This window comes from Delphinus delphis, chromosome 1 (genome assembly GCF_949987515.2).
Source record: "Delphinus delphis chromosome 1, mDelDel1.2, whole genome shotgun sequence".
Classification (NCBI taxonomy): Eukaryota; Metazoa; Chordata; class Mammalia; order Artiodactyla; family Delphinidae; genus Delphinus; species Delphinus delphis.
In genome coordinates, this window is record NC_082683.1 from 137,375,534 (window position 1) to 137,447,622 (window position 72,089).

Sequence of the window (72,089 nt, forward strand, 5' to 3'; positions counted from 1 at the left end):
GTCCGGCCAACATGACCTCTGACCTACCTCTTTCACCCCTTCCTTCCTCTATCTCCACCTCAATCAAAGCAGCCCAGCCCCTCTTCATGTTACGTATTGATGTTTTTAATTAAAATTTCTTTTAACAATAAGATTCCATGCCCCCTCCCCTTTATTTAGCCAGTCCTGAACTATAAGTTCCTTGAATACAGGAATCATGCATATATTATTCTTAATGTTTTCAGCTATGCACAGTGCCTGGGCACACTGTAAACGCTTAATTTAAAAACTTTAATTGATATAAATCTAACGAAATTTGAACTGGGAAGAGGGGCTCTATCACTTTAGCCAAGTCTTACATAAGATGTATTCCTGGGCTTCAAATCTGGGTCGGGCTCCAAGGGAGGGAGAAAGGCTCCCAGTGGGAGTGAGATCAGAGACCTCTGCTTGCATCAGTCTCCATAGGAAGCAGTAAGAAAAGCATCACCTTACGCTTATGTAACCTTTTACTATTTATAAAACCCTTTCATATACCTTATCTCCCTCCAAAAATGTTCCTAAATGTGAAAGCCTGTCCCTACTCACAAAGACAAGCAAATACCGTAGAGTTTCAAATCTATGGGAGGGTGGGGGGAGTGAGGAGACTGGCCACATTTCCAAATAGGACAAAATTCTGCCCTTTGAAGTAAAGGGAAGGGCACCCAAGGGGTCCTCTTAAAACCCTCCCTCCCCACAAATTCCTACTGATGCTCAGAATCTCACCAAGCTCTATCCCTTCAGGCTAAGTCTTTCATCCCAGTTAAATGCGGATTCTGCTGGGGTGACAGGCCAACGTTACTCATCTCCTTTCTCCACATGGTGTGGCAAGATGGGCTGTGTGGAAAGGTCCGTACTGCCAGGAGATAGTTCCAGCTGGGAAGCTAGGGGCCCCCAGGACCTCCCTCCCAAGTCTCACAACTGTGCTCTGGTCAGAATCCGCAGACATCACCCCTGTCTCTGAGGTAGACGGGCAGCTGTGACCTAAGATACAGGATGCCCTCTCTTCCTGTCTGTGGCAGCCACCTCCACCCTGACGCCTGGTTTCTGCCCTCACATTTTCACTACTTATCTCTGGGTAACCCCATCTAATCTAAGAAGTCATCTCAAGTCTAGAAAATGAAGATTTAAAGACGTATTGGCTAGATACCGTAAAGATTGCTCTTTGAAGTACATGAAAATCTTTGCACGTGCTAGCACATAATAGGTGTTCAATAATCTCTGTTTTGAAAGTAAGTTTCAGAGTTCACCAGAGGCTTCCGGTCTATTTCACAGACCTAGAACTAATCATGGGCTGGGCTGGGCTAAGTCATTTTTTTGAGGAAAAAGGAGATAGCTTTCTCAGGCCAAGCTTAACAATTTTTAAAAGGCCTATAGGATGTAAATTACCTGTACCCTTAAATCTTCCTCCCGACTTCCACCTCTATTAGGGCTCTCCAGAATCGATATCCAGCAACTTATTTTCCCTCCTAGGACTGCTCTGGTTGTCTCCTTCCCTTGGTTCCATCTGACAGAAAAGTTGAGAAAAGAGCCACCAGTACATGTGATTCGTTTTATCTTTTCCAGTCATCCTGCACCAATGGTTAGGGCTCAGGAAGTAAGGAAGGGGGTCAAGGAACTGCTTCCAACCCCATGATAAATGTCACCTATCTATCCCACCAATTCATCAGCATTGAATCTCAAAATGATGCTTTCTTGTCAGATCTGGATTAAGCCATTTTCACTCTAGCTGAAGTGAGTATCCCAGTGCCCCAGCAAGAAACTTGGGCTCTGGAGACGATATAGGATTCAGATTCAGCAAGTAGTTTTTGAATGTCCGCTATGTGTCAGGCAAGCATTGTACTGATTCTGTGTGTGTGTCTGTTTAATTTACATTCAACGTGCATTGTACAGATACGGGAAGCAGGACTCAGTGATACTGAGTAACTCGCCTACCTACAGCCAATGAGTGGGAAGGTCAGGATTCTAACCTAGGTTTTAGAGCTCCAAGTCCAAGTCCAGGGTTCTTTCCATTCAGTCACAGATGCCATTACAGGGACAACGCCTGGCCACCTCCTGCAGCATCCCCCTACAATATTAGAGATCACATCAGTCTCTCTCCTCCCCAAACATCAACTGCATGGCCACGGGTCCATTTCACTTACAGAAGCTGCCCAGCTCAAGAGTTCTGTCTTGTTGTTTTCTCTCACTGATAGAATGCAGGGCACATAGGAAAGTGACAGTTTACTGGGGACACTTAACAATCTCAAAGCCTTCTCTTATATAGTATCCCCATAACCCTGTGACATAGGATAAATAAGCTTTATTTGCTCTGGGGAGGGAGAGGAGAGTAGGGGGAGGGAGGAAGGAAGTAGAAGAAAATTAGTGAGTGATGTAGGATTCAGCCATAAAGGATCAAAGCACTGAGAATCCTTACTTATGGGGAACAAGATAAAATCCCTGGGTGGCTGGGAGAATTGAGGGATTAACTTAATTTCTTGAGTACCTACTGGATGCCAGACAGTGGTTGTTATGAATATTATCTCATTTCATTGAATCCTGCAATCATATTTTTTAATGGAATCAATGTGCAAAATTGAATTAATCTTTACAATGTTTGGATTCATTTCATACTATCCTTATTGATCCATGCTTGTTCCCTACTTATTTATTTTCTAATTCTTTCAATCACTAATTTTAGTGATATGATGAGCACGCTTGAACTCACATCCAAGTCGAGAATTAAGACACTGATGCTAAATTACATTTACTCACGTGCTCCTTCCCGTTCCTCTCCGACCTCCCCTTACCTAAGTCAACCACCTTGCCTATCATTCCCTTGCTCGTTTTTAGTTTTATTACATATATATGGAAATCTCAGAATACACTGTTTATTTTGGCTATATTTAAATTTTAATAAAAGGACCTTCTTTTTTAGCTCAACGTTGTTTTGCTAAATTCATCCATACGGTTACTGCAATACCACTGCCGTCTGTTCACTGTCACAGCTAGATGGTATTCCACTGTGTGACCGTGCCACAATTTATTCATTCTTCTTTCTAAGGCCTGGTGTGTGGTATCCAGCCTTTGGCTATTGCAAACAGTGCTGCTAAGAACACTCTTGTGCCTACTGGGGTCCTCGGATAAGACTGTCTCTGAGATTTATATGCCTAGGGGTGGAAATGCTGGGCCCACTTTACAGATAAGGAATCTGAGGCTTAGCGAGCTTAAGGAAACTGTTCAAGATCACACAACTAGCAAATAACCAGGTCCAGGATTTGAATCCAGGACTGTTATGAAGAGCAGAAGGTGAGGAAAAAGTAGGGGAAAGGAGTTATGAGGAGTATTCTCCCACCCCTACCCCATGCTCACACACTATGGGGTGAGGCCACCCACAGAGCCATTTAATCATCCCCAGATCAAGGCCACATCACAGGCGCAGACAACAGGAAGGGAAAACAAGACCTGCAGCTGCCCTGTGATGTCAGCGATTGGGCAGATGGGCATTCAAATAAAAATTAGAATTACCAGGCAAATATGCCCTCGGCAGGCCAGCTGTTCGCTGGCTCCAGGCTTACAGGATTCACAGATCTGTGTATGTTTAAGTAATGGCAGGGCCCATAAAACCCCTCTTCATTCTCTAGTAGGTCTGTGTCTTTATTCCTGTCTTACCCCTAGGTTCTTCATGACATTTTTTTCCTTAAATTCCATATATATGTGTTAGCATACGGTATTTGTCTTTCTCCTTCTGACTTACTTCACTCTGTATGACAGACTCTAGGTCCATCCACCTCACTACAAATAGCTCAATTTCGTTTCTTTTTATGGCTGAATAATACTCCATTGTATATATGTGCCACATCTTCTTTATCCATTCATCCGGTGATGGACACTTAGGCTGCTTCCATCTCCTGGCTATTGTAAACAGAGCTGCAATGAACATTGTGGTACGTGACTCTTTTTGAATTATGGTTTTCTAGAGAATGGACTTGAGGATATGGGGAGGGGGAAGGGTAAGCTGTGACAAAGCGAGAGAGTGGCATGGACATATATACACTATCAAACGTAAAATAGATAGCTAGCGGGAAGCAGCCGCATAGCACAGGGAGATCAGCTTGGTGCTTTGTGACCACCTAGAGGGATGGGATAGGGAGGGTGGGAGGGAGGGAGACGCAAGAGGGAAGAGATATGGGAACATATGTATATGTATAACTGATTCACTTTGTTGTAAAGCAGAAACTAACACACCATTGTAAAGCAATTATACTCCAATAAAGATGTAAAAAAAAAAAAAAAAAAAACCCTCCTCACAGGGCCCCCAGGCACAGATCCTGTTTCTCTGGACCGAGGCCTCATTCTTTCCCAAGGCTGCAGACCTGTCCTCACTCAGACCTTCACCTTACAATGGAATTTGCTGAAGGTGATTAGGAGAACGAGTGTGGGACCCAACTGGGAAAACTATCTCATACTGAAGCCCTACAGAGAGAGGGTCAGGGCGATCATCTCACGTGGGAAGGACAGCCAGTGTGATCTTGGATCATCAGAGAGCATCTGGGCGCTCAGTGTGCAGCATCCAAGTGCCCTGGGCAGAGGAGCTGCCTGCCAAGAAGTATCAGATTTGGCTCTTGCCCTTGGAAAGCTTATATTCTGGATAAAAAGAGAGAAAATGAACAACAGATGAAAAGTTAAATAAATGGCTTAGGTCTCTCCTAGGAGAGATGTCTAGAGAGGTTTTGCCTCTCGGAAGGCAGAGCACAGATGCAGGAGGTTGCGAAAGGCCAGGACTAAGAGCACAGGGCCAGAGTCTGCAGTGCCCTCCTGCCAGCCCTTCGGAGCCTCATGCCCCTCTCTATAAAACAGGAGGATGGGGCTTCCCTGGTGGCGCGGTGGTTGGGAGTCCGCCTGCCAATGCAGGGGACGTGGGTTCGTGCCCCAGTCCGGGAGGATCCCACGTGCCGCGGAGCGGCTGGGCCCGTGAGCCACGGCCGCTGAGCCTGCACGTCCGGAGCCTGTGCTTCGCAACGGGAGAGGCCGCAACAGTGAGAGGCCCGCGTAACGCAAAAAAAAAAAACACAAAAAAAACCAGGAGGAGGATGCTTGCTTCCTAGGGCTGCCGGGAGGATTAAACCGTGTTTGTAAGGCATATAGTAAGTGCTTCGTGAAGAGCGACGGTTTCTACATCTAGTTCTCTGCTCAAACTCTAGGGTTACAGGATGTGTTCCTTCCTCACCTCTGGGTCTGTTTCTTTCTTTCTTGGTCGTGGTGAATATGCACACATGGCATTTTCTTCTACAGTTTATAGAACATGTCCCTGCTCCTCTACCCTCCAAAACCTCCTCCCTACATAAGCTCAGACACCCCATAGGTGGTTGGTTTGCCCTGCTCTGGGGATGCACTTATTCTAGTGGAAGGGCTGGCACCCCCGAATCTCTCTGCCCAGCCGGCTGCCAGCCTGTCTGGCTCTGGGACAGACACCTCCTCTGGGACAGGGACAGAGGGGCAGGGGCACGTGGCACTGAGACAAAAAGGCCCGCAGATGGGACAGCTGCCAGCGTCCAGAGGGGGCCCTGTGTGGGGCCTTAGGTGGAACCATAGGCCACGTGCCCCACTCACGGCTCACCTCCCGAAGCCAATGGCCGGGGCAGGCAGCACTGAACGCGCCCTTCATTCTAGAGGCCAGCCTCCTTCGCTCCTGCTCAAAAGAGGACTTAACTCAGGCTGCTGAGCAGGTGGCCGACAGCTGCTCCTTCCACAGAGCAAGACTGTCTCTGTGGCTGCAGAGCGGGCCCAGATGCCACCCCTCTGCATGAGAATGTTTCCTCCTGGCCGAGACAAGTCCTCCGCAGAGCTGCCTGCCAAGAGCCATTGGCCAGTGAAAGGGGCCAGGGTCCCACGACTCCCCTGGCTGCCCACAAGCACTAGCTCCCCTCTTCTCTTGCAAAGTCCCCGTATCTTAGCAACTGCCTTGCCCGCCCCGAGTCAGGAAAGGAAACCTGTTTGCCCTCTGGCCTGGGTTCAGTCTTCCCCAAGGCCAGGCCACAGTGAGGACTGATATTACTTTTGGGTAATTGCCCCCTATTCATCTCCCCAGGAGTCAACTCCCTTTCTCCCCATGATGCAGGGAGAGGAAGTTGGCCTCGACCCAGGCTGCTACTGAAAACCCAGGGTTTCTGTGATTTGAATGTGACTGTGATGCCTTAGGTTCTAGAAGCCCCCTTCCTAGCTCCTCACCCCTTCCTTGCCATTTCCTGGGACTTGCTGCCAATCTAGGCCTTGCCGGCTTGTAGATTGACATCATCCTTGCTATTGGTTACAACTGACCTGATAAAGCACTTACTGGAAAACCCTGACGATTTCACTTTTAAAGCACATGATTGAAATGATTTCCCTTAATATCCTAGCAAACCTCCACACAGCTATTCTGTAGTCGAGGTAGGCTCCATGTTAATCTACTCCAGAGCCACTTACATACTCTGCACCTTGAATGAGATTATCCACATCAGTTTCCTTTCCTGAGTTTCTGCAAAAGCTACAAGTCAAGAGTATAATTCTGGTCCCGGGGTTAATTAGAAAACGGTGTACTGGAGGCGCCTGATCAGTTAAATTGGTTTTGAAAGACACAGGGTTGTTTTTTTTTAACTCTGCCAGTTCAAAGTCCAATTAGTTTGTTGCCTTTTGAGTGCCCTTTGAAAAGCCTGTGTGACGAGTGAGGCCTATTACATTTAGCTCGCAGGGCACCCGTGGATCGGTCCTAATCTCTTGGCCAGGGCAGAGCGCCCTCTTGAACGAAAGCCACCTTGTTTTGTTTCTAGCTGACAGATAACCTGTTTTCCTGCAAGTACAACTTATATTCGACCCGATAGACTTTCCACGGCCAACGGCTCCATGACAAGTTCTGGCCCCCAGAAAAAGTTAGAGACCTAGCACCAGGAGGTCTGCAACCTCGGGCCTGGATCTCTAATACTTAGAGCTGCCATTGTTTGAGTCCCTATCTGTACCAGCTCCTGCCTCAGGTGCTTTGCACGTATCACCTCTAATCCTCACAGCCACCCTGCCTGGAAATGTAGGCATTATTACCCCCACTTTTGCTCATAAGAAAACAGAGGCTAGGAGAGACTAAGTTCCCCAGAGTCACACACACAGAATAAGCAACAGTGTCAGGATTCAGTCTCGGGCTAGTTCATCCACATCTCTTATTCTTTCCCACCCTGTTGCTGGGGGAAGAGCCCCCTGTCCCTTTTGGTGGCTGCAAGGTAGGTCTCAGTGCCTGAGAAGATGGGGCTATTTCTCCCTCCTTGGGAGAAATGTGCTCACCCCATGGCAGATGCAGGAGACGGAGCCAAAGGTTTTCTGCAGGCGGTGGGCGGGGCCGTGACAGCCTCCCCCAGAAGAGTGGTGGGCTCGGGGGTGACGGCCGAGTGGTGCTGTGAGACAGCAGCGGACTTACCGCATGAATGGAGAGAAAGTACAAAGGTCAGGGCAGCAACAAAACAAACCACGGCCAGGGGACAGCTCAGGCAGATAATTGGCTAATCCAATTTCCAGCAGGCTCTGCGGTGTGTCTTTCAGACACCATCATTTTCCACCAGGCCTCCAGCTTCTCCAGGAGCCCAGATTTCCACCCATACCCTCACCCCTACCTCACCTGCATTGGTGTGCCTATGCATCCTTCCCAGCCCATGAGCATTTCGTTCCAGCCTTCCCTCCCCTCCCCCATACCTCCTCAGGCCCCCACTCCACCCCTATGCCCCCAATCCCACATTCCCTTCGGGTCCGCTGGCATAGCAGAGGTTAAGAGCATCGGTTCTGAATTTACAGGACTCTAAATCCCTGTTCTGCCACCCGCAGGTTGTGTGACTTTTGGTGTGTTACTTAAGCTCTCTTTCCTCATCTGTAAATGGGGATAATAACAGGTAACAGTGTCTACCTGTTATGGGATGAATTATACCCTCCCTCAAATATTCATCTGTTAAAGCCTTACCCCCTAGTACCTTGGAATGTGACTATATTTTGAGATAGGTGGTTAGAGGGGTGATTAACTCAAAATGAGGCTGTTAGGGTGGGACCTAATCCAAGCTGACTAGTGTCCTTATAAGAAGAGAAAGGGACACCAATGGTGTAAGAACCGAGGAAAGACCACGTGAGGACACAGTGCGAAGGTCCCTTCTACCAGCCAAGGAAAGAGGCCCTGGAAGACATTAATCCTGACTACACCTTGATCTTGGACTTCCAGCCTCCAGAATCATGAGAAATAAATTTCTGTTGTTATAAACCGCCCAGCCTGTGGTACCTTGTTATGGCAGCCCTAGCAAACCAATACACTACCTCATAGAATTGTTGTGCAGATTCAACTAGATGAGGCATCTAAATTGCTCTGCAAAGTTCTAGGCTCCCCCGAGGTGTTTTCTATAAGTATTGCCACGGTGACTATGCAGCCACTTAACTTCCTTTACCACTCATTTGTTAAGTTCTTTGGTATCTGAGATCTGTCTCCCAGGCCTTGGGAAGGGTTAAGCTCCTGTAACAGTGAAGTAAGCTCTTTGAGGGCCCAGGTTGTGGATTTCTTGCCTTCACTTCCAAACAATCCCAGGGCCTCACTTATAAGAGGTGCTCAAGAAACATTTGTAGGTACAATATTCTTTCAATAAATATTCAGGGACTAGAGCAGGGAACAAAGCAAACAGTCTCTGCCCTCAGGGAGTTTATGGTTTAGCAGGGAAGGAAGAGACATTGAACCTGTCGTATCATTTGCTTTGAGTGGTTTCCTTTTTCAATCAAGAAGGGGGTGCTGGCTTGAGCCCTGGTGATCCCGGTGTGAGAGAAGATGCCAATTAGCACGTACTGTGCGCCTACCAGGCATCATAATAAACACTCTTCTATGTCAACTTATATAATGTTCACAACAGCCCCAAGCAGTTGGCTCTGTTATCTTAGTCTTGCAGATGAGAAAACTGAGGCACAGCAAAGTAACTTTTCTAGGCTCACACAACTTATAAGAGTGAAAGCTGGGATTCAAACTCAGAATCTGCATCAGAGCCCCAGATATGAGGAGGAGTGTGTGATGAAACCCTGATCAAAGACAGTTCTCCCAAGCTTGGGACTCTGTTTCCTTGGCTGGGCACGAGCCGCTGTGCCAGGGGCTGGTGGACCTGGACTCCCCTCTATGCTGTAGAATGAGGCCTGAACAGGGGAAGCACTCCCATGATGGATCCCCACTCTTTCCCTCCTGCCTTCAGGAGGGCTTTGTCCCACAGCTCCTGGGCAGGGGACCAAGACAGAGCCCAACCAAGAAGTGTATCCACGGGAGGTCGTTATCTCAATGTCCCCTGCTTTGTCTCCCTCTGCTGTGGATCTCACTTTGTTGATGTAAACAATAGGTCCAGAAGGGACTTTGCTTGTTTTCTTCCACATTTACTGCATGTTAATGAGATGCCCCTCATAGTGTTAAGTCTGTGTAAGAGGCTTCCGTCAAGGCTTAGGAGATGGATAGGAGATCTGAAGGGTTCCAGATGAAGCAAACACTGCAGGGAGGGAGTGGAGAACCAGGGACGGCACTCAAAGCCTGTCTCCAAGGGAAAAAGGTCAGGCCTAGAGAATTTGTGAAAGTTTTTGGAGAGAGATGCTAGAGGACTGTGAGTCCCACCCCACGCAAGTGGGGCTGAATGCCTGCCTCTCACCTCGCCCCCAGGGACAGCAGGGGCGGTGGGTCCCTTGGAGAGCCTGACATGTGCCTCCTGATGCCTGGGGATCTGACTCCAGCCTGGAAAACGGAAAAGATGAGCAGTGGGCTGGCTGGAGGCTCTGGCTGCAGAGCAAAGGCAGAGCAGCTGCTGCCTGGTAATTCTAGGGCCAAATGAGGCCCCAGTGCTTCCAATGGATGGGCCAGTCATGGGTCTCTGAGAGAAAGAGACTAGCAAAGGGTCATCCAAGCAGCTGTCCAAGAGGGCGTCCTGGAGGGACAAACAAGACTGCAGCAGAGAGACACCGGGGCACCTCCCAGGAAGAAGCAAGCCACCAGCCAGAGGTGGAAAGCATTCACCCTGGTTGACAGAGCTGGAGGGAGGAAGGAATCCCCCAGAGACAGGGTCTCCCATGAGCCCGGGAACGACCCACCAGAGTCCTCCCAGGTTCAGAGAGCCAGAGGCCTATCCCAGGAGGCATGAGCCCCAGGTCTGAGCCCCTTGCGCCCTCACCTCACCTCCTCCCCTGCTCTTCTCAGGCCTGGGGGCGGGGTCAGAAAGTCCAGGTGGCAATCGGGGTAGGAAGGAGTAGAAGGGCAAAGCTGGGAAGAGAGGAGCCAGTGCCATCCCCTCCCCAGGGGCGGGCCTCCTGTCTGCAGCCGCCTGCTGCCGACTCCCATGACCAGTGCACAAAACCGGGATTGGGGAGGGGGGTTCATTTGCATGGCAAAGCCTTCTTCATTTAACCCAAAGCATTCACCTTTGAAGAAACATCGGCTTTCCTTTAAAGAGAGACCTTCTCTGGTACATTTTAATTGTTTTGGATGAATGATATTTTGTATATCTCTGTCTCATCACCACAACTGAAAACTGAGCTTTTGTGAGCAGGCTCTCCAGCTCATTCTCCTGCGGTCCCCTCCATGGGGCCCATCACCAGAGACTCTGGAAGATTCGATGACTCACGCAGTCCTTTCAGGGGCACGCTGATTGTACAAAGGGAGGTAGGGGCATAAGCAAGGTCAACCCACTCCATCTTCAGATTGCTCCAGCTGAACAAATATATAAACCATCCCTCAGCCTTTTCTCTCCCTGCGTTTTCACGCAGTAGGGGGCACCAATAAAAATACCACCTCGTGTTCGTATAGCACTTTACAGTTTCAAAGCCACTCTCACATCCCAAAGTCACCCTCCACCCCCAAACTCATCCCAAGTCATTCCCATCCCGTTTCCACCCACACTGCTGCTTTTCCTGATGGCCAGCCCCGTGCCATTCTCTGCAAGGGAGAGGCCGCGTGCCCCCTCCCGGGGAGTCCACGTGTTATGGGAAGTGTTTCCTCATAAAGAGTCAGCCGGCCAGAAATGTGGGCAGAGAGCAAAGGGCAGCGTGTTCAGGTTCTGTTTATTATGTCCTCACAGCCTTGTTTATAGTAGAGGTGAGTGACATTATTCCACTTTGCATGGTAATGAAACAACTCAATGAGGACTCCATCAGCCAAGCGTTTCTACAGCAGATGAGCTGCTACAGATCTGTGCCGCCACATGTGACTCGGTGAGTGCTACCACGCCTGGAGGGCACATCAGCCCAGCCGCCTTCTCTGTACCTGGCAGAGGGGAGGGAGCAGAGGGGCAGAAGGGAGGAAGAATCAAGAAGAGAACGGTTTATTGAGAAGACCAGGACCCCACACCAGGGAAGGCCAGTGGCCCCATCCTGCCATCTCTCATCTTGGTCCACAGCATCTTGTGAATCCCAAGAGGTCACAGGGACAGGAAGACATCTCTGCTCTTGGCTTCTTCCTTCACAGTCTCATGCCAGGTGGCACAGGCTCCCCACGCCAGGGGGGACTTTGCCACCTCCTTTGCTTCTAAAACGGAGGATGCCGATTTGAAGAGGGCTGACACTTGGCAGACTGAAGGACAGCCTCGGATGGAAAATTGTAATTCGTCTGCCTTGCTTGGAAGTGGGCACTGACAGGGTCAGGAGAGCTCTGGGTGCTCTTGTTGATGGGAGACGATCCTGCCTCTGAACTCACCACTCATCACCTCTCCCTTCTGGTTTACGGAGAAGCAGATGCCACGGGAGCTGCGTGTCTTTCCCCCCTGCTCCTTCCTCTTCAGTCTTCCCCATTCCCAGCCCGGCTCTCCGCACAGTGAGTTCATGCCTTTCCCTCACAGCCCAGGGCCTGGAGCGCCCGGACACCCGGCCCTGCTGAGGACAGGCACCCAGGGCCTGCACCCAGAGGCTGGGCCTGCAGCCTGAGCAGAGAGCCATTTCACAGCTTTGGTTAATCCAGAGCAGCTAGTTCTGCGGAGAGCACCAGAGCGTAAAATCAACTAGAACCTTCTAGCTGCCATCCAGCCTAACACCAAAGGGAATGGTGAGGGCTTAGGGCAGCACCCAAAACCCCGTGGTGGCCCTGGAGAAGAAAGCCTCAAAGAGCTTGCTATTCTGAGGGTAAAACACCGTCCTTTGAGAAATTTGAAGTTGTTGTGCTACCACTATTATTACTACTACACACCCCTCACCCACTACCTGAGTCCAGCTACCATGTCGCGTGGCCTTGGGTACAGAGGCGCGGCCTAACACGAAATGACCAAGCACGAGAGCACATGGAAACAAACAGCGAAGCGGCCTAGGAGGAGAGATTGGAGGAAGCCCTGTGAACAAGACCCGGCAGGCGAGGAAAGCCCCCAGGACCCCTTCAGCCCCCACTGTTGGCGGACCCACTGCCTGACAACACATTCAGCTGGGGCAGAAACATTTTTATCTCAAAAGTCAGAGAGGGCATAGAGGCAACCACCCTAAGAGTCAAATTCAGGGCTGGCAGGTTCCTGGTTATTGTGCTTGTTTGTGTCTGGGTGTGCTCCAGCCCTCTCAGCTCACACAGCTGAGTTTTACCCTTAGCTGTGTTCCTCACTCCTCAGGCCCAGCATCCCAACCTCATCTATACATTGGACCCACCTGTGGAGTAGTTAAAAAACTGATGCCTTGAGTTCCAACCCCAAGATGTTCTGGGGCGGGACCCAGACATTCGGGTTTCTTTAACACCCCAGGTGATTCCAATGGACAACCAAGGGTGAGAGCCTCTGTCTTAGACCAGTCTTAGACCATCTTTTTTCAAAGTCTGGTCCACGGGCCACTACCCACCTGGGAGCTTATTAAAAATGCAGACTTCTGCATCCCACCCCAGATCTATTAGATCAGCATCTCTGGGTGTGGAACCTGGGAATTAGCACTTATAACAGGCTTTCCGGGTGATCCCTGCACATCCTCAACTTTCATAATAAACACTGCTCAGGGAACATTCCTCACCCCAGAAGTGCCCAGGGCTATGAAGGGTCGTTACTGATTGTGTTCTATTTGGCTTGCCAAGGGCAACAGGAAATCTCACACCAGCCCCCAAACGGGTTAATACTCATGTGGGGCTGGAAGGCCACTCAGGGATGGAGAGCAATCCTAAAAGTCACAGCTCTGCCCGGCCTACTGCATGGCTTGCCTTGAGCCTTTAAAGGTCCCAAGCACAGAGCAAGCCTTGTGCCCTGAAGGCAGTCCAGAGCACAAGCCCGGCGTGAGGAACCCAGGAAGACGTGGAGAAGCGGCCACTGTGGGTGCCCGCCAAACGAGGCGGAGTACGGCTTGTGGAGAGGCTGAGGGAGAGGGCGGGGCAGGGCGATGTGGAAGGTCAGGGATGAGGTATGCTTAGATATTGCTCTAGATGTTGTAAACATATCTGTTTGTTTCGTCACAGACCAAAATCTCGGTTGGCATGACCAAAGTGCCTGAAAGTAGCATCAGAGCAGAGAGCTCTGTGCCTCCTGGTGGAAGCAGGACATAAAGGGTGTGAGAGAAGCTCCACCCATGGGAAGACCATCTCTGTGGTGTACTAGTCTAGTGCTCATAATTCTTTCTGTCTCACACATACACACACACACACACACACACACACACACTCCACGGGAGTACCATAAACATAACTATCACGTTCCTCTACACACGAACATACGCCCACAGACGCTCACTTAGCGGCAAATCTCAGGATACCCAAGCTGGGTCCTTCACACCTCCCCATCGTGGGAGGAAGTCACCAGGTGACACCACCATCTGCATGACACCACCATCTGCATCCTTCGTTCCACCAACAGTTGGCAAGAACTCTAGGCCCCAGAGAAGGCGACCGCAAAACACTCTTGTTCAGACTTTTCTCCTGGGGAGAGTGGAAGTGGTAAAAAGGCCCCTCTTAGGACGTTTCAGGTCTCCATAATTCTGTGCTGTTCCCATTTATAGGCACCTCCTAGTGGACAGTAGAGTTGGCAGCAGACGTACATTTCATATGTAAACAACATTGAAAATACCCTGTTCCAGAATTTGATCATTAAAGTAATTCTAGCAGCTTAAACTAAGGATGGTTTTTCACCAGTGGGGGCGGGGGAATACTACCTGATCTAACTAGGAACACCCACATGAGGCTGCAGAGTTCTTGAACGTGAAATTCCACAGGTCTCTTCAGGAGGCCTGTGTTCTCTCTCTCCTCGATGGTTTGTACAGACATGTCAGCTCTCACTAACAGATACTCACAGATACACGGCGGGGCAGCGGACCCTAACAGCCCGCGGGACTCAAGAGCCTTCTTGGCTTTGTCTAGCTGCAGCCAAGGAAGGAAGAGATTCATAAAGTTACTGGACAGAAATGCAAGCACTGGAACACCCGCACATCTAAAACGGCTCATCCCCGCTGCACGAGGAGACTGCTTCAGCCCAATTTTCAATCACCTGCATTCCAGAGCTTACACCTAATCATGTGCTGTTTCATTTAGTCAAGCTGAAAGTTTTGGAGATCTGCAGTGAATCCAAATCCATCGGCTGTGAGTTACCCCAATAGTACCTCCAGCACGTTCTCTGTGATTCAGTCCACCCAGGGACCAGCCTCTCCCAGGCTCCTCTTCCACATTCTGGTCTCTCTGCTGAGGATTCATCTCCTTGGCACTGCAGTCTTGGGCCAAAGTCAGCTTTTTCCCGGGCAGCTGGAGTAAGTTTCCTGTGTCTTGCTCATCCTCCAGGGAAAAGTTTCCTGATGTATTTCCAAAAGCAGCACCGGGATACCATGAAGACGTCTTAGGAAGGTTCTCTACAACCAGATGTTCACAGTGATCTTCTCAGCCTCACCTCCTGTTCCACGTTCAATCCCAAAAAGTCAAGAAGGAAGCTGTTGGTCAGCCAAGATGGCCCTCACGAGAGGAACCTTTCTAAAAAAGCATGCTCCCGGGAAGCAAGCTGGAAAGAGAATTACAGCCTAAGTTCCCATTCTCCCCCATCGGAATTACATGACCTGCATGAAGGGGGGAAGAGGGAGAGACAGGAGAAGTATTAGGCACTGTGAGAGCTGTCCATGCTAAGGGAATTCACCTCCCTTTACCAAGCCATCCATCGTTCTAAGAGATCAGTGATGTGTGATACCACAGGGAGGTGAGGGCAGAGAATACGTTAAGCAACAGAGAGGTTATATGGTGGCCCACTGCACAAAAATCTACTGGTGCTACATTCCCTGCTCATTCAACTTCGGGAAAACTTCTTGGTAGAACTGAGGAAGACTTGCAAGCTGTCTCTTTCTCAATAGCAGTTCCACATCAGAAGTGGTGAAGGACATCTCCCAAGACCCTTTCTGGAATGGCAAGGGTATGGGAGTCTTGTGAATCTCCTAGGCTGAGATGGACAGTGACACTGGTCTTATGCAAATGGAAGAAACAGCCAACTCCATGGAGTGTGCCCCTTCTCTCAGAGGCCACCTATCAGTGACAGTGCTAGAAACCTGGGATTCCACTGAGACCTCTCTCCTAAACCGTGAGGTCCCAGCACGCGGGACCGGCTATTACATTGTGATGGCAAATCACAGACGTAAGCCAGAGTCTTCTAGCTCTTCCTCACGAGAGCATAGGACAAGTTAGAGAGTCGAGAGTCCTAACTGAGGAGGGTGTGGAAGTGGTGGAAATTGCATTTGCATTATTTACAGATTAGCCCAGCATGGCATATCTGCCTTCTCAGTGGAAATGACCCAAGGCATTATGGAGGGCAAGTTGCTGACCCAGAGAAGGGTGACAGCGACAAGGTACTACCACTAACCAAAACACAAACATGGGTTAATGGGATAGAGTCCGAGCTCTGGTGGCTGGATCGTACTTTGGAATGGCCCTTCATCCCTTCCTCACTCCCGGGCTCCCAACCTAAATGCCACTGCTTTTGAACCCCTATGACATTTCACATTAGAATATGGTCTTGGCAGCAAGGGGAGGGGAAAGCCGGTGATCTCCAAGAGTCCCCATCTGAGGTCTAACTGAGCCGCCTCTGGCTCTGGGACAGCAAATCTAAGTACATTTTGGACCTCAGGAACCGGGGGTAAGAGTCTTTCTCCATGAGACTGTGTACTTTTCCCTGGGCTTGGTCAAAGCAAGTCAGGGATGGTTCCTGCATGTTCTTCCTTGTGGCTTCTCGGGTCTGGAAGTCTATGTTTACCTGGAGACACAAACAGAGAGCACGGTCACGGGCCCTCAAGGGCCAATTGTTATATTAGTAATTATTAATAAACTGCTTTCCTGAAGGTCATCCCTTTTGATCCCAGGAAGAATCCTGTGAGGTCTGAAGACCAGATAGTCTTCATCCCAATTTATAGATAAAGATACTGAAGAAAAGGGATACTAAAAAGCTGGTCTAATTTACTCTGGAAAGTTAGTAACAGCCAAGGCAAAACCCCAAATTACTCAACTCTTAATCCATGGGTCTTTGCAATGTCAGGCAGAGTTAAACCAGAGACAAGCATGAATGTGGGTTCCCTAAAGTAGGCTTGCTCTTTTGTCCTTTCTCAGCTGCTAAGGAAACAAATACCCCAGGGAGAAAGGCTATGTTCAGAATGTACATCTCTGTTCCAACCGCATGTATAAGGAGCCTGCAGCTTTCTGACCACTGGCCAAAGACCTCCTGCATCCCAAGTCGAAGCATAACTGAAGAGTTTTAGGTATAGAATGCACCTAAACTCAGACAACAAATATTTGTCTCCTATAAAACTCTCCCAGGTAAAACTCTGTTTTACAACTCAGAATAGGAGTACATAGAAATTCATATTATTATTATAAGTAATTATAATAAATGATCATAAAATAATATAAATGACTATAATTACTCATTAATAAGCAGTGACAAATATTGAATAGGCGTTTGACTCCTAATACTCAGAATGGTCTTGAAAGGTGATATTATAGCCTTTTACATTGGGGAAAATGTGATTCAGAAAGACCAGGTAACTTGACCAAGATCACACAACGAGTAAGTAGTGGAGCTGATATTGGAACAAGATTCCAAAGTACATGCTCACTCCATCGAGTCATGCTGCGTTCCACTAGGAAAACTAACATGGGCTTACTGGCGTCTATCTTGCAGAATCCCTATAGAAACACAGTTCCTGCTGACACATGTTTAACTGACAGACAGCTAAAATACTCCCAATAGAGCTCCTTTTTATAGAATCCCTGGGCTCTGCACCTTAAAAGGGATCCCTTTTGTATCCAGAGCCATCAGAGCAGTGAGGTTCATTTCAGAAGAAAGTCCCCATCAAACCTGGCTCAAACCCCAGCAAGGAGAGAGAGCAATGGATGGAGGTCTGACAAGACCCCACCGCCAACACACCTCCCGCGGAGCCTGCACATCCACAAACTCTTCAAAGATCCTATGGGCCTTGGAGACAAGTTTTGCAGTTGACCTGGTCTTCTTGAACTCCTCACAGGCCAACCAGAACTCCAGGTTCTCTTCACTGAACTCCGTCTTCAGGAAGGCGCGGAACGCAGCCACCCCATCTGTGGACGTGGAGGGAAGTGGAAAGGAAGGGAAATAGGAAGAGGCTTAAGTCCAAGAACTGTAGAAGAAAGAAAGGTAGTCATAACACAAGAGTGGCCCTGGGCTTCCCTGGTGGCGCAGTGGTTGAGAGTCCGCCTGCCGATGCAGCGGACACGGGTTCGTGCCCCGGTCTGGGAGGACCCCACATGCCACGGAGCGGCTGGGCCCGTGAGCCATGGCCGCTGAGCCTGCGCGTCCGGAGCCTGTGCTCCGCAACGGGAGAGGCCACAGCGGTGAGAGGCCGGCGTACCGCAAAAAAAACAAAGGAGTGGCCCTGATTGTCCAGCCCTCACTGCTCTCCTCCACATCCTCTTGAAGACTCCATTCTCTTAAACACACAGGTACCGTCAGAGGCAAGCCATGCTTCTCATTCAAGGATCATAGTGATATTCTGGAGAAATGTTTAGGAAGCCATAGGAATAATGACTATGGGAAGGCCTGGTCGCTTCTAATCAGCCCTCGGTGGTGACTGCCTGTCCCCTAATGCAGAGTTGGCTGTCCCCTGGGTCTACTGGTGAGCCTGTGTTTCTAATGAGGCCAAAGTAATATACGTAATCCATTCCCTGCGCCAATGCAAGTCAACCAACCTGAAAAAACAATCTGTCACAAGACAAACTGATGGGGGGTGGGGGGGAGTGAATGCCTCAGGGCAAATCTTTCACTATTATCAGAAAACTGTCTGAAAGTAAACACCCACTGAAATGCAGTCTGTAAAACCACCCGGGTATATGGAAGGGGTTCTCAGCCTCTTTTAAAAAACTTTTGAGGCCCCATAGTTTAATGATTAATTCCGTGGATGCTTTATTTTAAAAGATCTTGCCTATCAAATTATACATTTTAATTAAGATGAATTATAATTTTTCTACTAAATGAGTTAATGATTAACATAGCCTTGCATTTTTCTTAATCAATGTCACACATACTGCCAAACAGAGCTTCCAATCGGAATAAGATGAGCAGTGTTATCACATAGATTTGGAAAGGGAAACAACATTCATTGATAGCCTATGTATTCAGCTGATGTTTTTATTTTAAAATAGTTTTGATAAATTATCTTAACCTTTAACGCATGCTCCTCAAATCAAATAAGAGCTCTAGCTTTCTACCAACTGTCCTCAGAGGAAGGACAGATACAGCCTAAAATAAAGGAGTGACTGCATTGGTTAAAAGTGACTCTGGCTGGGGGCTTCCCTGGTGGTGCAGTAGTTTAAAATCCACCTGCCAATGCAGGGGATACGGGTTCGAGCCCTGGTCCGGGAAGATCCCACAACCCGCGGAGCAGCTAAGCTGGTGCACCATAACTACTCAGCCTGCGCTCTAGAGCCCACGAGCCACAACTACTGAGCCCACGTGCCACAACTACTGAAGCCCGCGCACCTAGAGCCCGTGCTCCGCAACAAGAGAAGCCACGACAATGAGAAGCCCATGCGCGGCAACGAAGACCAAATGCAGCCAAAAATAATAAATAAATAAAATTAATTAATTAAAAAAAAAGACTCTGGTTATAATGTTTTATTTCTTTTCTAAAATTTACTAGAAGGACAATATGTTAACAGTTCTTAATTCTGGGTGATGGACTCCCCTGAGCATCGAAGGTCCATCCATAGGTGCTAGGCCCGGGCACTGTTCAACATCATTCCATGGATTGATGGTGCCATGTGGTTGACATATTTAACTGTTTGTTTTTACTTTTCTGAAACATTTTTATTTCTCCTAATTAAAAAGTCATTGTTTATCTTTCCAAATAGACATCGTAATGCCCACACTAGAACCATAGTTATAAAAGTCAAGACTTTTAATTGTAAGAGCCAGGAACTTGGGAGAGAAAAGGGTGTTGATGAAAATCCCAAAGCTAAACGTTAAATCACAAAGAAATCTAAGTTTGGAGGCCTGAGCTTAAAGTGTTTAACAAAAGTAGGGGTGGCCATGAAATCTATCACCCCAGCCAGGACATTTCTGGGAGTCAAGGGGGCCACTTCTGTTAATTACACAGGGACAACAGACATAAGCCATGACCACCATAGGCAAAAATCAGGACACATGGTCACCTTAACAGTAAGACAAGGAGTCTGGAGAAAGCAGAATATGATATAAGGTTGTTTCCCATCAGGCAGGTTGGAAATAAAATTGTCCCTGTGCCAGGCAGGAGGAGAGTAACACAGTTCAGACTCATACGAAAGGTCTGCTCAGTGCCCCACTGCCCCTCCTTCCTGCACTGGGTTCAAAACACTGAGAGGAGGGCACAGAAGTCCAAGATAAATTAAGAATCAAAGTGAGTGTGAAGCAGTGGCGTGGCACTAATTAGGCAGAGAGATGTTCTGAAAAGCATTCATTCAATTCAACAAATTTTTTTTTTTTTTTTTTTTTTTTTTGCGGTACGCGGGCCTCTCACCGTTGTGGTGGCCTCTCCCGTTGCGGAGCACAGGCTCCGGACGCGCAGGCCCAGCGGCCATGGCTCACGAGCCCAGCCGCTCCGCGGCACGTGGGATCCTCCCAGACCGGGGCACGAACCCGTGTCCCCTGCATCGGCAGGCGGACTCTCAACCACCGCGCCACCAGGGAAGCCCTCAACAATTTTTTTTAAAAAAATACTACTCATGAACAAAGTACTGTTCAAAATCTTGGGATACATCAGAAAACAAATCATAAAATCGCTGTCCATAAAATCCCTCGTGGGTGCTCTTTTTGCCATGTCTTGTCTCCTCCAAGTTCTCATAGAGGAGCTCTAGAAGTTTCCTCAGGCTCTAAAAGAACAGGGGTTTGAGAGCTAGCATGCCCGTCAGAGGCTACAGGCAGAGGTGGGAGAGAAAACCACCTGCAGCTGCGGAAGCCTCTGAGGAGACTCTGCCCGGGAGAGCCAAGGGGTATGGGCGGGGCTGCTTCCGCAAGGTGGCCTCGGAGCAATGACCAATCCACAGGTGACAAGAGCCAGGGACACGATCCATGACACAGGGAGGACACGGGCCAGAGGCCCTTCCCTGCTGCCTTCCCGCTGCGGTCAGGGTCTGGGAAGGAAAAGGTGCAGGGCTGGGGGAACCCTAAAACACTATGCGTTTATCTAAAGGGGCAAATGTAAAGTGACTCAGAAGAGTGACTCTGAAGAGTCTGTTGTTTTTAAACCAGATGAGACTAAATTCTTTGAATTGAAAACTTTGTTTGCTGTTTGTGTTAGATTTTGTTGTGCTTTCCATCAGGCAGAAATGGGTGCTTGTGAGCAAGCCGAAATGGAGAAAATTACCTCTCTGCCTTCCTCGATGCTATTACTGAGGGTCGCCCTGCTAGGGAAACTGCGTGGCCTCACCCTACCCAAGGTACAGACATTATCTCCTTGCATCAGATCTCAGCTTTGCTGGGTCTTCGTGTGGATTAAAGGAGATAACACCTGCAGAGTATCCTCAGGAACGTTGCTTTACTTATTCCCACTTTATAGATGAGGAAAACATGCTTAGAGAAGTGGATTGGCTGAGTTCACGCAAGTAATAATATGCAGCATTTAAAAACGTAAGATAGGGCTTCCCTGGTGGCGCAGTGGTTGAGAGTCCGCCTGCCGATGCAGGGGACACGGGTTCGTGCCCCGGTCCGGGAAGATCCCACATGCCGCAGAGCGGCTAGGCCCGTGAGCCATGGCCGCTGAGCCTGCGCGTCCGGAGCCTGTGCTCCGCAACGGGAGAGGCCACAGCAGTGAGAGGCCCGCGTACCGCAAAAAACAAACAAACAAAAAAAACCAAAAGATAGCCTAACTACCAATCCAACACAGCAGTAAGGCCATCTCCACTCATTCATTCATTCACCCATTATGTGACCCAGGCATTCTGCTAGGAGCCTGGGCAGAAGGCACAGGCACAACTAAGTGCTCACAGAACTTTCAGTAAAAGAGCAATTTGAGCCAAGATAACATAATTACGGTAATTATGGTATAGATGATAAGTGATATGCTAGGGAAAGCGTAGGTGGCTGTGAAAGTACCCGGGGTGGGGCGCCTGAGCCAGAGCTGAGGAGGAGAGGGAAGTCTTATAGGAGGAAGAAGCTTCTAGGCTGAGATGTGAAGCTGAGGAGAAGGAAGCTAAGTGAAAAAGGAAGGGAACGAGGAAGAAGAGACTTGCAGAAAGCTGGAACCACAGGCACGGAGGCCTACAATTAAGAAAGGTTTATTTGAGTAACCAGAAATAGTTTAGTAAGACTAGTGTTTAATAATAATAATAATAATGCTAAAATTATTGAGCCTACCTGTAGGATAGACATACACCAAGAGGCCTGTGAAAGAGCCAGAGACAGAGGGATAACACAACATTCCAAAAGGCCAGGGAAGGGAACATTTCAGGTAGGAAGTGGCCACTGTGTCCAGCGCTACCCAGAGGTCACAAGATAGATATGGTCTGAGAAGCGATGGTCTTTAGACTTGGCGACAAGGTTCCGCAACCACTGGCAAGAACAGTCTTCGTGGTGTGATGAGAGCCCTAGTCATATTGCGGTAAGTATAGTGGGGAATGAGGGGGGAAGATGTTGAAACAATGAATTCAGATGCCTCTTGCAAGAAGGGGAGTAGAGAGATCAGACAGCACAGCTGAAGGGAAACAAGAAGTCAGGAAAATGGTCTGGGGTGTGTGTGTGTGTGTGTGTGTGTGTGTGTGTGTGTGTGTGTGTGTGTCGTGGGGTTTTTGTAAGATAGCCTTGGGTATGATTAAACGTTGATCTGGCCAGAAAAGACTTGTTGAGCTGGAGGAGTTGAAGTTAACGAAAAGAAAGTTTCATTGATAATATGTTGCCTCCAGGAAGGTAGGAGAAATAGGCCTGAGAACAGCATTGTGATGGAGAAAAAGAGGAAAGGCTGCGTGTGGATGCAGGAAAGTTTCTCGTGTGGGTGCAGGATGTTGAAGGAGTTCCCATCTGATATTAGCTGGAGAAAGTGGTAGGAAAGGGAAATGATACAGTTTTTATTTCTTTCTTTAGCATCTGGGGCAGGGAGTTTTATTTATTTACTATATGCCATGATTTTTGCTGGAGATTTTACAAACAGCAGCTCAATTTATTTTCACAGCAACTCTGATCCATAGATAGCACAAATGATCCACTCTCATTTTCCACAGGAAGAAACTAAAACTTACGAAGTCAGATAAATTTTCCAGTCCACAGCTAGCAAGAACAGCCAAGTTTCCCTACTGTCCATATGACTCTGAAGCAAGATCTTTCCAGGTGTGTTTGCAAGCAGAAGGGAAAGAGCAAGGGAAGAGAGTAATTAAAGGGGCAAAAGAACAGTATCTGTTAAAGGCAGATTCTAAAGAAGGAAAGGGTCCAAGAAGAAGTGGATGAACTTGACTTCCTGAAAGTCAAAAGTAGAGAAAGAGGGCTTCCCCGGTGGTGCAGTGGTTGACAGTCCGCCTGCCGATGCAGGGGACACGGGTTCATGCCCCGGTCCAGGAGGATCCCACATGCCGCGGAGCGGCTGGGCCCGTGAGCCATGGCCACTGAGCCTGCGTGTCCGGAGCCTGTGCTCCACAACAGGAGAGGCCACAGCAGTGAGAGGCCCGCGTACCGCCAAAAAAAAAAAAAAGTAGAGAGAGGGGGGCGGATGGCAATAGAGAGAAATGGTCCAGGAAGGGACATATTTGAGATGTGTCATGGTTGGACAGCTTTGATCTTCTTTATTAATTTGGGATGAAGGCCCTGCAGGTGGTCTGCCTCCACGTGCCAGATGTTGGAGATACGGTAGAATCAAATCATATAAAGTCACCACCTCACAGAACTTGCAAGCTAGTCTAGTGTAACAGACATTAAGCAATCATTTAAAATAATTAATTGAATAATTACAAATGTAGTATGTACTGTGGTGGGGACACCTATGAGAGTGAAAAGAGTCTGGGAACAGCTACTCTGGAAAAAAGAATAGGACCCTGGTAGGAAGTAGGCAAACCATTATGAAGACCTAGATTTCAGTTCCTGGAGAGTGTTACGATGCACCAGGAAAGGAGCAAGACCTTTTAGCTTTGGGGTGTGCCCGTCATTCAAAGACAGGAGCATAGGGACTTCCCTGCTGGCACAGTGGTTAAGAATCTGCCTGCCAGTGCAGGTGACACGGGTTCAATCCCCGGTCCAGGAAGATCCCACATGCCGCGGAGCAACTAAGCCCATGTGCCACAACTATTGAGCCTGCACTCTAGAGCCCGCGAGCCACAACTACTGAGCCCGCGTGCCACAACTACTGAAGCCCGCGCACCTAGAGGCTGTGTTCCAAAACAAGAGAAGCCACTGCAATGAGAAGCCCACGCAGTGCAATGAAGAGTAGCCCCCGCTCACCGCAACTAGAGAAAGCCCATGCGCAGCAATGAAGACCCAATACAGCCAAAAATAAATTAAAAAAAAAAAAAAAAAAAAAAAAGACAGGAGCATCAGCTCCAGGCTGGCAAATGGAACCTGGAGAGCAGGAAGGCACCAGCAGTTGGGACACTAAAAAAGGAAGAGGCCAAGCTGGAGGTAAAGAAAAGTTGAAGTTAGAGAAGGCATTTTTAAAATAACCACTGCAAATAGGTATTGAGCACTCACTTGGGGCCAGGTGCAGCACCAAATGCATTGTGAACCTCGTGGCAAATCTACAGCGTAGGTCCTGATAGTTTCACCATTTCGCAGTAGAGAAAAATGAAACTTAGAGAAGTTAAATAGCTTGCCAATGGTCACACAGTTAGCAAGTAGCAAGGATGCCAAGCTGCAGAGCCAGCATTCTTTTTTTTTTTTACATCTTTATTGGAGTATAATTGCTTTACAATGGTGTGTTAGTTTCTGCTTTATAACAAAGTGAATCAGTTATACATATACATATATTCCCATATCTCTTCCCTCTTGCGTCTTCCTCCCTCCCACCCTCCTTATCCCACCCCTCTAGGTGGTCACAAAGCACCGAGCTGATCTCCCTGTGCTATGCGGCTGCTTCCTACTAGCTATCTATTTTACGTTTGGTAGTGTATATATGTCCATGCCTCTCTCTCGCTTTGTCACAGCTTACCCTTCCCCCTCCCCATATCCTCAAGTCCATTCTCTAGTAGGTCTGTGTCTTTATTCCTGTCTTACCCCTAGGTTCTTCAGGACATTTTTTTTTTCTTAAATTCCATATATATGTGTTAGCATACGGTATTTGTCTTTCTCTTTCTGACTTACTTCACTCTGTATGACAGACTCTAGGTCTTATCCACCTCACTACAAATAGCTCAATTTCATTTCTTTTTATGGCTGAGTAATATTCCATTGTATATATGTGCCACATCTTCTTTATCCATTCATCCAATGACGGACACTTAGGTTGTTTCCATCTCCAGGCTATTGTAAATAGAGCTGCAATGAACATTTTGGTACATGACTGTTTGAATTATGGTTTTCTCAGGGTATATGCCCAGTAGTGGGATTAGAGCCAGCATTCTTATGTGAGACAGTGGTCCACTCTCCAGCTCTGCACAACGGTGGGGCCCGAGGGACGCCTGCGCCGGTGATGACTGGAGAGCAGGGGAGGGAGAGCCATTGCACAGCACGAGACAAGGAGGCCTCAAGCAACAACACAATAGTGACGACATTTCCAGGAATGAGGGCGACAGATGAGTTGGGGAGGAAATGAAAAAAGTCACCGAGGGAGGCAGAGGAGTATCGGAGAGTAGAACAACATAGAGAGAAGAATGGGCATGGGCAGTAGCACCCAACTGAATTACAGCAGCTCAGACTGACTCAGTGGGGATGGAGATTTGGAGTAAAATGTGTGGTGAGCTCATACTCAGATTGCAATTGTCTGGCAGCTCCGTTGAGGCAGCCTACTGACCCTGCCCATCCCGCCTGGGATGGGAGCACCACTGTCTCACCCAGAAGCACCAGTTCTGATCACAGGCAGGCTGCCCATAATTAGCACATTCAACCTCACTGAGTCTCAGCATCGTCATCTGGAAAGTGAGGGTGGTGGCTCTCATGAACTCTCCCAGGTAGGGTCAGCGCTCTGCTCTGTGCCCCCATCACAACCTTGATGTGTCTGCATCACACACAGCCCTCAGACGATGGTTTTCCATCCTCTTTCTCACATTATACATCAAGGACTTACCCCAGGCCAAGTTCTATGGTATCCAATCTACATATCAACTCATGTAACCCTTACACCAACCCTATTATCAAGGCAGAGGCTCTGGAGTCAGACAGCCTGCGTTTGAATCCTGTGTGACCTGGGGAAAACACCTTAACATCTCAAAGCCCGAGGCTTTCTCACCTTGGAGAGTTTAAGTGAAACGTCTGTGGTCCCTTAGACAGTAAGGGGCGGGAGGTGGACTTACACACACATCTACGCGACTTCAGAGCCCACTCCGCCTGTCTCTCCTCTGGTGACCATTGGCAGACCCCACGTTATCGCTTCCTCTAAAGGAGGGGTGGGCAATAACCCCAAATCAGACAGTATGCTGAAAGTACGCCACAGCAGGGCAAACACACCATTGGGCTCACAGAGCTGGAGATTCTCCGGCAGGACGACACCTGCCATCACCTCCTCTGTGGCGACAATGGAGGCCGTTAGGTACCACTCAACCTGGAATCTGTCTGAACTCTCTTCTTTTCCGCAGCTCTGATACCCACCCTACGTGTCCCTCCCAGGATGCAGGGGGCACCTCAGAGAGCAGACAGGCACACTCCCCCACCCTGGCCCGGGGACACTCTAACAGAGCACAGCTGAGTGACCTTGTAAAGGTGCCTCCGGTCACCTGCAGCCTTGATCCAAACTGTGTTTGCCTGCATTTCCAGGGCGGGTTTCAGAGGGAGTGGGAGGGCAAACAAAGCAAAATGTAGCACTTGAAATTTACCAGGATTTCAAGGGAAGAACTTGAGGAGAGATGAGGAAGGAGGGGAGAAAGGCCTAGGAGGGTCTGGACCCAAGAAGCAGCATCGCAGCAAAGACACACTGAAAACCTCATGGACGCCTGCGCAGACCATGGGGATCACAGCCCTCCTCCTCTGCTTGCCCTCCCCTCTCAGCCCCTCCCCCATCCTTTCATACTTCCAGGGCCGGCTCTGAGCAATGCAGGGTGGAGGGTCACTGTGCAAAGAGAAACTTCATCCCGGAACAATGGAAGTGAGATGGGGTGGGAGTCCCCCTCCACCGCCCCATGGCTGCAGGAGCCCCTCCCCTGCCCCAGAGCAGATGGCCGCGGCGGGCCTCTGTGTACAGACCACTTGTCCCTAACCTGGCCCAACTTTCCTGCTCATGTGACCTAGCAAAGGAATTGTATGAGGCTCCAGCAGGATTCCTTCTTCCCATCTACATCTTTTCCGCCCCCTTCTATCACCTCCCACCTCCTCCCAGCAAGCCTTTTGTCTGGTCCTCTCCCTAATCTCCTCAGCATCTTTCCCCGCTCTTCTCCCTTTTCTTCTGTCCTCTGTCCCTTTTCACTCCTCCTTCCATTTTTCCCCTTCTGTCCACCAGGACCCTCTCCTTCCCTTCTGCTTGTCCATAAACTGCAGTTGGTTACAATGCAGGATGCCGGTTCATCTCTGAAAGGCTCATGAGCATTTACTGGCATCTCTCAGAGTCAGCTGCTTTGTTAGCTGTGCTTCCTTTGCCCACACCTGCCAGGCACCATCCACCCCTCCCTTACCCACTCACCCCCCTGGGGTATCCCAGACTCAGATCCCTCCCCAGTACTCAGAGAAGTAGAGACCCCCCTCCACCACCCCCACAGATTCCAGGCTGCTGGAGAGTGATTTCTCTCTGACCCCTGAAGCCATTCTGCCTGGGACTGTGTCCTGGCTCTGTGTGACCTTGAGCAAGATGCTTAAGCTCTCTGTGCCTCAGTTCTCTCCTCTGTGCAATGCAGATGCTAACAGTACTTCCCCCATGGGGCCGTGGGGATGAGGTGAGTTAATACACGTAAACAGCATGCAGAGCCTGACACTAAGACAGGGATTGCTCCACATGTGTTTGTGATCATTACTCCTGTACTTTGCTGGCTTAAGGAATCATTGGACAGAACATAACCTGCCTAATACCAAAACACGACCCTGGTAACTTAAAGATGATGGGTGAGAAACCGTTCAGGAGAATGAGAGAGAAACAGGAGGATCTGCCTTTTTTTTCTTTCATTTCATTTCATTTTTATTTCACTTTGGCTTTCTCTGCGTGACCTTCTAAGTCAAGACACTAAGGACATCAGACATTTTTGAGATTAGTGTCTATTGAGTCGCAGGAAAGGAAAGGATGGTGTCCAGAATTCCTGGAACACTGGACAGAACTTTGGCAACCTCCCGAGCATGCACTGCATCTGCAAGAGCACTCCCGTGGCCGCACACGCTGCCTGCTGCCGGCATCCTCCCTCTAGTGCTTTGATGCAGGGTGCTTACATAAGAAAAGGAACTGGGTCACTATGAATGAGCCCTGCGGCTGGTGCAGCAGGGAGGGTGGCTTAGGTAACAGTTCAAGGTCCAGGAGCCCTGATTTAGCTGGCACTGGGGGTGGGCTTGAGCCTAGTTCAGTTCCCAGGCTTGGAAAAAAAGAAAAGATCACAAGAATGATATATACATATATTTTTTTTTTTAGCTTTCTGTTTGCGAAAGTGTAGTCCCAAAGACCACAGTCCTCTTGTTGCGTCCCTGATCAATTGGGAAAAAATAAGCTGGTTAATGGATCCAAGGTCAGACGAAGGAGAGGAGAGGAAAACACATTCATGAAATCTAGGATACATATACTAATGACGAAGTCAAAACCTCTTTGATTCGAAACTAAGCTCACTAATTTGAAATTTGTGATGAGAATAGCACCAGGATCAAAGGCTTTCTTTTATGTTATCTATAAAATGAAGGTTTTTAAGCAAATAACTGGGGCTAAGAAGATTTAGGTAGGAAGATTATTTAGAGAACAAACTATTTCCAGTTACTGACATTTACTGGCAAGCAATTAGTATGCTAATTGTACTTCAGTCTTGTGATTCGCGTAATTTTCTTCAATGATCTCTACTTTGTTAGTATATATATCACAAGATGATAGATTATGATAGTAGTAGGACTTGGTTGCTAGACTCTTTGAGTCAGAAAACACATGGGACATCCTATGATCCAGCCCTCCATGGAACACAAGGAAATGGTGAGGCCCTGGGGTGGCATGGCTTGTTCTTCCTAGGACGTGGTCACAGAAGAGGAAGGAGAGCCTGGGTCTTACAACTCCTAGTCCAATGTTCCTTCTTATTTTATCAAGCAGAAACTGAGTCAAGTAACAGAAAAAACGTGGTCGAGCCTGTATCTGCAACTATTATAAGAAATTGGCAAGAGATTTTTTATTAAAGGGGTGACAAAGGAGATGTGCCCCAAATAGGGTGAAAGTTTAGCATTCACAAATGACTCCTTTAAAACAAGAGAAGTATTATCAAATCCCATGTACACCAGTCCAGAGCCTAAAAGATTTCAAAAATTGAGTGTTTAGGAATGTTTTTCTGGTTGGTTTGATATAACAACACTGCAGGGACTCTCAAAGAGGAAACATATCAGATTCACCTACTGGGCTTTTAAAAACTACATCCCAGATGAATCCTCTCACATACATTGAGGGGAAGTTGGGACAGTATGAAGAAGGGATGCCAAAACCTCATGTGGCAAAGGGGGTGAGGTATTATGAAATTGGAATAAGCCCACTGGTGATGCTAACGTGAACCCCACCCTACCCCCAGAGTTGAACCTCAAGCTGCCTATGGGATCAAGAAGCTGACACCATCTCTAGCATGTAGGCGTCATGAAATGCATGTGTTCTCAATGAATTTAATGTTGGGTTATAATAAAAATAATAAGAATATTTACCCTTCATGGAGCCCCACACCATGTACCAGTCACCATGCCTAGCATTTCACAACCGTAGTCACATTTAATTGTCACAACAAATCTACAAGGTAAGTCTAAGCATTCCCTTTTACAGATGAGGAATGTGAGGTTTATAGCGTTTACATAATTTACCAAAGGTCACAGCTGGTAAGCAAGAGAATGCGTGTCCAAATGCTTTCATTCAAACCTTCTTCAACAAGCTTTTTTTTTTTTTTTTTTTTTTGCGGTACGTGGGCCTCTCACTGTCGTGGCCTCTCCCGTTGCGGAGCACAGGCTCCGGACACACAGGCTCAGCGTCCATGGCTCACGGGCCCAGCCGCTCTGCAGCATGTGGGATCTTCCCGGACCGGGGCACGAACCCATGTCCCCTGCATCGGCAGGCGGACTCTCAACCACTGCGCCACCAGGGAAGCCCTTCAACAAGCTTTTAATAGCTGCCTTACATATTCTTGTCACTTCTTCTATAAAGGCTAAATGCATCCATGTTCCTGGATGCAAATAAAAATTATAGCAATATAGAGAGGGTGGCAAGGAGGAGAAGTTTCTTTTCTATCCATCTCTAATTTGAGTATCTCTTTCTAACTTCTATCCTCACTTTATCCAGAAAGCACACCTGCCATATTTGTTTAATTACTGTGAACACTCTCCACCACGCCTGCTACGTGTGGACTCTGCAATATATGGACGATGTCCCGTTAAAGGGATGCGTTGCCTGAGAACTTTGGAGAATGGCAGTACAGTCTTGAGTGTGTTTCTTCGAAAGCACAGACCACCTGCCCCGCCAGGAGGCTCCAGGTTCATAGTTTCCCATACTTGTGTTTTAGAGCAGTGTTTCTCAAGCTTCAGTGCATGTCAACATTACTGGGGGGCTTGAGCAAAAACTGACTGCTGGTCCCCACTCCCAGAGATTCTGATTCAGTAGGTACGAGATGGGACCCAAGAATTTCCATTTCTCACAGGCTCCCATCGGCTGCTCAGCTCCTGGTGCTGCCTTCCTTGGATCCCACTTTGAGTAACACTGTCCTAGAACCTTTCGGCTTGCAGAGGGATGTGAGGAGAGCTGTGTGACAGGTGGAAATCTGTTTATTAAACGGTACATTCTAGAGCTGAAGACCATTTGCATGAACAAGTGAGGAATTTCATGAGCTGATAATTTTAGTGTTGGCTTGTGTGGGGTTTTCTGCTTGGTTGCTATGTGCCCAGGTCACTTCATTCTATTTTTCTATAGCTCAATCATTTTCCCAAAGGGGCTAATTTTTTTAAAACTAAAAGCTTCTTTACTGCTCTCTTTTGCTCACAGATGAATACTAACTCTGCAAATGTAAAACAGCTTTCAATTACACTATTCCATGAGCCTAGCCTTCCCTTGGCCTGGCGGGGACAGGTCAGCCTGGACCCTCCATGCGCTGCAAACAATGAAACAAAGCTAAGGACCACATGGGGGCCCAGGGTGAAGGGCTCTGTCATCCCGGTGGGGGATCAGGCTGAAAGAAAGAGAGAAGAAACCCTGTCTACACCTTCACCTGAAAACTGGAATGAATTTCAACTTTTACGTCAAAAAAAAAAAGGGGGGGGGGAAGGGGCAGAGGGAAGGAGGGAGAATTGATTCAGAGTTAAGGACTGAACGTCCTACTAAAAGCTGGACAAATAACAAGCACATGCCTGAACCTCATGAGGAATAAAAGCAGAAGACGCAAAATTTTGTGCTCTCCAGCAACCTGTCAGAAAAGATTTCCCACAAGCTGGGAGCCTTCATTCTCCCGAGTATGAACTGCAGAGGTGGGCGCACGCACACATGCCCTTGGGGACAGACTAGGTACACACACACGGACAGCAAGTCTATAATTGTCACTGGATGAACAGGAGAAAGATGCCAAATTAACACACATTAGAAATCCCTCCCTATCTAATGAAGCCATCAGCACTTTCAATTTCATTTGTTGGTTAAAAAAAAAAAAGAGCACTCAGCAAGTGGTTCTCTCCCAGACCTCCACGGGGCGTCTTTAGCTCTGCGCTGCACTTGTAAGCAAGTGTAATTGGAAATAAAATTCCTCCCCAAATATTTACGTTCCAGATTTTTTTATTCCAAAAAATAGTAAAAGTTGCTTTCTTTTTTTCCTGAGATTTGAACCCGTGAGGTGCATCCCTGCCCAGTGGGATCCTGCCAAGGAGAGGAGAAAGCTTCATAACACAGGTACCTTCGCCTCTCATCTGGTTGCTCAAGCCGTTTCAGCTCTCAAGCAGTTTTACATAACCCTGCAGGCAGCATGGACTCAAACCACCTGCCGTAGGTGACTAGTGACTGCCAATCCTGGTGGTTGCTACAGATAGCATCCTAGAACGATAGGGCAGAACTCAATCCAGCCCCCTGGATCCAGATCCTTCACTGTAGAGATGAGGAAACAGATTTTCCAAGACACTGAAGGATTCCATCAGGGCTGCCCAGCTATTTAGCAGCAGAGCTGGGTCAAAATCGAGAGGTCTGACTACCAGTCAGCATTCTTAATTCTGCAGAAGTGCACTCCCTGATTAAATGGAACAATGCTCTAAACCAAAAGCAGCCCTTCTGCTCAGGATCGGTGAGGACTTCTAACATCGACAAGGTGGCATTTAAGAGGAACACTGAATGTCAGGATTCTATTTGAAATCTTGAGGTCCCCTAGTCTTAGCATGTGGCCTTATTTCTTGTGTTATCTGTATCTATGTCTGTTTTCTCAGAAACCTGCATTCTCCACCAGGGAAGGACTGTCTGGTTCATTGGGGCCCCTCTCCCATCAGCTGCTTAGCATAGATTTTGTCCGTGATGAAGACTCAGGACACCATTTTTAGAGTAAATAAGTGCCCTAAACATCCAGGCAGAGCAGGATGGCAGAGATGCTCTGTAAACTGAGAATGGGAACAAGAACAATTATCTGAATTTTCCAAAATAGAAAACTCAGGGAGGACAGCTGCCTGGAGAATTACCAGCGAGTGGGCTCTAGACTAACACGTTTTTCCATAGCCCAGTCGTTCAGTCATTCTCCTTTCTTTTAGGACACTTTGTTGTTTTAATTGAAAGCCCTGCACACCTCTGATACTGCTGTCCCTCGTAAGAGACCAGCACACGTGTAATCCCTTTGGAAAAGCTCAATCAGCCCCAACTGAGTCACAGTACTAACCCAAATTAATTAGACTTGCAGAAAGTTGTCAACACTCTTGGAGGTAGGCTGGGCTCTGGCCCTCCACAGCTTCTCGGGAACTTTGCAATACTGCCAGAGACCCCTGAATAAAAGCCCCTTGCTTCTCAAAGACATTCACTCCGTTGGCTTTTTATTTCCGTACTAAACAGAAATAAAAACGAACATCAGACTCCAAGAAGGAGCACAGAACTTCAAAGTTCAAAAAGCTTATTTCTGTACTGCTTTTTTTTTTACAAAGAAGCAAAGCAATCTGGTGTTGGCTTGTAACACCCCTTAGTGGAATCCCCAGCTCAGAAAATTGTGATTGCATTCCTGGAAACCCAAAGCACCCCTGATAGAAGCAGAACCAAGTGTCTTTAGCTCTAAAAGTCATTGAGTCAAACAAATACAGTTAAACCTCTAAATCACCGGTCTTGCCACTGCAGCAATCCAAACATACCGTAAGCTTCCATCCACTAATTTTACCATCATAAACTCTGTCTATAGAGGCTTCACGTTAATCGTTGGCAGCGAAACTTGCAATTTTATTCTCAAGCCACAGTTATTTTTCATTTGAGAAATACAAGCAACATTTCTGAAAAATTCCACCATATTCTTACAAAACACCTTTGCATAGAGAACTCAAAATCATCTAAAGTTGTCCTCTCATGAAGATTCTCACACCCAGGTGACAGGTAGCACACAGGTATTTCCATCCCTATTTAAGAATGAGGAAACGGCCTCAGTGACTTAAACTGAGTCAATCATGAGGCTGAAATAGAAATCAAACTTCAAGATGACCTTGAATCAAATCCAGCCAGAAAAGAAGGTGTAACTTGATAGTGACACTTATTTAGCCTAATGTGATTCCAGAAAATAAGTCAGAATCGCCCCATAAAAAACAACTATCAAATCCTAAGTACTATCGTACACATTCCATTACCTCGGCAGATTCACCACAGAAGTTTGCTGTTTGGGGGTCTAGCCATATGTCATATGTGTTGTATCTCTTCTGCTTTATTTTCTTTCCTAAGTGTAATCCATAGAACACGAAAATGACTATTTGTCTCACAAAATCACTTGCTACAATACGTGCTTATTCTTAAATTTTGCATTTCGTTTTAAAATCTAGTCAAAAGCATTCGTTAATTAGTACTAGGATGAGGGGCATAGTAAGAGGGGACTGCTCATCCAGATGAAAGCAAAATCACTTCTGAAGACATTTTCTGAAGACTGAGGGACTCCATCAGGCCATCAACTATCTGGTAGCCGAGCTGGGTCAAAATCGAGAACACAAGCGTGAGTACCAGCCAATGCCCTTCACTTTGTTGTATCAAAACGATGTCCCCCAAGTAAGTGGAAACAATGCTCCAAACTAAAAGAAGCCCTTCTGCTCCCAGATCAATCAGGACTTCTAATATTAGCAAGACGAATTTATGGGGAACACTGAATGTCTGTGTAAAACCTTCTTTTCTCTTCAAAACGCACTTCCTTACTCCTATTCTCCCACTCCCATGTTTTTCATGCCACTAGGATGTAAAGCCCAATGAACTCGGACTTGCTTATGATAAGAAAAAAGCAAGAGCTGAAGAGTCTGGCCGCCATCAAAATGCCCTTCCAACGCTGCAAAAGGCACAACTCTTTTTGCCTTTGTGGGAAACAGAAGGCATACAAGGTGAGGAAAGGGGAAAATGGAAGAGGAGGGATAGCAGAAGTGTGTACAATCAAACTCGTACCCGGTCGGAAGCTGAGGGGTATAGTACAGCTGGGGTAGTAAACCCCCCAAATAAGGAGGGACAAGAAAACTCAAAACTCTGCCAACTCAAGTCAATAACAAAACGCACAGAATATTCATTTGACTGATGAGTAACCTGAGGCTCTCCAGTGACTTGGGGGGAGGTCATCTCAGTTTATAAAACAAGCTTTGGATGGAATCTAGACTGTCATTCCCATCGAGCACATCACTGCAACCCCCTAAGCCAGATTCTTTCCTGTTAAAGTTGCTGAGAATGTAAAGGCTCCTTGGGACCATCCTTTCAGCTCAGAAAACAAAATAAAGGCCCTCTTCCCACTGCATTTAAATTATGTTTTCTTGTCTGTGGGCCCTCTAGCCAGGAGGCTCTGTGAGGTCAGAGACTGGAGCTGTCTTGGACACCAGGCACAGTACCTGGATCATGGCAGGTATTTGGTGCCTCTTTTACAAAATGAATGATTTGCCGAGACATGATGAAACCTGAATTCTACTCACACTTATGGGAGAGAAGCACATCAAAGGAATCTGCCCACCTCGTAGCTTCTTCCGTGGATAGTCTCCTAGGAAAGAAGAAACGTCTGTCTTGAATATTTCTGGAACGACCTCCTCTCCTTCAGCCACCACTGAGATTTGCTCAGGAGAATAAATCAAAACAATGGAGGGCAAATGAAGATCGTACCTGGATTCCTACAATTCTGTCACTATAAATGTATATGTTCTTAAGTAGCTGATGGAAAAATCTCAGGATTGGGATTCTGTAAGTTTAATATGTTGGCTTTCAGTCTAAAAAGCAAAACTAAGAAAGTGCATCATTTAAAGATGTCACCGTATGGGGAATTCCCTGGCAATCCGGTGGCTGAGACTTTGCGCTTTCACTGCTGAGGGCCCAGGTTCAATTCCTGGTCCGGGATCTAAGATCCCACAAGCCAAAAAAAAAAAAAAAAAAAAAAAAAAAATCTAAAAAAATAAAAATATAAAGATGTTGCTGTAAACCAACTATACTTCTAGTTAATTAATGAATTAATTAACATGTCACAGTAACAATGGAAAGAAACTGGACTTAGAAAAAGTTAGGCTGAGCTCCTGACTCCACCTCTTACTGTCACCTTAGTTTCCTCACATCTGTAATGGGAATAACGGCACCCATCACAGAGCCCCGGGAGGGTTAAATGAGGTACCATCTGTGACATCATTTAACACAGTATAGGCACTGAATCCAGATTCTCTGAACCTAAGCAGAATGTTAGAGTAGATTTGAGTAATTTGTTTCCAAACTGAGAAACTCAGATTGACAACTCAATAGAACCAAGAAGTATCCTACACTGCAGCTTTGTAAGGGAGCTGCATGGTATGGTTTTCTTAGGAGAAAAAGGAGGGTCCCTATTCTGAGATCGTTAAGCCATACACTTCGAAAAGGAATATAACATTTTTTCATTCATGTTCAGAAATATAAAAGGAGCTGCCAGGAGGCAGGAACTTCTTGTCACTCGGCTCATCTGTTCAGCCATCTACCAGAGAAGACGAGGCTGTACAGTCCCACAGTGGGCATCCCATGGTCGGCACCCCGGGAATGCTGTGTGGCCGTATTACTCACTTTAGAGCACGGTTAGGTTTGTCGGGAAGAATAGCTGTGAAATCACTACACGAGTCGGACTTGTGAGACAGGCATCCCAGTCGAGTCCTCATCCCTTTGTTCCTGCAACAAGCACAGGGGCAGAAGGATGGGGAACTGTCATAATAATAACTGTCAGCCCCATAAAGCGCCCCTGGGGTTGCTGTGGCAGGAGCCAGCACTGCCCCCTCCCCTCCTTCCCCAGGTGGCCCCTGAAGATCTCATAAACCAGAGGAGAAACACCTAGAGGATCAAGGGCAATACTCACTCCCCATCTTGACTACCGGAATAGTAATAGGTCCCCTACCCCTGGAGGCTTAATGCTTTTTAAAGCTGACATGCAAGTTGATGGTAAGTCAATGAAGGTCGTTAGCTTGGAAGAATTTCTAAATTAGGATTCTCTGTGGGGAAAGGAAATACAGCGATGACATAATAACAATCCACATTTTGCTCTCCCACTAGGAGGGCAAAGTAGCAGTAGCAGCAGCAGTAAATCCTGATTACAGAGCCCCAGTGGTACCCATATGGAGAGCAGAGGGATGACTGCATGATACAGGGATGCATGTCATAGAATCTCAGAGCACAAAGTATGGGGCTTCAGGGCAGGTCAGTTCTACCTCAGGCCCTTCCCACCGATCCCACAAACCTGAGGATATACAGGAATGGCTACAGACCGGTGAGGACTGATGCCTACGGGTGGGGAGAGGCTGTGGGTACAATCAGCAATTAAGAACCAGGGTGCCCCTTGTCAGCACCTTCACCTAACTAAGCTCTCACACACCTACTTATATTTTGGTTGATCTCGATCAACATATTTAAAATTGTAACATGCATGCTTAAATTTCTCATATTTTTTATTTTCCTAAGGACCAGACACTTAGTAGTTATTTGTTGTGGCAGATCCAATGAGAAAGTATGCTAATGTCTCTTTCTGACTCTCCATATTAGGCCACTTTTACCTTTCACCGAGATTGGCAAACTACAGCCCTGCAAGACACATGTTTGTGTAAATAAAGTTTTATTGGAATGCAACACCCCATTTGTTTATATATTGTCTAAAGCTGTTTTTGAACACAAGGGCAGAGTTGGGTGGTTGCAACACACACTGTACGGCCCATGAAGTCAAAAATATTTACTCCCTGGCTCTTGACAGAATAAGTTTACTGACCCCTGGCCTTTAACCATGGCAACTCCTCGGATGGAGGGTAAAGCTAAGAGGGAGGGGTCTGGGATGATCAGGACTTAAGAGTGACTGATAACAGGGGCCTGCCACAAGCACACTGGTAACAGTTTGCCATGGAAATTATCCTAGAAGATGTCATTCTCTTTGTTGAAAGGAAGTTCTTCCAGCCTGGCTTTCCCTTCCTCATTTTCTCAAATCCTGGACCTGAGCAGAGATGTTAGATCCAATTCAAGCTTTTTCTTTTACTTCAAATGGGTTTTCATCCCTGACCCTGGGAATTGTTCACAGAAATCTTATCCAACAAATGTCTACAGGGATGGTATTACATTTGGCGGGGATGGACGACACTTGGACTCCACAGTCCATCTCTGAGGAGTCTTTTAAGGCCAGAACATTCAAGTTTTCAGAAATATCTCCTCTTCTGCACAATCTGTGCCCCTACCGCTCATCTCAGCCAGGTGCTTTGTGAAGCCATCGATTTCCTGGCATTTCAAAATATTGGCTACAGCCATTCTCCCTTCCTCGACAGTGAGCATCTCACGTCCACTCACTGTTACAAATCACGGGGGGCCCCAGCACTAGGCTATTGGAGCAACTGATTAAGGGCCCTTGAGTCATCACATTCCATGAATTCAAGTGCAGGTCCTGCCCAGGCTGCACCACAGGCCAGAACCGACTTAGAGTGAGTCGGTTCATCCCTTGGTGCCTCAGAAACATCAATCATTGAAGAGTCAGGTCGATGCCCCTAAAGATCAACTAAGAGGATTTCAAAAAACGGCACATCCATGCAAGCCATTTAACAAGGTTTAGCAGGGATCAGGGTAAAGTGTGCTACTTGTTACCAAGACAGCAGTAAGTCTCCCAGATAGTTTGCAAAAATCTTCCACAAAATATTCTTTGGGGCAAAATAATTCTATTTTCCATCTTGTCTGAGACTTAACCTTTTAGATAGGCCTGAAATAATAGGAGCAGAAGCAAGAGTCAAAGGTTAAGGTCACTTAAGAAAAAGACTAGACTTGCCCTCATCTTTCTTCTCTACCCCGGAAACTCAGAGACCCCTAAATGGCTCAATGCACACTCATGCACAGTCCCACCCCATAAGTTCCGGCAGAGTACGGGAGGGCCTTGCAGATGTTGCTTGCAAGGCCCCAACTTTGCAAGGAGCACGCGGGGAAGGACAGCGCCGTCCACACAGGAGGCCTGGGGGACGGACACCAGTGGCCCACCCACGGCATTAGGAGGCTTGGAGCAGGCTCAGACAGCAGGGGAGGTGGGAAGGCGGAGGAAGAGGAAAGTGGCAGAGACGAGAAGAGAGGTTAGCATCAGTTACCTGCGTGGCATCAGTAAAGCGGCCATACAGGCACCCGCTTACGGTTAACCCTCTGGCTGGTGTGCAGGGACGTCAGGGCGGGAGATAAGACTGCGGGGCACAGGGATTTACCCTTCCACGTCCTCTCACCTAAAATCAAAGAATCTGCTGTAAGAGCGGGCCCCCTCTCTTATCTGACTGCACTACAAGTCCTCGCAGGTGACTTTCTGCCAACGGAATACCTCCCCCGCCCACACACACACACCCCCGTTCCCCACGAATGTCTGCTGGTCCTGAGCAAGGGTGACCAACCGGGGGTGAACAAGGACCAGTTGTTGGGTGGCTTCACATTGCTGCCTGTTGGTCAGGAGGTCCTGCTTCCCCAGCCACTGGCCATCAGCGTAAAGTGGGACACGAGCCCCCGGGGAGGAAAGCACAGGCGTGGCAAGCCAAAAATTACAGTTCTCTGTGTCTTACTCGAGTGGGACCCAAGTGACCAGCCAGCCCTGGGTGGGGGCGGAGTGGTCAGCACTTGCTCCAGAATCCTTTGATTGGCTGCTTCTCACCTCCCTCCAAGGGAACGTGTCCCAGAGGTGGGAGTGCCGGTGCCTGGGGAGGGCGTGAGCGGGAGGAAGGTTGGAAGAACTCCAAGGGAGGCTTGTCACGCACTGTCACCACTCAGGTTTGCTCCTTTGCGGGGATCACAGGCACAGGCTGAAGAAATGAATATGCAAGTCACTCTTTCCTGCCCATATGGAGGCTGCCTGATCTTCCACATTCTGCAGACTGGCCTGTTCCCGACCCGAAGCAGGAAGGGCATCGGAGAAAGGGGGTCTTGAGGTGGAGGCCTGATAGACTAATAATCTGTCTCTCCTGAGGGTCCCATTCTCAGAGCATCAAACCCTTTGTTCCCACAGAAGAGACTGATAGGAAGAAACACATGAGGAGAGCAGCCCATCAATAAAGGGTTCCCCTGGGGAACCGTGACACCAAACATAGAATCTATTTTAAAAGAAACTTAATTTAGATAGATCAGGTTCCCACATGATCTATGCAGGTGACATTATTTTGATATTACCTAGAACATTTCACAAATACTTTTGAAGAAAACCTCCTCTAATAATACTATAATCAATCAAATTAAAAGATTGCTTTGTTAAAACTGGGAAAAAAAAATTAGTTAGACTTCGTGTAAAGGCTCATCTCTGGGAGACCGAGCCAGGGCTGTGTTCCCTGACAGCGAGGACATTTCCTCAATCTTCGTCCTAACCGTGCATACACCTGCTTGCCCAGAAGTCGGGAAATCAAAGCCCTTTACAGCTGTAAGGGTCTCTAGAAATCATTGTTTGGGGTACCTTAGCCTCGTTTTCTCTGACCTGTGGGATATAGCCCCAGAGGAGGGGGAAGCCTCCTCTATTACCTTGGGGCTCAGCAGAACCAGGGGCTACCACCCACATTCACAGCAGGCAAGGTCACCTGGGGCAGTTATCACCTGGTCTCCTGTCACTGCCTTGTCGCTTTTCCCATCCCACTGCTAGTCCGCGCTGGCTTCCCAGAGCTGCTGAGATGTCTGCCTCTCTCTCTTCCAAACCCAGCACTGGCCATCAATGCCCCTCAGCCCTTCCACCACCCCTTATATTAACTTAGAGTCGATTAAGTAAGAATCTGCAAGATACTCTGACCCCACCTTTCTCATTCATCCCAGCACCTAGGGGCTCTTATCCCATTTGGCCCTCGACTTCTAGGGGACAGAGTTCGGGGTTACTCAGAGCCCAGGAAGGCAGAGGGCATGCTGGCACCATGCTACCTGTGCCCTAATAAGTGGGCATCAAGTTACAGGTGACTCTGGGGCCGACAGGATGGGACATATTGGAAGGCGAGGATACGCAAGGGAAAAAAAATGGTTAAAAGCAAAGAGCAAAGATTGATAAAGAGGGGAAGAGAAACTAAGAGCCTCAGCGGGAAGAAAGCAATCAATATGCATGGAGAGACAGGTTAATTAAATATGGATAATGCAATCAGCCCACACGGGCACCCGGAGAGGAAAGAGAGAAGCCAAAGCAACACTCACCGTCTTTGACCAGTCCTCATGGCCTGCGGGTCTTTGCCAACGGGATAGTCAGAAAGGTTGCGGGTAAGGAGCTCTGGGGAAAGAGTAGATCTTTCTCTTAGCAATCAAATCCTTGGCGGGTGAAGGGCATGTGTGCATGAACACAGAGGCACACTTGCACACGCACACACACACGCACACAAACACACATATTCACATTGCATACGTGCACAGCACACCTCCCACCACTTGAGCCGGGCAGCAAGCGGCCCCACCGAAAGCTCTTCTCTCTGCTTGTCACATTCGGTAAATACTGAAGCAGCCTACACCCAGCGGGCGGCGGCTCAGCTCCCAGGCACAGTCTGCACGCCCATCCTCATTGGCAGGATACAGGAGGTGCCCCTGAGCAGAGCTCGCCTGGCACTCCTCCCGCACTTTCGTCTTCAGCCTCACTAAGTGCTTCCCTGCTCCTCTGGCCGTAGCTCAGCAGCTCAGGGGGAAGTCCCCACAGCCCAGAGCTGCCCTCCTCTGCACCCAGAGGCTGCCCAGGGGGCAACGAAGCCAGAGGTATTAACTCTTTCCCGCCACCAGTACGCTGAACATCAAGGGTCCAGGGGGCCTCTTCTCATAAGCTCTGCTGCCGGCTGAAGGCTGGCTGCTGCTCAGGGAGCAGGGAGGATAAAGATCTTGCCTCAGACAGCTGCTGACAGCAGAAGCCAAGCCGAATCAGATCTCCTAATGAACCAGGAGGAGGGGGCTGTCTTGTTGGGTGTGACGTGATGTGATAAATGCAGACAGCAAGAAAGCCACGGGGCAGGTCACACATACAGATTCCACCCCCTTCCTCCCCATGTCTATTGTGCTGCGCTACCGAGCCAGACCACACAGCCCTGAAATTACCCCGCTCTGCCACATCTCAGCTGTCCCTCTCACTCTGCAGTGGCACTCCTCTCCCAGCCCGGCCCGCTCCCCAGCACCCACCACACCACTCCTCACTTCTTAATGAGAAATCTCCACCTCCCCAGACACATGTATTTCCACATCGATGCTCCTGCCTCTCACCTGGGTTTCCCTACAATGGAAATGCACCTCTCTCCCTCATCCATCACCTAGCAACTTCCCCCTACCTGCATTTGTTACGGAATGAGACTTTTCCCTTTGTTCTGCCCAATCTGCACGTTATCTCTATTTTTCTGTCTTCTGTAGTTTTTTCTTCCAAATCACCTTACCCACATGGATCTTCACACTGCCCGGTTCAGTTCCAGAAGGAGGACTCTCTCTTCCTGCTTGCCCTAGTACAGTGGTTCTCCAAGTGTGGTCCCTGGACCGGCAGCGTCAGCCTCACCCGGGAATGTGTTAGAAATGTAAAGTCTCAGGCCCCACCCCCAGACCTACAGAATTGGAAACTCTGGGGATGGGTTCAGCCTTCCGGGTGATCCCAATGCATGCTAAAGTTTACAAACCGCTGCCCTGCGATAAAGCTTACCTACCTTCTCCCCATTCCGCTGTGGGTCTCTAAGACACAGCCTCTTGCTCCCGCCCAGGACCTAGCTCCAAAGGTACCTAGACTTTGCGGCAAATCATTTCTGAAACCCAGAAGGCAGCATTTGCTAAAGGCAGCAGACATCTCTATGGAAAGTGATGCTTTTCTAATAAAGATACTAGATTCCATTTGTTGAACCTTTTACAATGTAGAAAGCATTGTCATGTATTGTCACTGGACAGCCCCATGCCATAGTCAGAGAGAGTATTATTATCCCTGTGTCACAGATCAGAGAACTGAGGGTAGAAAAGGTGACCTGCCTTTTTCAAAGTGACACAACACGTCAGAGGCAGCTCAAGGACCAGAATTTGTTTTCTTATGACTCTTAGAGCAGAGCTTTTCCTACTATGTCACACCTGGACCCAGTCTTTCCTGGCAGACCTATTGGTGCATAGCCTGTACTCTCACAGTGCGCTGATTCTGCTGCAAGCACACATTGCCTGAAGACAGGAGGAAATAAAAATTCTGATGCTGCCTCTACAGTCACTCATTGTCTCTCTCTGAAAATGTCCACGGTGCCCCTCTGTTAGGCAAAAGGAGCTTAGCGTTATAAAAGGAGATGCGAAAGAAATGTTTTCCATTCCTCAGAATTCCTGTCTTGAACGCTGAGGTTAGCTGGGGTTTAGAATTACAGCATAAAGAGACTCCTTCACTTCTGGGCATTTTCCTGGTGTACTGCACCATAAGGAAGAGGTACACAGATAAACTGGAGAATAAACCCCACTGGTAACCACTTCGCTAATCCAAGATAAGCTTATATTATAAGGTGGGTCCCCCCTGGATTCCCTGCCCAGGGCCAATGTTCAATGAGCACTTAGTACGTGCCAGACACTGTGCTAAACATCGCACTTCATTATCTTATTTAACTCGCACAACAAACCTACAAGGCCAGCATCTTTATCATCCCTACTTTACAGATGGGAAAAGAGACAAGTCATTTATAAGTGGTAGAGCTGGTGTGCGATACCAAACTCCATACCTCCAGCCTCTGTTCCACCTCTCGCCTTAACACAAAGGCAGCGTCATCGTGGGACCTCTACCGGCACTGAAATGATAGGATGAGGGACTCTTCCAAGTCTTAAGCTGCCCAGTCCTGTATCCAGGATTTTAAAGGCACCAAGGAGACAGGGCAGGGCTGCAGATGGGCCCAAGTCTCAAGCGGAAGCTGCTCAATATTAACCAGGAAGTCCATAAGCCAACCCAAATGTTTAAGGAAAGATATCATCACGAATAAAGCTTTAAAAGAAAGAACAGGGCTTCCCTGGTGGCGCAGTGGTTGAGAGTCCGCCTGCCAATGCAGGGGACCTGGATTCGTGCCCTGGTCCGGGAAGATCCCACATGCCGCGGAGCGGCTGGGCCCGTGAACCATGGCCACTGAGCCTGCGCGTCCGGAGCCTGTGCTCCGCAATGGTACAGGCCACAACAGTGAGAGGCCCGTGTACAGCCAAAAAAAAAGAAAAAAAGAAAGAACAGGAATATAAAGAGTAGAGGGTTGAGAGTGTGTGTGGACATGCCTCTAGCATGAGTAAAAAGAAAATTAAAAGCATTCCAAACTTTTTTTTTTTTACCCAAACTCTCCTAAACACCAAGGTGTAAGCACACAGCACCCAGTTTGAGCAGCACAGACCTAGTACAGGCCCCTCTCAAGGGAGGACTCTCACTTAATCTTCCTTCCTATAGAGGCAGGTACATAAAGAACACCTGGGGTCGGGGAGGGGCGTGGAATTAAGCCGGACCACAGGGGTAAGCATCCTGGCATGGTCTTCTTTCCTGAAGGAGAGAGGCAGGAAAAGGCAAGCAGGTTGGAGGGCTAATGAGAAAGGCACTCGCTATTTGGACTCTGGTCCAGGGATGCAGAGCTCTGGATCCTTCTCTGGTTACTGCTCCTGAGTTGCTGGCTGAAGACTGGGCGCAGAACATTGCCGCTGTTCGAGACACATGGTTTTTCCCAGGAAAACAGTCATGATAAGCCCTGCTCTGGCATCACGGGCTGCCCTGTACCTTGTTGCTTATCCCCCTCTGCTTTTGCTCTGGGACACCCAGTCCTCTCAGGCACCGGCCACGGCTTCTCTCCAGAATCAGTGCTTTGGTCCTGCCTCTCTTGAGCTGCAGGCTGCTTTTCCAGAGATCTTCTATACAGCCCCACCCTTCTCAGACCCCACAGACTCGACTGCCCCCAAAACAACCACCTTCCCCTCCAAGTGTTCATGACGTCACTCTGTTCTAGCCACTCAGGGTAACAAGTGCAGGTATTTTGGGTTTCTTTTCCTCCATTCCCCTTGCTGAATTTTTTTTTTTTTTTTTTTTTTTGCGGTACACGGGCCCCTCACTGTTGTGCCCTCTCCCGCTGCGGAGCACAGGCTCTGGACGCGCAGGCTCAGCGGCCATGGCTCACGGGCCCAGCCACTCCGCGGCATGTGGGATCTTCCCAGACTGGGGCACGAACCCGCGTCCCCTGCATCGGCAGGCGGACTCTCAACCACTGCGCCACCAGGGAAGCCCTGAATTGGTTTTTAAACCTTGTCATTGTATTTCTGATATATTTCTCAGTTTCATCCTCTCCCATCCGTTGACACTGCCATGTCAGAGGTTAGCAGCACCCAGTACAATGCATGCCCTTCCACCCACTCCTCACTAACTGATCTTCCTGCCCCCGTTTCATCACCCGCATTCCCCACAAACGTCCTGGTACACTCCACTTCCATGAGAGTTACCCACTGAATAGATACCATAAAGCAGGTCATCAGTATAATAGTCTTTGATGGGCTCCGTTGTAGCTCTCTGTCCGGCCTGACGGTCCAATAATTTGGTCCCATTTATCTATCCAGTCTCATATCCCATTGTATACACGCGCGTGTGCGTGCACACACACACACACACACACAGAGAGAACATACGCATGCACGCAAGCACACACCTGATTCCTCTGCTGGTCTCTCTGCCCCGAATGTCCCCACCCTGGGTCTGCTTCTTAACTCCTAGCTCCTTCTCAAAACCCAATACCTCCAAGCTAAAATTTCTCCTTTCCAAAGCTTTTCCAGAACTTCCTCAATCAGGAGGAATCCCCCCATCCCAACACCACCGCTGTGCTGTGTGATTCTCTGACAGCCTGCATCACAGCCTGTAGTTTATCCTTGTGATTTATGTTTTCAGATGCTCCCAAATGACTGTGTGCTCCGCACAGACAGGCTCTCTGACTTACTCCCCTTGCTATAAATTCTCATTGCCTTGTATGGAGCAGGTGTTTAATAAATGTCAGCTGTATTTGATTTTGAGTGCATGAGAAAATGTGGAAAATCACCAAGGATTCCTTATGACAGAAACACACCAGACTTCTACAGTCTCCAGGTCAAGAAGGAAGTCAGTCTAATGCTAATGACACCCAGGGGCAGCAGCACAGGTACCTACAGCATCTGCAAACTATTGTTCCCAACAGCCTGGTCAGGGCAGAGTGGAATTAATCAAGAGCAAAAGGACACCTGCCATTGTCACACAGGCCACAGAAATGTAATTACATTGAAGATAAAGGGAATTATAGCCTGCAGTATAATATTTTTAAAAGCCACGACAGTGGAAGAGGAGGTTTATTGCCAAATGCCCCCTGTGTGCTTATTGAATCAACATACCACCTAGGATAGGACTACATTAAAAGCTTTTTTAAAAAGTCATTTTGATATTAGATTTGAATTCTGGTGAGCATGCTAAAGCTTTTCCACAAATCTTTTAAAAGCAGTTTCCAGTTTGTAGCTTCCTAGTAACAGTAGAAACATGAATCAACATATGCCACATTGATTTGGGGTTTCCATGGAGACTGGAAGGACACAGGGAAAGGAAGGACAGAAAGAGGCCACTTGGCCCAAAATTCTGCTAAAAAAATGCATCTCGATTCCATTCCTCTGAGCATTAGCAGCCTCATTTCCTGTTCATCAGTTCAAGCATCCAGATATTTAATTTGTAATAAGCCTGCTTGACTTCGCACAAGGAACAGCAGAGGGGACATGGAAAAAAGTAGCAGCCAAAGGTGTAGGCCCATGAGATTTGCAAAGAGGACCCGAGAAGCACGGGATGTGGAGTCAGAAGAAAGGGCCTCTGGTCCTAACTCTGCCATTAAGTAGCTCCGTGATACTAACTGCCCTTACTAGCTGCCTGATTACTAACATAATCAAAAGCTTTGCATTTATTTCCATTTCCTCATCTGTAAAACACAAATTAACACACCTGCCCTATTTTTCAAGATGGTTAAAAGAAAGAAAAGAGACAGTCTGTGGGAAGGAAAATGCTCTGCAAATTCCAGCACACTGTACCCTGTTATTATATTTAGTGATGTTCTGAGCTTCTCTTTAAATGGAATTTTGCCAGTGAGCAAGTGTATGCAAAACAAGATTGATGACTTAGTAGACTGACCTGGAAAGAAAGAACAGTGGGTTTGACAGCCCGGAGTTTCCATCCCCACTCCTTGATTTTCCAGATCTGTAACTGTGGGCAAGTTACTCTCCCTCTCTTGAATGTTATTTTCATCATGTCATCGGCTTGTTATAAGGATTGTAACGATCCTTATACCAATGTCATCGGCTTGTTATAAGGCTTATAATGATCCTTATACCAATGTCATCAGCTTGTTATAAGGATTAAATTAGATAATGTCATCGAGTTTAGCACAATGTTTGACAAATGGCAAATGACTGTGAGCCACTATTATTAGCCGTACCAACTGTCTCATCATCTGTAAAATGGGAATTAGAATTCCTACTGCTTCCCTACTTTACAAAGAGGATTACTTCGACGATACCTGCTCAGCTATTTGATAAGCTGTTTGGGAAAACACACCAAATAAATAGATGTTATTATTTAAAGATTAACGTTTGCCACCCGCTAATCTAGGTGACAGCAAAAAGTGTATGAAACACATCTGTAAGGATTCTCAACCTTGGTGGATCGTGGGTTACATAAGTCTCTATTACTTTTTTCCTTTTCTTTTGTTCCTCTTGCGCCTTCATGTGTCTCCTTACCGCTCCCTGCACCTTTTCTTCTTTCTAGCCTCTTTTCTTTATTGATTATTTTTATACTTCTCCTTCTAAGTGTGTCTAGAGGAACTTTACAATGAAACTTTGGAGGCTTTGGTGTCTAAACTGCGATTGTGCCTTGGATCTAAAATTAAATGGCAGACCGACACTGGGGGAAATTACATGAAATCAGGAGATATTGTAGGATAACAGGGCTATCTCTCAGACAATGGTCATCGGTGGTAAAAAAAAAAAAAAATCTTAAGAAGCACATCAACCTAATGTAGTATATGGAATTTAATTTGCATCCTGATTCGTGTTAAAACCATAAAAATATAATGAGACAAGTATGGAAATGTGAGCCCTGATTAGATATTGTCATTAGTGTGATATTGATATTGAGACTTTTCTTCCTTAAGCAACCTTCTTCTTTAGAAATACACTTGGAAATATTTAGCATTGAAATGATATGCTATCTGGGAACTGCTTCAAAATCATCTAGGGTGGGGACTGCAAGGGGGTCGAAGCTGAGTGGTAGGTGCAGAGGGGATCGTTGTCCTATTTTCTTGACTCGTGTATATTTGATATTATGCATAAAAAATGTTTTAAGTAGTGTGACCAGTAACAATATGTGCTGTAGTAAAATGAGCATACCATGTGTAAACTATTAGTGCAAGGAAATCAAAATACAGAAGAAAAGTGCAATTTAAATGGGAATTGACTTCCTGTATATTTTCCATTGTAAATTTTCTTCCCCATAAATAAATCAATTTTCCAAAAAAACTATTATTTGACTCCTAGGAAGTAGGTGCCAAAATTCATCGAGGTTAGAGTGGGTATAACTCTTAGCTATCACCTACAGAAACTAAACTTTAAAGACTTTGCCCAAAGTCACGTTTCTTAGAGTCATAGTCAGGACTCAAGCCCAGAGCTGCTGGGGCAGAATCCAGCTACCTCCTTTCTTCCTGCTGCTGACCTGCTCACCTACACACCCAGAATACAGGAGGGCAGTAAGTCAATCTCAACTGAGGATGCAAAGGATGATCTGTTCGCTTACCTCCCCAACACTTCTCTGTCCTTATTATGACCTCAGCCTTAAACAGCGAACTCAGTTTTTACAAATCAGCTTCCCAGTGGCCAGCTGACTTCTGTAAAGGCAGCTGAAGGGCAGGAAGCCACAGTACAGAGAGGGCTCATGTAACACAATCTTTCACACGCCCACAGCCTCATCTCCTGTTTCATCAAGATAATCCAGGCCTCAGGAACGAAATACCTCAGCCTCTTTCCCCATCTCCTCCCCTACAAGTCTGTCCACATTTACACACATCCACCCCTCTCAGATGTGTCTATTCAGGGCAAATTCTTCCTCCTTAGCTTCGAGCCCCTCCTTCCCCACTTACCTTGCTTTATCAACTCTCGTCTCTATCTTTATTCTCTCTCTCTCTCCCATTATACTTACAAATAAAAATACTCTTTCATTTAAAAAACATTCTCTCTTGGGTATTCCTCTCTTTGCCAGCAAAGCTGTCTGAGAGAATCTCCCGTTTCCCTGCTTCCTATCCCGTCCTCAATCCTTCACAATTGGCATCCATCCCTACCACTCCCTTGAAAGAGCGACTCCCATCCTGTGAGGTCAAATGACCCTTGTCCTTAAGGACCTCTTCACTGCATTCACCACCATGACCGTTCACTTCTAGCATCTCTACTCTCTTCACCTCCCCGACCTTACACTCTCCTAACTGCCCTGTCCCTTGGTCTCCTTTGCTGCCTCCTCCTCCCCCATAAAAGTTGATACTCTCCTGCCCTCTAACCTTGGCTCCCTGCCCTTCTCTCCTTAAATGCTTCTTCAGCAATCTCATTCTTGTCCACAGTCCTAACTACACGGCTATACTGACCATCTCTAAATACTTTCCTCTAATTCTGGGCCCCCTGCCAGGTGTAAACATTCTTATAGCCCATGGGTTGCTGAACATACCCCTCAGATATTCCCCAGGTACGACAAATGCAAATGTATCTAAAAATCGAGCACACCATATCCCTTTCTTTTCCTGACCCATTTTATGCCCCACCCTACCTGCCACACACACAAATCTTGGCTTCCTCTGGAAGCCCTGGTTTCAGTTTCTGGCACCACCATCCACTGAGTAACTCAAGCCAAAAATAGGGAAGTAATTAGAGATGACACCTTTTCTGTCATCTCTCATAGTCAACCAGTTACCAAATCATACTGATTAAATCTCCTTCATAGTTTTTACACCTGCCTCCACTCCATCCTTACTACCACTGCTCTGGTTCACGTCCTGGCTCGAGGTCCCTAGTTCTTGTCCTCGTGATCTGTGATCCAGGATTCCTCCTTAAATTCAACTCCATTCTGCAGCCATAATCTCCTGTTTAAATCACAAATGTGATTATGTTCCCTTCCCCTTACAACCTATAAGCCCCGCTAGCCTGAGGATAAAGTTTGAGCTTGAATAAAGATTCTGACACATAAGACTTCCCTGGTGGCGCAGTGGTTAAGAATCCGCCTGCCAATGCGGGCGACACGGGTTCGAGCCCTGGTCCGGGAAGATCCCACATGCCGCAGAGCAACTAAGCCCGCGTGCCACAACTACTGAGCCTGCGCTCTAGAGCCCGTACGCCACAACTACTGAAGCCCACGTGCCACAACTACTGAAGCCCGCGAGCCACAACTACTGAAGCCTGCCTGCCTAGAGCCTGTGCTCCACAACAAGAGAAGCTACTGCAAGGAGAAGCCCGCGCACCGCCACTGAGAGTAGCCCCCACTCACTGCAACTAGAGAAAGCCTGCACGCAGCAACGAAGACCCAACGCAGCCAAAAAAAAAAGAAGAGAAAAAAAAAGATTCTGACACATAAACTCCCCAAGAGCTGGGTCCTGCCTACCTGGAGAGTCACCCACCACCCCCGTGGCTTTTGCTTCATGCTCCAGTGACTCCACGCTGTTCACAGTCTTGAGCACACACCACGGCTCCAAGTTTCTAGGCCTCGTTTCTACCATTCGCTCTGCCTACTCACCCTTCAAGCTGCACTTCAGGACCACTTCCTCCAGGCAGCTTCCCCTGTACAGCCAGGTTCCGCAAGCGCCCTACTCTGTGCTCCCAGACATACTTCCCTAACCTCAGCCCCTGGCACGATTAAGTGCCTGCAACTCTCTTCTCCTAACCAGACTCTCTCAAGTTCACCAAGGATAGGAAAGTATATCCTCTCATTCGTTCTTTCATTCATTCATTCAACTAACATTTAGGTATCTCCTGTGGGTCACGCAATGTACCAGGCAGCATAGGTCCATCACATGACCTAGGTACACTACACAGGTAAAAAATGTTTTTTTCATCTCTACATCACCAACACCTAGCCCAGAGCTTGGCACCAAGAAGATGCTCAGTGAATGTTCGTTGAACTTAACTGAACCAGCCATCAGGTGGGTGAGCGAAACTATGTTTGGAGCATGATGCTGGCTGGAAGGGGCAGCGTGGAGTCACAGAGACAGCATGGGCTCCCGCGTCCGGTAACAAGGGCTGAAGCTCCAACTCCACCCCTTCATGGCTGGGTCATCTTGGCTTAAGACCTTGCTTTCCCATCTCTGAAATCAGAATACTAAGGCAACGCCAACTTCCTGTGTTACTGCAAAAATTCAATAGATATATAAGCAAACATGGATTGTAAATTCTTCAGCCTTATGAAAACATGGAGAGCATCCGAGTCATAGAAGACAGAGGCCCAGCACCAAACAGGGGTGGAGGGGAGGCTGCGGAGGAAAGGGCAACAGGACCTAGCTTTCAAAGCCCTGGGGCTGAGATGTCAGCGCACGAGGCACTGCCACAACTGAAATGTGGCTCTCCTCCTTTCTCGCAGTGCCAGGGTGCTGGTTATCAATCTCTTCACCTTCGTAGGCAGTAACAAATGCTTTACCATTTGCCATCAGGGTCTACAGAAAGCAGCTTCAGCACTCTCCCCCTCCTCTGAATATAAAATAAGCTCTTTCTAATCCTCCATTTTTAATGACTTCAGCCAATGGCTCTTATGTCCTCCCTGCCAGCTACATTCCAGCCAGCCACCTAGAGTCGTGCAAAAAGGAAACTCCACAAGCCATCAGACCTAGGGACGGGGGCTGGTCGCAACAGCGGCAGGAAATAGTGGTGTGGAGACTGGGGACAGTTCTGCTGGGATCTGCTACTACCTTCACGGAGCTCTCTGGGAAATGAGATGCCTTGCTTTCGAGCCTGTGCTGGGTGCACGTTAATGTCTGCACTGGGGGCGGGAGGAGGGACCAGGGTTGTGTGGGTGTGTTCTGATGCACAAAGATGCTGAGCAAATTCTGACACTTCTCCTTGAGAGACAAGGCCCTGGTGGGAATCTACCTTAAGCCATGCAGCTTCTCTGAGACCCTCTTCTTTCTAGGACCTTTTATTGAAGAATTCAAAAGCTTTGTGGAAATTCCATACAGAGAACACTGATAAATGTTCTGATGAGAATGCTGATGCTTCTTGGACAGCAAAAAATCTTCTAATCCTCCAGGCACAGAGGAGACACAAGGAGCATTTCTAGTGACTCTGGAGCTGCAGGTATTTGGACAAAGGGGAAATGAGAAAGCACAAAACAGACAGCCTGGGATAGGATTAACAGGACAAGTATTCTAAGCCATGAAATCATGATACACAACAAAACTTACATTTGTATGGTACTGTCACAGCCTACAGACTGCTCTCACTTCTTTAGCTGATCAGGTTTCTTAAGCTCCTTGAGACTCAGTTTGGGGAATTCGGGAGGATTAAACAGCAGCATGTAAGGAAAGTACCTAGCAACGTTTCCCGGCAATCTTGATAATTGGGAGCTATCGTTATTTTTTTCAGTTGATCCTCACAAAAACCTTTCGAGGTAAGTTGGGCACTTGTTTTTGTGCCCATTTTACAAATTACAAAACGAAAACTATTCAGGAGCCCTGAGTGAAGGGCACAGGGTAATTCAATTAATGACCCTAGGGAGACTCGAACCCAGGACAGCCAGGGCTTCTTCCACTCTATACAACGTCACATCATTTTCAATGCTGCTGCTGCTGACCTCTCCCTGAGACCCACATTTGGACGGTTTTTTAAATGGAAATACGATGGATTTGTGCCGTCCATCCACACTCTTGTTCAATCCCCCAGGAGTCCCTGGCATTTGTGAAATGGCTCTTGTGGCTGAAGAACCATGCTCTTCAGGCCAGAGCTCACTGACCCATAGGGGAAACACCTTGGCTTCGTTAGCAGGTCTAATTCAACTGGACAAAGAATATGAGGAAGTTTTCAGATTCCTTCGTGTGTAAGGCACTGTGTGAAATTTTTTTTTAAATGCCAGGGCTTCCCTGGTGGCGCAGTGGTTGAGAGTCCGCCTGCCGATGCAGGGGACGCGGGTTCGTGCCCCGGTCTGGGAGGATCCCACATGCCGCGGAGCGGCTGGGCCCGTGAGCCATGGCCTCTGAGCCTGCGCGTCCGGAGCCTGTGCTCCGCGGCGGGAGAGGCCACAGCAGTGAGAGGCCCGCGTACCGCAAAAAAAAAAAAAAAAAAAAGCCAGAAGGACCTGGTCCCCAGGAGCAGCTTACCTCTGCCCGGCCATGGTGGGCTAGGAGTCACCCAACACACTCCAATCCCCACTCACCCCACTCCCATCAACTTTCCTCTAGGACACCTACTCTAAGGATTGAGCAGAGAGCAAATGGCTAATAAAAACTAGTTTGCCAGATTGATTGAGTGTTCATAGAGCTATTGTGCCCAAACTAAAAATAATAGCTGTCATCAGCATAATACCACATTGCATGTTTAGAGCTTTGAACTTTCCCCAAGCACTTAGATGTGCTCATGATAACAGTTACCTCACTCCCCCACATTCCAGCACCTCTTGCATCTTCCAAGACAACCCTGGAGTTTTCCAAAACTGTAGGAACAAATAATTCAAAAATGACCCTAGTGGGGCTTCCCTGGTGGTGCAGTGGTTGAGAGTCCGCCTGCCGATGCAGGGGACACAGGTTCGTGCCCCGGTCTGGGAAGATCCCGCATGCCGCGGAGCGGCTGGGCCCGTGAGCCATGGCCGCTGAGCCTGCGCGTCCGGAGCCTGTGCTCCGCAACGGGAGAGGCCACAGCAGTGAGAGGCCCGCGTACCGCAAAAAAAAAAAAAAAAAAAAAATGACCCAAGTTGCAGGATGGGGTAGGCTTTCCTTCCTATTTCATTAGATTGAATGCTTTCCAAGATAATGACTATGAGGACCTGAAAAGCAGGTTTTGAGTATGGAGTGAAACAATAGACCGATACCGAGTGACTCTTAACACAGAGAAAAGCCACCTTCCTCCTCCATGGCCCCCCTAGACAGCTCTGAGAAGGACCCAGTTAGCTGATGCCAAAGATTCATCACCTCCTGTAGGTGGTAACTGTGTCCTCGACTCACTGCTTAGAAATTGGTGACCTGCCCAAAAAAAAAAAAAAACTTCAGCTATGTGTGGTGATGGATGTTAACTGGACTTAATTGTGGTGATCTTTTCACAATATATACATATATCAAATCGTATGTTGTATACCTGAAAACCAAAATAATGTTATATGTCACTTGTATCGATTTTAAAAAAACATCATCCAAGCAAGTCTCATTCTAAGAATATGTCTAAGAAAACAATCCAGAATGTGAACAAAATTTTAACTATGATGTGATTTCAGCATTATGTATAATAATAAAAAGGTGGAATAATATTTTTAAACTAGAAATTGGTGACCTGCCAGTGGATGTGTTAATTAACTCGACGGTGGGAATTCTTTCACCATGTATACATGCATCAAGTCATCCCATTGTGCACTTTAAACCTATTATAATTTTATTTGTTATTACACCTCAATAAAGCTGAAAAAAAAAAGAAATTGGTGACCTCCAGTGTATTTTGATCTCCCTCAAACTCATTGTGATTGTGAGTCCTCCTGCGTTGGAATGTGTCACCAGTGTTAGTCACCAGCAACACGGGAGACCTGCATGCTGTCTGGAAACAGAAGAGATCCTGTGGGCAGCCAGACTACTGTGCAGGTGATCCGCTTAAAACAACAGCAGAAAAAAACATGAATGAAACTAACAGAGACAGCGTCATGGTCCAGACAGCAACCTACCATATTCGCAGAGTTCCCAAAGGGATCTGAGGGAAGATACTGCATCCCTTTGGATCAGAAGGCAGGTTTCAGGGGACCTGGGGAGTTGGGATCGAGGAGGAGGAAGAACAAAAAAAGGACATTTACAGCTTAGCGCCCACTAACTGGGAAGAATGGGCATATTCCTGCACCCTTGTTCCTGGCAAGGGTGACTGACTTAACCCATTCTGAGGAGCTCTATTAGAGAAAGAAGGAGGATTATGATGGGCGGACAGCGCCTTTTCTGCCTTGGGTTGTTCTGCACTTCCCAGCAAGACTCGTGGCTCAGGACGACCTGTTCAGGGGCCCACTCAGGCCCTGCTGGAAGAGCCGCTCTCTCTTACCTGTCTGGCGGTGGGCAGTGCAGCTGGGAAGGTGTGGCTGGCGCGAGCCCCAGCTGGGCATGGCTCGGTGAAGCCCTGGGTGACAGAGTCGGCCACCTCCTGGTACATGGGAGAGGGTGGCCGAGGGGCAGCTCACCTCACCTCGGCCCCTAGCAGAGCGGCTGCAACACGCGGCTCCCACTAGCTCAGCTCCTCTCCTGCCTGGCTTTGCAGCTCATGAACCGGAATGCAGCTAGCGCCAGGGGAAGGGGGTGGGGAAGAGGCGGGAGGGGAGGGGGCACTCTGACAGATGATGTGCACTGCCACGCAGAGTCGGGGGAGGACCGCAGACTCGAGCAGGGTGGCACTGCCTCTGTGGCTCTCCTGCTGACAGTTTGTTCACTGGCAGCTGCCTCCGAGGGGCCAACACTCTGCAGAATTCAGAGAGAGGCAGAGCCCAGAGGGGTCTGAGGGTGGAGGTTGGGGAGGGAGGAGGTTCCCTGGGTCGCACACCGAGGAAGGGGGTGAAGCAGGGTAACTGGCATCAGGGAGAGAGAAGAACCTGCTTTGGCTCAAGAACAGACCAGGTTGGACACGAGAGACAAAGGCCCTGCTCCTGCTCTGGCTTCAAGGTGGTTCCTCTCCTGCCACGGCCCACAAGCCAGGCCACTCTGGCTTAGGAATTCAGAATGGCTGGGCAACGTAGACCAAGCACAATTCCAAACTTCTTGACGAGGAGACAAAAATCAGGCCTAGAAGAGTACAGTGCATGAAATGTTTCATGTTATTTTTCACTCCACGCCACAGGCAAGCCCGAGTGTCCCCTCTTACCATGGCCCAGCCTGTGACGGGTGTGAGGTGGCAAAAACAGGAGCGAGAGGGAGGCCCAGGAGGGGATGGAGAGAGCGTGTCACGGGATGCTTCTGTCTGTAAAGTTCCATTTGGATGGTGAAGAGCGAAACCTTTTGGGCAGCTCGGGCCAGCACCTGCAGCAGCTTCTGAGCGTCAGGGACAACCCTTCGCACTGGATTCTCCAGTCTACTCTACCTGCTGCCCACATGCGGCCGGTTCACCGCACAGGTCCCTGAACTGACAGTCATCGGCTCTATTTACAACCACAGCCAGAGAAAGAGGCTGACTGGGAAACAAGCAAACAGTGAAGCCAGAGAAGACCAAAGGAAGTGCAGCTGCGGAGACTCAACAAGCACAGCTAATGAAGGGAAACAGCTCACAAATGAGGGCCTTTTCCGGAGGGAGGGGCGGGATGCAGGGGCCAAGAACTGCGACAGACTTCCAGAGGATCGTCCTCCCCGCTACAAGCTAGTTCTTTTCCTTTAGGTCTGCCTTCAGATGCCCTGATGAGCGCTGCCCCGGATGACCCTCAGGGGATGGTTGCTCCAGTTAGGACAGTGCCTCTGAAAAGGGTCATGATCACCATTTCACTGCAGCATCAAACACTGCCCCAATTCAACAAAATCAGGGCAATTCAAACAATCGTTGGAGCCTACTGTGTGCTGTGGGGTTGCAAAGATGACTGAGACATCCTTGTCATGGCTCGGGTGATCCAAGGAGAGAGAGATTTAAATAAGTGATGCTAGTGTATAGATAAGTGAACTAAGGACACAAAGAGTGACACAGAAACACTGGGGGGAGGAGAGACCAGGTCCACGTGAGAAAGCAGAGCTGTCCTCTCACAGGAAGCCTCATCTGACCCGCACGGTGAAGGTTACCTGTGGATTTTGACCAGCGGAGTTTAGTGAGAGGAGAATTCAAGGCTGAGGAACAGCCTGGGCAAAGGCACAGAGTCTAGAGGTGCCCCAGGTGTTTGGGGAACAGTGAGTGCTCTTCCTAGGGAGGCTGGAGAAGAAAGTAAAGTGTGATAGGAGGCCGCAGTGGAGGATGCACATTAATGGGTACATTGCAAGCAGATGGTAAAAAAAAAAAAAAAATTTAAATAAAGGAGTGTTGGTCAAATCATTTGCATTATCAGATCTGAGTTTTGGCGGTTTTTAAAATTTTATTTTATTTATCTTTTATACAGCAGGTTCTTATTAGTTATCTATTTTATACATATTAGTATATATATGTCAATCCCAATCTCCCAGTTCATCCCACCCCCCCACCCCGCTTTCCCCCCTTGGTGTCCATACTTTTGTTCTCTGCATCTGTGTCTCTACTTCCGCCTTGCAAATGCGTTCATCTATACCATTTTTCTAGAGTCCACATATATGCGTTAATATACGATATTTGTTTTTCTCTTTCTAACTTTTCTCTTACGTCACTCTATGACAGTCTCTATCTAGGTCCATCCACATCTCTACAAAAGACCCAATTTCGTTCCCTTTTATGGCTGAGTAATATTCCATTGTATATATGTACCACATCTTCTTTATCCATTCGTCTGTCGATGGGCATTTAGGTTGCTTCCATGACCTGGCTATTGTAAATAGTGCTGCAATGAACATTAGGGTGCATGTGTCTTTTTGAATTGTGGTTTTCTATGGGTATATGCCCAGCAGTAGGATTGCTGGGCCATATGGTAATTTTATTTTTAGTTTTTTAAGCAACCTCTATACTATTCTCCACAGTGGCTGTATCAATTTACATTCCCACCAACAGTGCAAGAGGGTTCCCTTTTCTCCACACCTGCTCCAGCATTTGTAGTTTGTAGATTTTCTGATGATGCCCATTCTAACCAGTGTGAGGTGATACCTCATTGTAGTTTTGATTTTCACTTCTCTAATAATTAGTGATGTTGAGCAGCTATTCATGTTCCTCTTGGCCATCTGTATGTCTTCTTTAGAGAAATGTCTATTTAGGTCTTCTGCCCATTTTTGGATTGGGTTGTTTGTTTTTTTAATATTGAGCTGCATGAGCTGTTTATATATTTTGGAGATTAATCCTTTGTCTGTTGATTCGTTTGCAAATATTTTCTCCCATTCTGAGGGTTGTCTTTTTGTCTTGTTTGTAGTTTCCTTTGCTGTGCAAAAAAAAGCTTTTAAGTTTCATTAGGTCCCATTTGTTTATTTTTATTTTTATTTCCATTTCTCTAGGAGGTGGGTCAAAAAAGATCTTGCTGTGATTTATGTCAAAAAGTGTTCTTCCTATGTTTTCCTCTAAGATTTTTATAGCATCTGGTCTTACATTTGTCTTTAATCCATTTTGAGTTTATTTTTGTGTATGGTGTTAGGGAGTGTTCTAATTTCATTCTTTTACATGTAGCTGTCCAGTTTTCCCAGCACCACTTATTGAAGAGGCTGTCTTTTCTCCATTGTATATCCTTGCCTCCTTTGTTATAAATTAGTTGACCATAGGTGCATGGGTTTATCTCTGGGCTTTCTATCCTGTTCCATTGATCTATATTTCTGTTTTTGTGCCAGTACCATATTGTCTTGATTACTGTAGCTTTGTAGTATAGTCTGAAGTCAGGGAGTCTGACTAAAGTTCCCCACTATTATTGTGTTACTTTTGATTTCCTTTTTTATAACTGTTAGCATTTGCCTTATGTATTGAGGTGCTCCTGTGTTGTGTGCATATATATTTATAATTGTTATATCTTCTTCTTGGATTGATCTCTTGATCATTATGTAGTGTCCTTCCTTGTCTCTTGTAACATTCTTTATTTTAAAGTCTATTTTATCTGATATGAGTATTGCTACCCCAGCTTTCTTTTGATTTCCATTTGCATGGAATATCTTTTTCCATCCCCTCACGTTCAGTCTGTAGGTCTGAAGTGGGTCTCTTGTAGACAGCATATAGATGGGTCTTGTTTTTGTATCCATTCAGCAAGCCTGTGTCTTTTGGTTGGAGCATTTAATCCATTCACACTTAAGGTAATTATCGATATGTATGTTCCTATTACCATTTTCTTAATTGTCTTGGGTTTGTTTTTGTAGGTCTTTATCTTCTCTTGTGTTTCCCACTTAGAGAAGTTCCTTTAGCATTTGTTTTAGAGCTGGTTTGGTGGTGCTGAATTCTCTTAGGTTTTGCTTGTCTGTAAACTTTTGATTTCTCCATCAAATCTGAATGAGATCATTGCCAGGTAGAGTAATCTTGGTTGTAGTTTCTTCCCTTTCATCACTTTAAATATATTGTGCCACTCCCTTCTGGCCCGTAGAGTTTCTGCTGAGAAATCAGCTTTTAACTTTATGGGTGTTCCCTTGTATGTTATTTGTCATTTTTCCCTTGTTGCTTTTATTAAGTTTTCTTTGTCTTTAATTTTTATCCATTTGATTACTATGTGTCTCAGCGTGTTCCTCCTTGGGTTTATCCTGCCTGGGACTCTCTGTGCTTCCTGGACTTGGGTGGCTATTTCCTTTCCCGTGTTAGGGAAGTTTTCAACTATAATCTCTTCAAATATTTTCTCAGGTCCTTTTTCTCTTCTCCTTCTGGGATCCCTGTAATGAAAATGTTGGTGTGTTTAATGTTGTCCCAGAGGTCTCTTAGGCTGTCTTCATTTCTTTTCATTCTTTATTCTGTTCTGCAGCAATGAATTACACCATTCTGTCTTTCAGGTCTCTTATCCATTCTTCTGCCTCAGTTATTCTGCTAATGATTCCTTTTAGTGTATTTTTAATTTCAGTTATTGTATTGTTCACCTCTGTTTGTTCTTTAATTCTTCTAGGTGTTTGTTCTTTAATTCTTCTAGGTCTTTGTTAAATATTTCTTGCATCTTCTCAATCTTTGTCTCTACTGTTTTTCTGAGGTTCTGGATCATCTTCACTATCATTATTCTGAATTCTTTTTTTGGAAGGTTGCCTATCTCCACTTCATTTACTTGTTTTTCTGGGGTTTTATCTTGTTCCTTCATCCAGTACGTAGTCCTCTGCCTTTTCATTTTGTCTATCTGTGAAATGTGGTTTTCATTCCACAGGCTGCAGGACTTTAGTTCTTCTTGCTTCTACTGTCTGCCTTCTGGTGGATGAGGCTATCTAAGAGGCTTGTGCAAGCTTCCTGATGGGAGGGACTGGTGGTGGGTAAAGGTGGGTGTTGCTCTGGTGGGCAGAGCTCGGTAAAACTTTAATCCACTTGTCTGCTGATGGGTGGGGCTGAGTTTCCTCCCTGTTGGTTGTTTGGCCTGAGGTGACCCAGCACTGGAGCCTGCAGGCTCTTTGGTGGGGGTAATCGTGGACTCCAGGAGGGCTCACACCAAGGAGTACTTCCCAGAACTTCTGCTGCCAGTGTCCTCGTCCCCGCAGTGAGCCACAGCTGCCCCCCGCCTCTGCAGGAGACCCTCCAACACCAGCAGGCAGGCCTGGCTTATTCTCCTATATGGTCACTGCTCCTTCCCCCTGGGTCCCAATGCACACGCTACCGTGTGTGTGTCCTTCAAGAGTGGAGTCTCTGTTTCCTCCAGTCCTGTCGAAGGTCTGCAATCAAATCCCACTAGCCTTCAAAGTCTGACTCTCTGGGAATTCCTCCTCCCGTTGCCGGACTCCCAGGTTGGGAAGCCTGATGTGGGGCTCAGAACCTTCACTCCAGTGGGCAGACCTCTGTGGTATAAGTGTTTACCGCAGTTTGTGAGTTACCCACCCAGCGGCTATGGGATTTGATTTTATTGTGATTGCACCCCTCCTACCGTCTCATTGCAGCTTCTCCTTTGTCTTTGGACATGGGGTATCTTTTTTGGTGAGTTCCAGTGTCTTCCTGTCAACGATTGTTCAGCAGTTAGCTGTGATTCCAGTGCTGTTGCAAGAGGGATGGGTGCACGTCCTTCTACTCCATCATCTTGAACCAATCTCCAGATCTGAGTGTTAAGGAGATACTGAGTAGAGAGAGATTGGAGGAAAATGAAGCCAATCAAAGTTATTGTAAATCCCTGGGTGAGAGAGGATGAACAAAGTACAGAGATCTGTGAAGGCTGAATCAGCAGGTCTTGATTTGAAGTGAGGGATGGAAGAGTTCAGAATGGGGAAGGATGGGAGGGAGATGGGATCTATAATCTTACATTTGAAAACAGGCTTTGAAAGCTAGGGGACCCAAGAGAAAGAGCAGATGTAGGCTGGTAACAGGAAAACTAATGTGTTTGGTTTGGGATTGTTTGAGCCCTGTTACTATTCCAGGGAAGAAGACGAAGAGGAGATGGAAATATAGCGCTGGATCTTAGCAAAAGCGTGGAAAGCTGGGAGTTCTCTCCTTGAAGATAAGAGATGGGAGTAGATGAAATCACTCAAGAGAGGGGCTGAGGGCAGAACCTTGAGAAGTGACTATATTTAAAAGAGGAGGAGAGAAAGAGGAGTCAATCAGATATTATCAGAGTGAGTGATAAGGAAACCAGAGGAATGAAATGTAATAGAAGACAGGAAAGATGAGCTTTTGAGAAGCAGGTGTCAAATACCTTGGGGAAGTCAACGTGAGTGATAACTGAAATGAAGATGGTGGCAGACTTTGAATTTCAGGCTGAATTGGTGACCATTGAGAAAATGGTTTAAAAAAATAAACTACGGGCTCCACCCCCAGATTTTCCCATTCAGTACGTCTAGGGTGGGTCCTGAGAATTTGCATTTCTAACAAATTCCCAGCGATGCTGATGCTGCATGTCTAGGACCACACCTGACAACTACTGGCTTAGAGTATTACTGCCCAGATTTTCACATCATGGCAAACACAGAAAACAGTTTTTGACAGCAAAGGAAACCATCAACAGAGTGAAAAGGCAACCTACCAAATGGGAGAAAATAGTTGCAAATCATATAAGGGGTTAATACCCAAACTATACAAAGAACTCATATAACTCAGTATCAGAAAACCAAACAGTCCAATTTGAAAATGGGCAGAGGATCTGAATAGACATTTTTCCAAAGAAGATGTACAGATTCCCAACAGGTACATGAAAGTGCTCAACATCACTAATCATCAGGGAAATGCAAATCAAAACCACAGTGAGATATCACCTCATGCTTGTTAGAATGGCTATTATCAAAAAGACAAGAAATACCAAGTATTGGTGAGGATGAAGAGAAAAGGGAACCTCTGCATTGTTGGTAGGAATGTAAATTGGTGCAGCTGCTATGGGAAACATTTATGGAGGTTCGTCAAAAAATTCAAAATAGAACTACCATGAGATCCAGCAATTCAACTTCTGGATATTTATCTGAAAGAAATAAAACAATAACTTGAAAATATATCTGAACCTCCATGTTCATTGCAGCACTATTTATAATAGCTAAGATGTGCACAGACATAGAGAACAGACTTGTGGTTGGCAAGGGGGATGGGGGATGGGGGAGGGAAGGACTGGGAGTTTGGGATTAGCAGATGCAAACTAGTATATACAGGTTGGATAAACAACAAGGTCCTACTGTATAGCACAGGGAATTATATTAAATATCCTGTGATAAACCATAATAGAAAGAATATTAAAAAGAATATATATCTATAACTAAGTCACTTTGCTGTACAGCAGAAATTAACACAACATTGTAAATCAACTATACTTCAATAAAATTTAAAAAAAATAAACACTTAAAAAAAAACCCAGTAGCCAAGATACGGAAACAAATGTTCATCAATGGATGATGGACAAAGAAAATGTGGTATATATATACATATATATACATAATAGAATGGAAATGTGTATACACACACACAATGGAATACTATTCAGCCATTAAAAAGAATGAAACCTTGCCATTTGCAACAACGTGGATGGACCTTGAGGGCATTATGCTACGTGAAATAAATCAGACAGAGAAAGATAAATACCATATGATCTTACTTGTATGTGGAATCTAAACAAACAAAGTCTCATAGATACAGAGAACAGATTGGTGGTTACCAGAGGTGGGAGGTAGGGGTTGAGTGAAATGGGTGAAGGGGGTCAAAAGGCACAAACTTCTAGTTGTAAAATAAATGAGTCATGTGATGTAATGTACAGCATGGTGACTATAGTTAATGATACTATATTGTATATTTGAAAGTTGCTAAGAGGGGAAGTCTTAAAAGTTCTCTCCTCACAAGAAAAAAAAAACTGTAACTATTTGTGGTAATGGATTTAAACTATTATTGTTGTGATCACTTCACAATACATACAAATGTTGAACCATTATTTGTACACCTGAAACTAATGTTATATGTCAGATATACTGCAATAAAAATGTTTAAAGATGGATCTATTTAACAAAAAGATCACTAAAAGAGTTCATAACCTTCCCAAGACTTTTTTCCTTCTGAATCTCAGATTTTGCATGATTAAGTAGCAATTTATGAGAACAATGAATCACATTTGCATTCAAAATACAACCCTTTTCTCTTGGATTTCCTTTCTGAAAAGTTTCAATACTATCTCCAATCTGCAAGCGATTATTTCTGGTTTGATTATGTTACACTGGTAAATTTCTCTAGGTTATTTGAAATAAATCATATATTTGTTTTTGTTTTAAAAAATAAAAATAATAAAAATTTATGGAGCACTGGAGTAAGTGAGGTCCATGGCTCTGCCACTCTGCCCAAATGCTGAGGGAAGGAATATCCGAGTACATGGCAGTATACACTAGGCAAACAAGTTGGGAAGCTTTGGCTTAAGGAATGAAACAATGTAGAGATACAGAAATAAATAGGGTGCAAGTAGAGGCTTGGAAGGCACTTGTAAATTGGGGCTTGTTCTATCTTGTTGCTCTTGGAGTCCTACATTCTCCATGTGAAGAAGCTTGAACCAGCTTACTGGATGAATAGCAACATGTGACCCAGTCACTACTACTGTACCAGCCAACCAGCCAATAGTCAGTTAATGCCAGACATGTGAGTGAGGTCATAGTGGATGATCCAGCCACCAGCCAACCCACCAGCTGTCTACTGACACATGAGCAAGCCCAAACAAGATTAGCTAAGCCAGTACAAATCAGAAGGACTGCCCGACTGGCTCACATAATTATGACCTAATAAATGGTTGTTGTTTTAAGCCATTCGGTTTTAGGATATTTTGTTACACAGCAAAAGCTCACTCATACATCCTGGATTTCAAACCCATACAGCCCAGATTTCAAACCCACTCTGGGTACTTCCAGCTCCTTTCCTTGCACACTAGCCATTTTTAATGTATCCACCACCCCAACTTCATTTCTAATATCAATGAGTAAAATTGACATTGGCAACTAATAAAATCCAGGCTTTATGAGAAAGCTGATTTGTGTTTGTTTCTTCTGAAACCTTCGTCAACCCTTCTTTGCCTCAGATTGGTTAATTTTTTTCTTGAATATAATAGGTATGTTAATTTACTCACCTATCATGACACAGTCCATTTATTGAACACAGCTTTGTAAGATAACTTTTTGCCAGCTGTTTTGTCCTAATGTCTAATTGTCCCACAGGAATTGCTTACTCTTGGAGAGCAAGAAGTCATCCTTCTTTGTCTTTCACAGTGCCTAGTGCAGCCTTTCAGCGATTTCCAGACCTGTAAATCATGGCCCTGGTAAATTTATAAAATTCCCAGGCAGCAACCACAGGATCATCAATCTTTATGTTTTCAAATAAGAACATTAAAAATGGTTATCTACTGTTGCCATTATTTTATAAAATAATCTGAATGCCAAGAAGAGTATGAAGGACACAATCTGAGAATGAAGGATAATTCTTCCCGTGCAAGCCCAGTTGGAAACTTTGCATCCACATTTAGGTACTTAGAAATTGATATAAAGAAATATATACACACATACACATGCATATGCACAGGTACGCACGCACACATACACACTGGATCATGTTAGCTTTTTCTTTCATTTTTTGTGGTTAGAGATAACTTTATCTTTGACTGGGATCTATAGTTGGACTGGATTTGGGAACCACTGGCCTGCATCATTGCACACATGAAACAAATACTCGGTAGAATAATAAAAGACCATGATCAGAGAAGGTGTTTGATAAGAACACCTAGGAGATATCTCAGCATTCATTACTTCTGCTAAAGGGATTAGCCCTTTTTCATATTGACTCTGGAAACCTTTCCTGGAGCAGGTCCTGACCCCTCCCATCACTGGCAGTAGATCCAAGTGAGACACATTTGCAGCACCACCAAAATAGACGTGCAATAACTAGCTACAACTCACATTTTACGGAGCACTTTGAAGGCAAACAAACTTTCCTACATTTCAGCACACTCAGAACTGTGCAGCTTTTGGAGCTCAGGAATCCTATTTGAATTTTGTGCAACTGCAGAACTACCTACAATCACTCTTAAACAGCTATTTAAGAAAGCATTCCCTACATCCCAGACTAATATCTGACATGAATGTCCTGAGACCCAGATGTGGTCAATAGACTTTGCAGAAGTCGAAGAAAGAATAAGAGAGTTCTAGCCTGAACAGAAGAGACATTTCCTAGTCACACCCAGTCCTTAGATATGAGAGATTCGGAGGTAAATAGCAGAATACACTGCAGTTTGATGTACATATGCACGTGCTTAAGATGAATGTTTAGTACATTGTTTACATATACTCCGTGTCTGGTAGATATGGAATTTCAAAACCTGTGCAGAATCATGCCCATATGTCTGCCCACTTATGAGCATCTACACCCATATATAGTGCTCACTATAAAATCTGTTGAAAGGATGAATGAATGAACAAATGAAATTTCTAGGAGAGAGAAGATTTACTTATTAATCTAATCAACTTGTATTTATTTATCACCTCCTAGGGCCAGGCATTGTGCTAAGGATACCAATGCTTGGGATACTTCTATAAACAAAACAATCTTGATTTATTGTCTAGTTTTCATTCTCCCTACTCTGCCTCTGCCCTGTGTCAAAACCCATCTAATTAGGGTTTCCCTGGTGGTGCAGTGGTTAAGAATCCGCCTGCCACGGGTTCGAGCCCTGGTCTGGGAAGATTCCACATGCCGCAGAGCAACTAAGCCCGTGCACCACAGCTATTGAGCCTGTGCTCTAGAGCCCGCGAGCCACAGCTACTGACCCTGCGTGACACAACTACTGAAGCCCACACGCCTAGAGCCCGTGCTCCGCAACAAGAGAAGCTACCACAGTGAGAAGCCCGCGCACCGCAACGAAAAGTAGACCCCGCTCGCCGCAACTAGAGAAAGCCTGCGCACAGCCAAAAATAAAAATAAATACAATAAATTTTTTAAAAAATCTAATTTAAGAATCGACCAGCTACTCAAGAAGGTAAGTCACAGACGTCCCAAGGCCATTCTCAACAATGATCCTCTAAGCCCATCTTTTGTTTTTGAACAGCTGTTGCCCCAAACCTAGTCTCTGTCTTATTCTAAACCCTTAGGTCTGGTGCCCTAATTTCAATCTGGTATTTGGTCTTTATGTCAGTTAGTTATTGCTGTGAAACAAGCCACTCAATATCTTAGTGACTTAAAATAACCCCCATTTGTTATTGATTATGTATCTCTGAGTCATCTGGCTGGTTCTGCTGATTTGAGCCAGGCTGGGCTGATCTCCACTAGGCTGGCTCATGAATCCCAAGTCAACTGGTGGGTCAGCAGGGCCTGGCTGGTCTAGGATGGTCTCGCCAGCATGCCTGGCACTTGAATGTCTGTTGGCTAGGGTGACAGGGCACATGTCCCTTATCAACCATCTGGCTAGCCAAGCTTTTTTATGGCAGAGGTAAGGTCCCCCCAAAAAAGACCAGAAGTGCAAAGACCTCTTGAAGCCCAGGCTTGGTACTGCCACAACCTTACTCTGCCGTACTTTACTGGCCAAACCAAGTCACAAGGCCAGCAGAGATTCAAGAGCTAGATAAACAGACGCAACACTTGATGAGAAGAGCTGCAAAGTCACGAATAAAGGCACGAATATAGGGAAAGATAGAAGAATGGGGTCATTTTTATGACACATCTACTGCAGTCTTGGTGCTTGAATTTATTTCTGGAGTTTGAATCTCTCTGCTTTCCCTGATCTCAAACCTGGCTCACCTCTCCGACTTTTCCAACTCTTCTGCCTCAGATAAGAATCTCCACTCAATTCCTATCCCATTAGGGGGGCAACCCCTGAAGCCAGCCCCTTCCTAACAAGAAAGAAACTCAGACCCCTTCCATGAGTCAGTTCTCTTATTCTTAAGTAATCCTCTTGTCATGAAAAAAAAAACCTTCAGCTATTGCTAAAAATAGATATCTGAACAAGGCTGAACTCCAGCTGACAACTGTAATCAAAATTCTGATACCCAGAGAGGGCAGATCACTTAAGAAGAATCTTTACAACATGCTACCTTAACAAGGCTTATTCCTTGTTGAATGATAGGAATAGAATATATTTTCTCAATTCTAAAATACATTTTTTTCTCACATTTTAACATTTCTGTAGCTCAGTTGTCTTACAATCAGCAGGTACATATAATGTGGTAAGACTGGTAATCCCCCCGCCACTCCCATCAATGCCCCTCAAAAAATAAAGCTATATTAAAAACATAATTCCTCTTTCAATCGAGGGATGGAATCTTACAACTGAGAAAATGTTGTTGTGGGTCACCACCCCTCATTGCTTATGAAAATGATATAAATGAAGTCAGGGAAAAGTAAGGCCTCAGAAATGATAGGGCTTCCAAAAACTTCAACGTGTCATCGTCTCGAATTCAGGGAATTAGAGGTACTACTGGAAAGGATGACACAAATTAACCGATTGTTTTCCGCTTGACATTTACTAGAATGTCTCATGATGATTGAAAGTGATGGATTTGAGTTCCCTGTCTCTCCCTTCCCCTGCTTCCCTCTGGCACAGGGGCTGCTGGACAACAGAATGGAGAAAAATACAAAATCAAGAAGCCAAAGCCATGAAAATCTACAGATGAGTGGATAACCTTTGAATAAGGAGCTGGCACCATCTAATCATTACATGGCTTCTTTGTCTGGTTTTTGTTTGTTTATTTGTTTTACTGTGTCCATTACAGGGCAGACTCTGGAGCCAGACTGCTTTTGCTTGAATCCCAGCTCTACCACTTAAAAGCTGTGTGACTTTAGGCAGGTGACTTAACCCTGCTGTGCCTCAGTTTTTACACCCATAAAAGTTATCATAACTAAGTATACTTACGGTAATGCCTGCCAGACAGAAATGCTCAGTAAAGTTATTTATTAATTATTATTATTATCTTCTTGAAATTTCCTTGAAGAACAAATGATCCCTTCTCTCTGGAAAGCCAAAAAACATTTCCATAAAGTCCTAGGAGAAACCTAAGTACTTCCCTGATGCATAATTATTTTCCCTCTAAGATTAAAGCCACAACTACCTTTCCCCAAGATTTCTCCTTTTTGAAGATGAAAAAGTATCAGCAATGTTACTTAGGTGAGGGTGAATTTGCTAACTGAGCAAACTCCTTTTCCAGTGTTCAAAACTGCACCAGTCCTGAAGAAGAAAAGGGCAGAATCACCCCAGCACTTGCCACAGGGAAAGTGGAAAATATTTTACAAAACAGGCTAGATACGTGCCATATGGCTGTGTCCTCAGAAACTCCCATATAGAGCCCTGTTGGAGGCTCTTCTCCCTGGGCTGCTGCTTCCCAAAGTCAGCTTGCTTGCTGCAGGGACCTTGAGAATCCATGGGGATTCACAGAACCCTGGGGATTGTGACAAGGACACAGGGAAAGTCCCTGGAGTTGCCTGCAACGTGCTGCAGGCTTGGGTCTTCCTGGCAGCATGGATATCTCTATTCCAAGAACCAAAAGATCTGGAATCTAGTCAAAGGAATCCCTTGGGGACTATAATGAATGTTGTGCTCCAGCAGTGCCCGCTCGGTTCAGCTGCTTGATTAATGACACATGAGAAGACTCAAGGCAAATTTAATGGGAGAGCAAACCTTTGCAGGGTGACTGCCCTGGATAAGATCTGGCACCTCACACCCCACAAAGGAAAACGGCAGAGTGGTGTATAAGACTCCTTCCGGAGCCGTGGGCCAAGGGCGAAAACATGGTAAGAAGCTGCTTTGGTCTGAGCGTCTGAGTCCTGCGTGCCTACAAGCCCTGAGAGCCAGCCAGGGGGAGAAAGGCCTCCATCTGTTCCTTCGGAAGTCTCTGCTCCAGCGAGGGGGTCCCTCAGCTGCCAGGCCAGTCCCGCCCGGCTATTGGCTAACACATTTTCAAAGCTGTTCTCAAAGGCTTTGATGAGCTGGCTGTTGCTGGGCAGCAGCTGAAGCCATTTGCCCTGGAAAATGGAAGGAAGCAGGTGTAACCGCTCACCCCAACCTGACCCCCCAAACAGCGCCCCTACATACACTCTACAAATCATCGGGTTACTCTGTCCCTGTGGGTTTTTTTATTTTGTTTTTATGGTACGCAGGCCTCTCACTGCTGTGGCCTCTCCCGTTGCGGAGCACAGGCTCCGGACGCACAGGCTCAGCGGCCATGGCTCACGGGGCCCAGCCGCTCCGTGGCATGTGGGATCCTCCTGGACTGGGGCACGAACCCGTGTCCCCTGCATCGGCAGGCGGACTCTCAACCACTGCGCCACCAGGGAAGCCCATGTCCCTGTGTGTTTTAATAAGCACACCAATCTCTGACCCCTTAGTATTCCTGCCCTAAAATATAACCAAGAGCATCATTCTTCTTGGCTTCCCTTTCAAGAGAAAGAGATGCCAGTCCAGGGTGGTATTCTAGTCAAGACCCCAGGTCCCACCTCAGGTGGACTCTGCCTGCAGATGATGCAGGATGCATCTTCCACCCTCTAATTTCCATAGCCTCCATGAAATAGAGTTCCTGGATTCAGAGGTGTCTCAGGAAGACCAAATTCTTTTTACTAGCTTTCTCATTTTATTAAGTACAAAAAAAAAACTGAATAACACTTTACTTAAAAATTAATGAAATCTCTAATTTTTGTTAATTGATGAAATTTTGTGTTTGAAAGAACTTTGAATTGAAAATTTAGCATTTGAAAGGACTCTTTTGCAGCTATCTACTCTGATCACCACAACAACCCAGTGGACTAAGTATCTTTGAGGAAACTGAGACACCAGAAGGAAACTAAATTATTTAAGGATTTATTGTGAGTAATATAGTAGAGCTGGGATTCATATTCAAGTTTTCCCAATTCCAGTCAAATATTCTTTCCAAGCTTCCCAATTCTAATAAATAAATTACATGTATTGTGAATCCTTGCAAGAAATTTGTCATATAAATGTACTCAATGTGGTTGTCATGTTTTCTTTTTTTTAATTTTTAATTTTATATTGGAGCACAGTTGATTAACAACATTGTGCTATTTTCAGGTGTACAGCAAAGTGATTCGGTTATACTGTCATGTTTTCTTGAAACCCTGTTAAGTACGTCCAACATGACATTTAGGCCTCTTCTTCCCCTACCTGTTGCTCTGTCCCAAATAAGGCAAAAAAGTGAAGTTGGAGTCATGGAGTAGAATAGTAGGAGTTTGAGTTGATGGACAAAAAACAACCACTGGATGTCTTTGAGCAGAATTATGACATCATAACAGCTGCATTTTAGGGAATTTCATTCAGCAGCAAGGTGTCGGACTCAGAAGAAAAAGCAGATCCGAGTTACCATTTCTCTCGTGCCATATTCCAATCTTCCCTTGGGACAAATGCAACTTTTCGCCCCTCCAAGTGTACCATAAAGAAGGTTCCTGCAGGGCTTCCCTGGTGGCGCAGTGGTTGAGAGTCCGCCTGCCGATGCAGGGGACATGGGTTCGTGCCCCGGTCCGGGAAGATCCCACGTGCCGCGGAGGGGCTGGGCCCGTGAGCCATGGCCGCTGAGCCTGCGCGTCCGGAGCCTGTGTTCCGCAAAGGGAGAGGCCACAACAGTGAGAGGCCCGCGTACCGCAAAAAAAAAAGGATCTTGACTTCCAGCTGGGGATGGGGCAAGGTCTGGATAAAATTGGAAAGTAGAACCCTCTATCTAAAGAGGCAGAGGCAAAGGTCTCCCCTTCGGAGTCGGAGTCCAGTCAACCTTTGAGCTGAAACCTTGAGCTGTCGTCCACCCTTAGATCTTTCTTCATCACTGCTGGATTCTCTGCTTTTAAAGCTCTTGCCTTATAACTCATATACTTGTTTTTTTAAATATTTATTTATTGTATTTATTTATTTTCCTTATTTTTTTGGCACATGGGATCTTTGTTGAGGCATGCAGGATCTTTTCATTACAGCACGCAGTCTCTTTGTTGCAGCGCTTGGGTTTTCTCTCTAGTTGCAGCATGTGGGTCTTCTCTTCTCTAGTTGTAGCGCGTGGGCTCCGGGACACATGGGCTCCATAGTTTGCAGCACTCAGGCTCTCTTGTTGAGGCGCGAGAGCTCAATAGTTGTGGTGCGCAGGCTCAGTTGCCCCACAGCATGTGGGATCTTAGTTCCCTGACCAGGGATCGAACCTACATCCCCTGCATTGGAAGGCGGATTCTTTACCACTGGACCACCAGGGAAGTCCCTCTCATATACTTGTTAACAAAGGGATCAACCAGCTAACCTGAGAGGGGGTTAAAAGTCCAATCCTAAGTAAAGTATTTATATTATCTGTGACTTCTTAAATAAATCAGTGTTACACTTTCCCAGTGACTTCCTAAACAAATTCAATTCTTCAGCTTTGTTATCTAACCCCTAAGTGATAATTATGATGGGAATTTCAGACCAGGTCGAAGGAATGGATCATTGGGAGATGACCCAATATTTTGAAGGAGATTAAAAACTTCTGTCCCTTGATTTACACCAAATACGTATCCACCTAACATATATCACAGTCCACTAACTGCAAGTACATGGCAAGTCACCTCTACTAAATGGGAGTACACTGGGTCATTGGAATGTGTAGGCCAATGACAAAAAGGCAGGAGTACTTTGTTTTCAGCAAGTTCACTCATGCACTCACCCATTCATTCATTCATTTTCAGTATCTGTTATGTGCCGTGCACCCTGCAATGCTGGACAAGATAGAGGGATTCCGAATGGTCCAGACTGAGTACACAATTTCCAGCCAGAGCCCTGACCTAAATTTTGCAAAAATCCCTGGCCCTCCAGGCTTCAGCCTCTACAAACTGCCCTCTGAAGGGGAAGGAGCATTTTCGCCTGCAACCCAAACTTCTGGGAGAGTTGCTTGGGTGGCAGCAAAAGCATAAAGCAGAACTGCTCCCTGGGGCGGCTGGCAAAGTTTTATCATCCCCAGAGGAGATGACACTAGTCTGGGTAACAAACTGCTCTGGTCTCACAAACCTTACCTGCCACCCATTCCCAGCCTCAGCCCTGAGAGATGAGATGAACACTAGATGAGAGAACAAATAGAATTAGAGCTTGCAGAGGGGTAGCCTGAATATAAATTGACATAGGCTTCAGCTAAGAAAAATACTATCCCTTTTAGATCAGCTCGGTGCTTTGTGACCACCTAAAAGGGTGGGATAGGGAGGGTGGGAGGGAGGGAGACACAAGAGGGAAGAGATATGGGGATATATGTATATGTATAGCTGATTCACTTTGTTATAAAGCAGAAACTAACACACCATTGTAAAGCAATTATACTCTAATAAAGATGTTAAAAAAATTAATTAATTAAAAAAATAAAATAAAATAAATATACTATCCCTTTTGTTTTTGAGTCTTCGACTCAACACAACTCTGGGGTTTTTCTAACTTTATTTTCTCCTGAACCATCCTCACAGCATCCTCCTACCTTTCCCCTCTGTTCTAAAGTGGAAATACAGAACCGATATCAGCTCTAACCTGATTGTCTGTTAAAATTGGG

General features: G+C 46.6%; 1 protein-coding gene across 1 annotated transcript; it reads right to left on the reverse strand.

Moving 5' to 3' along the window:
• Nucleotides 1-15,636: 15,636 nt before the first annotated feature.
• On the reverse strand, nt 15,637-40,721 carry RGS8 (regulator of G protein signaling 8). Its single transcript, XM_060035126.1, has 7 exons — nt 40,674-40,721; nt 40,456-40,528; nt 38,406-38,534; nt 35,875-35,976; nt 34,776-34,840; nt 17,346-17,512; nt 15,637-16,178 (listed from the first exon to the last, which is right to left on the reverse strand). The coding sequence occupies exons 3-7, from the start codon at nt 38,429-38,431 to the stop codon at nt 15,996-15,998; spliced, it is 543 nt and encodes a 180-aa protein (XP_059891109.1). The 5' UTR covers nt 38,432-38,534; nt 40,456-40,528; nt 40,674-40,721; the 3' UTR covers nt 15,637-15,995.
• Nucleotides 40,722-72,089: the final 31,368 nt, after the last annotated feature.

Coding starts and splice junctions, on each gene's coding strand:
- RGS8 (XM_060035126.1), bottom strand. CDS start 38,431: ATGGCCGCTTTACTGATGCCACGCAG. Junction 17,513..34,775: donor TGTGCTTCTCTCCCATAAGT/GTGAGTAGAATT, acceptor CCACGTCCACAG/ATGGGGTGGCTGCGTTCCGC. Junction 16,179..17,345: donor ATGTGCAGGCTCCGCGGGAG/GTGTGTTGGCGG, acceptor TTGTGTCTCCAG/GTAAACATAGACTTCCAGAC.